This window comes from Thalassophryne amazonica, chromosome 10 (genome assembly GCF_902500255.1).
Source record: "Thalassophryne amazonica chromosome 10, fThaAma1.1, whole genome shotgun sequence".
NCBI lineage: Eukaryota > Metazoa > Chordata > Actinopteri > Batrachoidiformes > Batrachoididae > Thalassophryne > Thalassophryne amazonica.
In genome coordinates, this window is record NC_047112.1 from 90487890 (window position 1) to 90559978 (window position 72089).

At 42.4% G+C, this 72089-nt stretch overlaps 1 protein-coding gene across 1 annotated transcript; it reads right to left on the minus strand.

Annotated features, from left to right (window-relative positions):
- Positions 1 to 6023: 6023 nt before the first annotated feature.
- cracd (capping protein inhibiting regulator of actin dynamics) lies at positions 6024 to 33212 on the minus strand. The gene is given in 18 exon segments (XM_034180491.1): positions 6024 to 6696; positions 6788 to 6946; positions 7053 to 7119; positions 7121 to 7241; positions 10191 to 10333; positions 10336 to 10508; positions 10511 to 10598; positions 10601 to 11005; positions 11008 to 11787; positions 11832 to 12079; positions 12082 to 12173; positions 12223 to 12412; positions 12415 to 12529; positions 19553 to 19765; positions 19858 to 20013; positions 20085 to 20217; positions 22245 to 22413; positions 33065 to 33212. Coding segments are annotated over 18 exon segments (3480 nt in total). The 5' UTR covers positions 33132 to 33212; the 3' UTR covers positions 6024 to 6535.
- Between the last annotated feature and the right edge of the window lie 38877 nt (positions 33213 to 72089).

Below are 72089 nucleotides of genomic sequence, written 5' to 3' on the forward strand. Positions count from 1 at the left end.
TGGAGGCCGACGTCCTGGAGTACATCCAAGCCTGTGCCACCTGTGCCAGGGGCAAGGCTGACCACCAGAACACCCAAGGACTCCTCCAGCCGCTTCTGGTGCCTCATCGCCCCTGGTCACACATCGGCCTGGACTTCGTCACAGGCCTCCCGCCATCCCAGGGCATGATGACCATCCTCACGGTAGTGGACCGATGCTCCAAGGCGGCCCACTTCGTGGCCCTCCCGAAGCTCCCAACGGCCCAGGAGACAGCAGACCTCCTGGTCCACCACATTGTACGTCTGCATGGGATACCAACTGACATTGTCTCGGATCGTGGTCCTCAGTTCTCCTCTCAAGTCTGGAGGAGTTTCTGCAGGGAACTGGGGGCCACTGTGAGCCTCTCGTCCGGGTATCATTCACAGACGAATAGACAGGCAGAGCAGGCGAACCAGGAACTTGAACAGGCCCTCTGCTGCGTGACCTCCACGCACCTGGTGGCCTGGAGTGACCATCTGGCATGGATCAAGTACACTCATAACAGCCAAGTGTCCTCTGCCACCGGTCTCTCCCCATTTGAGGTGTGTTTGGGGTACCAGCCCCCATTGTTCCCAGTGGTGGAAGGAGAGGTCGGTGCCCCCTCAGCCCAGGCCCACCTTCGCAGATGCCGTCAGGGTGTGGCGCACCGCCCGCTCTGCCCTGGTGAAGGCCCGGACGAGGGCCAAGGCCCATGCAGACCGCCGGCGTTCCCCGGCCCCTGCATACCAGCCCGGGCAGGAGGTGTGGCTTTCCACCAAGGACATACCACTCCAGGTCGAGTCACAGAAACTAAAGGACTGCTTCATCGGACCGTTTCCAATCCTCAATGTCCTCAGTCCTGCCGCAGTGAAGCTGAAGCTGCCGGCTTCACTGCGGATCCATCCTGTCTTCCACGTCTCACGTATCAAGCCTCACCACACCTCATCCCTCTGCACCCCCGGACCGGCGCCGCCTCTTGCCTGGATCATCGACGGGGAGCCTGCCTGGACTATTCGCAGGCTCCTGGCCATCCGTCGTAAGGGCCGGGGGTTCCAGTATTTGGTGGACTGGGAGGGGTATGGACCTGAAGAAGACTCCTGGGTGAAGAGGAGCTTCATTCTGGATCCGGCCCTCCTGGCCGACTTCTACAACCGGCACCCTGACGAGCCGGGTTGAGGGGGGGTCCTGTTGTGTGGGCCACTGAAGAGGAGGTACTGCTGGCCCACCACCAGAGGGCGCCCTGCCTGAAGATCAGGCTTCAGGCACGAGGGGGCGCAACCACCTCGTAGGAGCAACCGGGAGTGACAGCTGTCACTCACCATCTACACCAGCTGTCACTCATTCACCACCATCTCCATAAAAGCCGAAGCAGCAACTCCACCTCGCTGCCGAGATATCGTCTTACCTCAGGTAAAACTCTCAGCCATTTTTGGTGCTGAACGCACGTTTTGGTCTCCTGAATATTTCTGCAGGCGTACCTGTTTGACTACTCGCAGCTGGGAGCTGGGTTTGTGGATTGTGGAGGAGTCGACGCTCTTCACTCCTCACACCAAACCTGATAAGTAGTTCATTCAGGCTCTGCACGTATATTGTTCCTATGTCGGAGGTGGAGGTCTTTTTCCCACCCATTAACAGAGAGACTGCTGCTGATTGTTTTATTGGGTGTGTGCACACACACCCACCATTAACTGTTTCTGCCTCCTGCCAGCAGTACCAGATCTGACAGCTGGAGACGGTGGCCACCTGGGGACTCAGGACCTGGCGGCTCCGGTGTGCTTCAGATCCGTTGGCAGTGGAAATCGTGTGGGGCCCGGCTCTTCTCTGGACAGACGTCTTCTATCCTCGAGCCTGCCCACACTACACCTTTGTATATTGACTGAAGTCAAACCTGTGATTGTGGGTATTTCGTTGTGCACATTCACAACATTAAATTGTTATCTTTTTGGCTCATCCATTGTCTGTTCATTTACGCCCCCTGTTGTGGGTCCGTGTCACTACACTTTCCCAGCAGTCTTGAGGCATACCTCTGGGGAAGGTTACAGAAACATTTGAAGGTCTCAATGAGCATAGTGGCCTCCATCATCTGCAAATGGAAGAAGTTCAGATGGTTTAAACTAAATGATTAGTCAGGGAGGTGACCAAAACCTCACTGCAAAAAAAAAAAAAAAGGGGGGGGGGGGGTGTCTAAAAACAAGATAATAAACACTAAATATGAGGGAAATTATCTTGATGCATGGACAGATAATTTAACTTGACAAGATGTCTTGAATTAAAAGTGTTAATCTAGAAATAAGCACAAAAAAATGAATTCCCTCCATTTTGGAATAAGGCTGTATCATGTGGATAAAGTGCAGTACTGTGAATACTTTCCGGATGCAAAGTACTACAGGGAATAATCTTATGTGCATAATGGACATTAGGAGCAGGTGTGTAAACTGATCTTGTTTGTCAGTTTCTTTCATTTCCAAAGCCTCGACTTCATTGCCACTAAGGTCACTTCTGCTTGTATTATTTATTTTGAGGTTAGTGAAATAATTTACAAGCCAGGGGTTCCGACATCAGCATTTATTTACATTATTCATAACATTCTGTACCTTTTTAGATTTTTCTCATGAATATGGAACAAAAAAGTGCAAATAATACCAAAATGTTTTTTTTCTTTGTTTGTTTTACAAGACTGCGTACACTACACTGTTGTGCACGACTAAAGTAAGAATCAAAGTGACAAAACGTCTCAATGGCCTGTGTCTGACCAAAGCTCAGTGAAAGCCTTCGCCGTACATACAGTACATACTTACATACGTACAGAAATGTTAGGGACTCTTATTTTATTTTTTCCTTTTAAATCGACAAGGTGTTTTCCATTACGTAAGGCTAAATACAATCATGTTACGGGACAACATGTACAAGAATTATATTTTATGTTACAGCAGGAGGGTCGTTTCTGTCACCGTAGCAAAGCAAAACCAAAACAAACAAATGTGCGGTTCAGTGTCAATGCCCAATACCACTTGTGGTGGTCAGTGCTGTGTTTAGGTGCACCCACCGTGTGATCATGACAGATTGCAGAAACATTTGCATGGCAAAATGTCCCACAGTTTCTCTCACAGTCGTCACGGGCACAGTGAGAATTGTTATGCTCGGTACAGTTACAAACCGAAGGCTTTTGTGTTATGTGTCGGACGCAGCCCGGAGAACCGACCAGCGTTTGAAGGACCCAGTATAAAATAAGCAGAGCACGGTACAAAGGATAACAGAGTTTAATGAACATAACAGTGCTGTGAAAAATATAAAAGTGCGCGGTCTGACGTGGTGGATTGCGGTGCGCACCCAGCAGCGCTAACGGTCCGGAGCCAGAACTGGTTCGGACCCAAGGACCCCGCCGACACCCCCCAGGTGGCCGCGACAAACCGAGTCTGTGAAAGAAGGAATCATTATGTGAGTCCACACTCAACACACAGAGAGAACGCTCAAAGGTGCACAAACAGCAAACACTTCCTGGCTTAATTGCTAATCAGCTTCCCACCCTGCAGGCATGGAACATCCAGTTCACAAACTCACTGCAGCGGAAGCTGATTTAAACGACCAACATACAGCTCAATATAATAAGGTGTGAGGGACACCACATTTACTGACTGTATAAATGTTAGTCACAAAATCTAACGTACCTCAGGAAGTGTGCTGACGAGCGTGAGACCTCACCCTCTTCTCTTTCACAGACCATGCATCAAACCTGGACGTTCTCTGCATCCACTGATGATGAGATGGCTCCCGAGACGACGATCTCACCCGTCTGGTCACAAGGTCGAGTCTCTGGCAAATACACACTGTGTACTCCAGTCTTAAATGCCACCATGTTCCAATCCATGTAGATGCACCACAGCTGTGAGTCCTGATGAGCCGCAGGTGGTCAGCCTCAGGTGATCAGGGTGAGGTCCTGATAAACTCAGCTACACAGCCCCTCAGTCCCAAATGCAAGCCACCTGGAAGGAAAAACAAAAGACAGAAACAAAAAGGCAGCCAGGCCCCCCAGCCATACAACACTTTTGTACACAACAAGGCTCAGAGAAGATACAGTATTCCAACATGTAAATAAATCCACTGCTTTACATAAATAGTACCAACGAGGGAATGCATGTAACATGTCCGTAAGAATCAACAGGGTCATGGAGTTCGTCTTTTCCACTGTTAGCCCTTAAAACATGATTCAGACACTTTCCTTCCTTTGATTGAACACCGTCATAGAGTTGTACCTCTAATATACAAGTATTTCACCTTTCAATTTTGTTGAACGGATAATTATTAACAACCATGTAGCCGTAGTTGGCTACAAAAACAAAAAGCGTTTGGCTAATGCGATGGCCAGCCGTGGTTGTGATTGGCTGCTGAAGACTCTGACTGTGATGTGTTCAAGGTTGACAGCAAACATATGCATGACATTTGTGTCGTCTTCAGACTTAAACATTTATTTTTTTTACTTTTGTACACAGTAACCTGCATGCTTTCAATAACTGCTTAATTGTGCGATCATATTTGAATACTTGAATATGAAGTGTAATTTAATATATTACCAGCTACTTTCACCTTAGAAGGTCATTGAGGTAGGGGTAGACATTAACGCTGGTCCCCTGGTCCAACAGTCTTTTTTTTTTTTAATAAAGGAGTTAGCTACATGTGACCTTGGACAAGACAATTCATCTGCATTGTCCCAGTCTGCCCAACTGTAAATGGGTACTGGCCTTGGCTGAGGAAGTAAGCTTCAATGGACTGGTGTCTCATCTAGGCGGAGTTGTAGTCTCTCATCCACTTCAGACAATGAAATAAGGGCCGATATAGGACTTATTTCTCTTTACTTTGTCCTTGTTTAAGTCTTATCCAGATCAGGTCACTAAACTTCAAATTTTCCTTACATAAGTTTAAAAATGCAGCCCTAGTCTACATGTCTTGAATGCTCTTTGACAGAATGGGTGCCATGTTGTCAATCTTTGAGTGTGCACCGGTTTAATACATCCTGGTCATCAGGAGGAGACTCACAAAGGGCACTTCCTCAGAAAATCACTTTGTTAACAAGGATAACGAGATAGATATTGGAATGTCAGTACAAATGTGGCTGGTCAGCACTTATCTTACAGGTTTGTGAGCATGCACTGACACTGTGCATCACTGCATCCACCACGCCATGGAACTGCCTTGGGTACTGGATGGACCAAGGATCTTACAAAAATAAAAAAGCACTTCATACAAAGACATCCAGTTGTCACCTTACGTCACCGTTTAGGATCACAGTCACGCACCCGTACAGTCAGACAGACAGCACAGGACCCAAAACACTTGGCTAGTTCTCTCTATGGATACATTGACCTATAAAACTATAACGTGAAGATTTTGATTCCCATCTGTGGCCTTTCTGTATGGAATTTGCATGTTCTCCTCATGTTTGAGTGGGTTTCCCCCAGGTGCTCCGGCTTCCTCCCACATCCAAAGACATGCAGGTTAGGTGATCTGAAAACATTGAAGTGTCCATAAGTGTGGATGTGAATGTGTTTGTCTATATGTGGCCCTGCGGCAGACTGGCATCCTGTCCAGGGTGAACCCCACCTTACATCCTGTGATTGCTGGGATAGGATATGTGTATGAGCACTGTGCAGGTTCTCAGTCATCCAGGTGAAGATCAGAAGCTTCCTGAAGTTCAGTCAAGACAAGTGGACTTCTCGTTTAGCTTCTTGTTTCAAGCGCCAAAATGTTTCCGAGGTAAACAAGACGTCCAACTGCCTTGACTAAACTTCAGGAATATGAAGAGCAGCAAAGATGTTGCTGGACTGATGAATCCATTTTTTTTTTTTTTTTTTACTGCACCCCATAATTCAAACAGGTGCTTCAGTCAGTGTAGTTCAGTGCTTCCTGGCATATTCATGGTAATCAATTCTAAAGGTTTGTAAACCAGATGGCTGTTAGAATCTTCAGCTACATTTACTAATCGTGATCCCTCCCACTCCCCGGCAAAAAATAAAATAAAATAAATAAATAAATAAATAAATAAATAAAGGGTCCTTTGTGAGTCTGTCATCATCAGGCGAAGGCTTTGGGTGTTTTTGTGACTGGAGATGCTAGAGCTTTAGAATTTGTTACACGCGTGCATCGTGCTTGTGTCAGTGCACATCTAAAACTGAGCATTTGTGAATTTGGTACTTTTAACAAAATCTCTGAAAAATCACAAGAGCAAGTTTACTGTGATCTGAACTATGAACAGGTAACATAAGTTACACAAACGCTCATTTGAAAAGTCAAATTGTGCTTATTTTGTGGCTCTGTTCTCTTTGGTTACATGAGGGAAGAATGGGAAGATTTTCCACACACACTTCCAAGAGAGGCCAGGAAATTTTTAAAGTAATGGACGAAATCTTTAATGTCTACCCCTGAGGAGGTCTTGTTTCACAGTCGGAGAGTAAACGGTCAGATTAGGAGTTCGGGAGGATGGGTTGATGCTGTCAGAGTCTGGTGGGCAGTGTAACATCTCAGGTGGCTGCTGCTCAGGCTGTTATTTGATGATCTGAGGACAGTCGCTCCAGGCTTTGGCCTTCCGCTTGGCCAGGGCCAGCCAGGCCGGCTCAGTGGACACCTGCGAAGAGTCACTGGAGGGGAAACGTTTTGACACCTCTTTGACAGCAGGTGGTGATGGCGTAGAGTCAGAAATTTCAACTGAAATGCCAAAGAGGGGACAAAACGTTAAGGCGTTCTAATCCTGCTTTAAGACACGCAATTACCAAATCCTCAACAAAGGGGTTCTTACCAGTAACAGAGCTGGGTAGGGTGCTGGCTTTTTTCAGGTGTTCCCGGCGTTCAAACCGTCCCAGCAGGCTATCGGGTCTTTTTGGCTCCTCTGGTGTCTGAGGTTTCTCCACAGTCGTGCTCCCACTCCCTTTGCTATCTGTGGGCTATTTAACATAACCTGCAAAGGAGATCAGTAACTGATTGATAGGAAGTCGGTTGGTAACCTGTGCATCTGAGATAAGAGTTGAGTAACTGTGCACACAGATCAGTCAGTGCACATACACTTTCTTTCTCTTTTGCTTGTTTTTCAGCCAATTTGGCCTCTCTTTGACTACGGCGCTCCTCTCGGTCTCTGCTGCTGCTCCCTGTAGCCTTTCTGCTTCTGCAGTGCCAGCGTGATCCACAAAGGCCCCGCCTCCTTATCTTGGACCTTGGCACTGTCTAGCGAGTGCCTGCTCTGAAGGGCGGTTTTTCTGGAATGGATGTACATATACATACAAACATCAAAACCACGTTTAACTAACTTTACTGGTTTTCATTTACTGAAGGAAATGGGATTTGCTTTCATGATCAACTAAATAGTCCATAAAGCTGAATGAACCATTTCAGAGTCAGACTCTTCAAGCAGTGAGGGAGTAAAAACCATGTTCACATAACTAGGGTGACCATATTTTGATTACCAAAAACCAGGACACTCGGCCCCGTGTCGCCGACCGAACGGTCCCCCCTAAAAATTGGTCTCCCCTGCCTTCAATGCGCATGCATCATTTTGGAGCGTCAGTAGCAATGCTCTGATTATCGCCTCGTTTCTGCTTAAACTGCACTTCAGTCATCATCTATCTCAGCAACAGACATTTGAAGCTTTTGTACAACAATCATTTCCACATAAATTCAGCATTATTTCATAATTAATGATGGGGGACCAATCAGAGCGCGAGAGCAACGCGTCTGAGTTTGACTCTCTGAGTCTGACTCCCTACACCCAAAGCGATCAAAGGGAATAATGTGATTATTAACCATCAGATCACAAAGTAAAATGTCTTAAATCATTCTAAAGTCAGTTTTAAGCAGAAACAAGGTGATAATGGGGTGAATCACTCCTAACTAGGGATGCGTATTGATAAGATTTTATTGATATCGATGCCATTATTGATTTCGCTTATCAATCCGATTCCTTATCGATTCCCTTATGAACCACCACTGTTGTGAATTTTCTGTGTACTAGAAGTAGGCTTTACAGGTTTTCTATGTCAACAAGATTTTAAATTGGTCACTGTATCCTTGATCTCTGGACATAAATAAAACTAAACAAAATCTGTAGTTTTTGTCAAAAGCATTTCTTTTCAGACATTTTGGCATGAATGTCTCTCCATACCTCTGAGCTGAGCTCAGCTGGCTGCTGCTTGTCAGCGCAGGACGTCTCATTTTGGGAGGAAAACAAAAACGTTTTGATTGATTGCAGTTTGTATTACAAGATTTAGAAAGAGGTGTCATTTGATTTAAATGGCGTTTCGCTTTGAATTTATCAATTCCAACTGGACTCTATCATTCTAACTTGACTCGGCAGAGAGCTGCGCAGCATTTGGAGCTGTGTGAACAGAACGGAGGACAATTCTTGTTTCTTTCTCGCAACAAGACAGGAGTCCCGGTTTGTGACTTTAATCCTCACAAAAGTGACTCATGATTGACATATTCAGGGATGAAAGTGGTGAAAAACAAAAAAAGCTGAAACCAAAAATTACCCCACAACACCACCCACACGAAAATGTTTGGATTCTAGAAGCTCTGAAATGCAAACTGGGACTATTCCAGACAATAAACTGCAGTGAGTGCAGCATCCATTTTAGTGAGAAAAAAAACAACTTTCCTCATTCAAATTCATTCCAGTAGTATTCTGTTCTTACTAGGATGCAGCAGTTTTCTAGCTTGGCAGATAGTTCTGGAGGAAATCACTGAAGAAATTAACACATTAAAAATATGGTTTGACCAAATTGACATTAAACTTAAATAAAACAGGGATGAAGTGGAGGTGTAAGGAGTCACTAGGTGTTCACAGGAAACACTTATTTATTTCTATGTTAGTTTCATCAGGTTCTGTTTGTCTCGTTCTTTAAAATTGTATTGTAGCATTATTAGTTATTATGAGTTATTATTACCGTTGTTGTTGTTATTATTGATAATATATGAATAAAAAAAAAAAAATACAATTTGACTCTTTTACGACAACGAACGCTGAGCCATTAATTATTATACAGAAAACAAATGCACACAAACGTGCTGAGATGCGAACAGCTTAACGCCAACTTTAACATTGAAAACTCCATAGACATGCTAACACGTTAGCATCAGTTCCATTTTTAAGTTATAAAATACATCTATCAACTGTTTCAGAAGACTATAACAGGTTGGTTTAACATAAAAAGGTAAATATTACTCACAGACATAGGCTCTTTGAGGTTTTAGTGGTGAAAAATTAAGATAAGCGAAATAAAACAATGAACCAACGAAGCAGCAGATTGAAGCACTGCTTCGATCTGTGAATCACTGCTTCAATTGGTTCAAGGTTCAAAGCAAAGCTGCACTGCAGAAAAGTTTATTACAGACCCACTGCAGGGTCTGTAATCAATGTAGAGAAATTATCATTTTCCTGACAACACCCCCCAAAACAACCACCACTCTGAAGGACCGATAAGGGAATCGTTAGCAAAAAGGTTACTGATGTCGGTGTATCGAATCATTTCTTAACAATACCCAAAAGGAACTGGTTCCCGATACCCATCCCTACTGCTGACACTCCAAAATGATACATGCACAGTGAAAGCAGGGGGGGACAGAATTTTACAGGGCACCGTTCGGTCTGTGACACCAGCAATGAGACTCAAATGACACTTGACTACCGGCCAATTTAATGGCCCAATGAAAAACAATGAAAACAAGGACATTGTCATCATTTTCTAAAAAAACCCAGGACGGCCAGGAAACGACATGGAAACAGAACATGTCCTGGGAAAACAGGACGTTTGGTCACCCTACATTAACGCAGAAAAAAAAATTGTGCTCCGTGTATAACACTGTTCCACCATTAGCACCTCAGAACTAACTGTGACACTATAATCATTTCAATCCCTACCCTACAGTTATTGGGTACGAGGGGGCGATTGAGAACTTTTGGGTCTGTAAATATACATATCACCATAATGGTATTTTTGACAACATCATATGATAGTCGATTTCCTTCAAACCACATTTGAAGCAAATCTTCCAGCTGTTTTTGAGCTATCTTGTCCATACACACAGACACACCAGTGAAGGGGCAATACCCTGCCATTGATGCTTTGCCAACGTGCAGCGTAATAATGGAAGAGGAGCCTATAATTTTACTGGCACGATGTGAACCAAACAATAGATGATCAAATGGGCACCGACCTCTCTTGATGAGCTCTGCCTTTCTGTCTGCCTTCTCTCTCCAGGGAATGTTGATGGAAGGGAAGAAAGATTTCTTCTCCTTCGGCTCTTCTTCCCCTTGGACCCGGGGTCATGACTGCTTCGATGCAACTGGACCACCGTCAAAGATTCCTCACCACTGTTTGTCTGTTCCTGGGTGAATGAATCCGAACCTTGTGTTCTCTGGATTCTGGCCTCACTGGGAATACCATGCCCCACATTAGGCTGTGGTGAGGGTGGAGTTGTGGTAATTGCTCCAACAGGTTTGGGTGATGTGGGGGGTCTTCGGTAGAGGAGGGTTTGGAAAGCACTTTGTCACCTTCGCTGTGTGCAGACGGAGCCATAGGTTTACCTGTTTTGGCCTGAGGCAGGGCACGAGAAGGGGATGAATGCAAGTACTTGGCAACCACACTATCTTTTGAGGAGACGTGGGACTGGATTTATCAGAAAATACAGAGGAAGCATCAGAGTCTGGTTCGATGGGGGTGAGAGGCGAAGGGACGCCATCAAAGCTGTCACCAGCACTGTATCGCTTCTTCCTTTTCTCTGTGGACTGTTCGCTGTGAAAGCGAAGGGAGTAGTTAGTCCTCCTAAGCTTTATTCCAAAAGGAGAAGGTTTATCCTCACTGTCCTGGCCTCGGTCCTCACTCTCCTCCCTGCTTCCAGCTGCCTCCATCTCACCATGAGTCCTGCTCTTCAACTCAGCACCCTCAGGTTTGGTTTCAGGGCTGGGAACCAGGAAGGAGGGGAGGTCTTTAGCAAACATACATTCCTCAGAGCCTCTTTCTATGATGCGACAGATTTACTCTTCCTATTCTGAGGTTTGCCGACAGATGCTGATGTAGATACAGAGGTAGGAGACGGAAACACTTCCTCTCCTGGTTCCTTATCATCTGGACTAAATACCTCTGAGTTCCTGTTGGAGTCTGTAAATTTCTTCTTTGCAGGGGTGATTGAGAACTTGGCGCTGGCAGACATGGTCTTCCTGAGGTTCGTGTGGGAAAATGGAGCCTGGTCTTCGCTGCTTGGCACAGGCTGGTTTCGGTTCAGATCTGGGTAGTCATCATATTTCCCCTCCTCGACTCCCTTAAATATCTTTGATCTAATACTTGCCCATTCTGCCAAAACAGCTGCACTGGTCTGGTCTGTTGAGAGTGACAACTCTGTCAATGACTTTGTCTTGCAAGAGTTGCGGTCGGGTGAAGTCTTGCTCTTCATTGGTGGTGTTCCCTGGGCCTTTCTATCATCTGCCAAACCAAGAAGAGATTTGCAGGCAGTGTCTTTGATTTGGTCCAAGTTGACCGCAGTCCCACAGAGCTGGGCCCCCGTCACAAGGATTGCTGTATGGGGGACATATGGAGATGTTGGGAGGTTAGGGGAATCTGGACCTTCTGAAGAGGAAGCTTCTCGTTCTTCAGCTACACCTACAGTCTGGTGGCTGGAGGCTGGTGTGACGGGTGTCAGGTTGACCTTCTGGAACAAAATTTGTTTTTCTCCAGAGGAAACTTTAAAAGTGAAGGGCCTCTGTCGCTCTTCCATCTCTTTCCAGCGCAGCTCCTCAGCTTTTCTCTTCCTCTCGTCGAGGTTTGGGCCGCCATCAGAGCGCTTCGAACGATAGCCTCCTCTCCTCTTCCAGCTCCTTTCTGTTTTCTTTCTTCTTCCATTTTCTTCTTTTCCTCCATCTCCTGCAGCCTCCTCTTCTCGGCTTCTTGACATCTCTTCCTTTCTTCTTCTTCTCTCCGCTTCTGCTCTGCAAGTAGATGCTGTTTCTCAGCCTCACATAGCCTCCTTAAGTCTTCCTCTTCTCGTTTCTTTCTTTCTTCCTCTTTTCTCTTCTGTTCTGCAGTTGTCTTTCTCCTTCCCGCTGCAGACGCTCTGCTCTTCTCGCATCCCTCCTCTCCTCTTACTCTCGCCGCACCCACTCTTCCTCTTCTTGCTGTCTCCTTTCTTCTTCTTTTCTTCTCTAATCCTCCTCTCCTCTTCTTGACACCCATCGCTGTTCTTCCTCACAAAGCCTTTTTTTCTTCCTCTTTTCGCATTTGTTCCTCCTTTGTTGCTTTTGACACTTCTCCCTTCTCTAGTTCACGGAGCCTCAGCTCTTCTGCTCTCTTTTTGTTTTCTGCCTCCTCCTGTCTGAGCCTCTGTTCCTCCAGCTCTCTCCTCCTCCTGGTTTCCTGCCATTCCTCCTCGTGCAGTCGTTGTTCTTAACATGTTCTAGGGGCTCCTCAGCAGATGCCCTACGGTGGCCATCAGTCGAGACCCCAGCCACCTCAAGATCCTCTTGAAGCACATCAGGAATAGAAACTTCTTGAAGTTCCTAAAAATATGAAAACATAACGACTTTAATTTGTATGTCTCACAAGAAAATTGGAAAGGATCCCAAAATGAATCAACAATGTGCCAAAATGTGCCAATGACCTTATGTTTCTCTTGTGGCTGTTTGTTACCTCTGCCAAGGAGACTGTTTGCAGATATCTCAAAAACACATGAACACAGTTCAAGGAAATTTGCTGCAGAGGTTGGCCTTGGGTAAGAAGAAGTTCCCAAGGTTTTGATACAGATGCAGTTTCAGAATATTTCATAAACACTAAACTCTCTCCCACTGATTTCCATGTAATTTGTGTTATGGAAAACAGTACCCCACTTGCATGTCAAATCAGCTGAGGACAGATAAACAGAGGACTGTTGGGATTTGGCGAAGGTATCACTCATTATTTGCTCATTTCATAGTATTTTATCTAATCTCCTGGTTTTTATGAATCTTGTGGAAAGAAATGGGTGTGACCTGAAATAATAGAAACTTGAGATAGAATTATATAAAAGATTTTTTGACACCGTGTAAGAGTCTTTTTTTTTAACACCTGTATTTTTGTTATTACCCCAAATGGAGAGTTGAAGTATCTCTGGGTGTTGTTCACGAGTGGGGCTAAGTTGGACAGGTTGGGGCAGTGTCTGGTGTTTTTCAAACACTGTACCGAACTGCAGTGGCAAAGAAAGCGATGATCCAGAATCGACCTCTCAATTTCTATTTGATTTACACGTCTATCCTCACCTATGGTCATGAACTTTGGATAATGACCGAAAGAATAAGGTCATGGATATAAGCAGCAGAAATGATATTCCTCCAACAGGTATCTGGGGTTACAGTCCCAGACAGGGTCTGAAGCTCAACTATGCAGGAGGGACTCTGAGTAGAGCCACTGCTTCTTCACATTGAATGGAGCCAGCTGAGATCATTTGGGCATCAGATAAGGGTGTACTTGGGTGATCCCCAACACTTTGTATTACCGGGGACCGGGGGGATTTTCATCTCCTTATGACTCTTGTTGTGATAGATACCAAATTTTATCACAAAATACCAACTTTTATTCCAATATAAGCAGCAGCTATTTTAAACTGTTTAATTTAGAAAATAAAACTGCAACTTTTTGCCACTTGCAAGTGCTCCAGAATTATTTTTGCAGCTATCAAACTGATAAGCCTGCTTGGTTTACTGAAAGCGATATACATCGGGTAAAATAAGTGTTGAACATGTCAGTATTTTTCTCAGTAAATGTATTTCTAAAGGTGCTATTGACATGAAATTTTCACAAGATGTCAGTAACAACCCAAGTAATTCACACATACAAAGAAATTGAACTATAGATGTTGTAATAATGTGAAATTTACACAGGAAAAAAGTATTGAACACCTGAAGAAAGGGAGCTGCAAGCAGACATGGAAAGCCAAGACACCAACTGAAATCAGTAATTAGAAAGCAATCCCCTTGTCAGTGCAAATTCATATCAGCTGGTTTAGTCCCAACTGATGCTCAATGAAATGGTGTCTCGTTACGAAGTTGTCACACAAGAAACATCTCATGATGGGTAAAAGCAAAGCAATCTTTAAAGAGCTTTGCAACCTTATTGTTGCAAAACATACTGATGGCATTGGTTACAGAAGGATTTCTAAACATCTGAATGATCCAGTGAGCACTGTTGGGGCCATAATCCAGAAGCAGAAAGAACATCATTTTACCATAGGATGAGGAGCACCACGACCAGGTGCTCCTTGCAAGATTTCTGACAGAGGAATGAAAACAATTATCAAAAGAGTTGTCCAAAAGCCAAGGGGCGCTTCAGAAAGACCTGGAATTAGCAGGTATAATTGTTTCAAAGAAAACAATAAGTAATGCACTCAACTGCCATGGCTCGTACACACACTCACAACGCAAGACTCCACTGCTGAAGAAAACATGTTGAAGCTCGTTTGAAGTTTGCTGCACAACATTTAGACAAGCCTGTGAAATACTGGCAGAATATAGTTTGGTTAGATAAGACCAAAACTGCACTGCACATCAGCCCAAAACACCATACCAACAGTGATGTTTAGAGGTGGGAAGATTATGGTGTGGAGCTGTTTTTCAGCATCCGGCACTGGAAAACTTTATATACAGTAACTGAAGGAAGGATGAATGGGAAAATGTACCTAGACATTCTTGATAAAAAAAAATCTACCAGGATGATGAAGAAGAGACGAGGGTGGTCATTTCAGCAAGACAATGATCCGAAACACAATCAGGGAAACTCTCAATTACTTTCACAGAATGAAAATAAAGTTGCTAAAATGGCCCAACCAATCACCTGGCTTGAACTCAATAGAAAATCTATGGAAAGAACTAAAGATCAGAGTTCATAGAAGAGGTCCACAGAACCTTCGTGGTTAGCTTTGTTGTTCAATACCCAACTGGGACACTTGTTGTGAAACCACAAGCATGTAACTATTATACATATGTAAAAATATGTTTGGTTCAGAACCCCCAGAAGCTCGGAAAGACGCAACAAAAAAGAAGCTATACTTCTGAATATGTGCGGTCATGAGATTACCTCAGACACAAATATGGATCAATTACTTAGCCTGTAATAGCAGAGCTACACTGACATCATGTTTTGGGCTCAGTAAAATCAAAGACATTTTTTGTTGATGTGTGGTGCTGCGAACGTAATTTTAATTTTAATTTTTGTTTTGTGCAAATATTTGCTCATTTTGAAATGGATGCCTGCAACACGTTTCAAAAAAGCTGTTTCAGTGGTATGTTTACCACTGTGTTACATCACCTTTCCTTCTAACACTCAATAAGCATTTGGGAACTGAGGACACTAATTGTTGAAGCTTGTAGGTGGAATTATTTCCTATTCTTGCTTGATGTACAACTTCAGTAAAAAAGTTGGGCAACAAAAGACTGGGAAAGTTTATGAATGCTCAAAGAACACCTAATTGAAAACCGGTGAGTGTCATGATTGGGTATAAAAGGAGCATCCCCAAAAGGCTCGGCCATTCACAAGCAAAGATGGGGTGAGGATCACCACTTTGTGAACAACTGCGTGAAAAAACAGTCCAACAGTTTAAAAACAATGTTTCTCAATGTTCAATTGCAAGGAATTTAGGGATTCCATCATCTACAGTCCATAATATAATCAGAAGATTCAGAGAATCTGGAAAACGTTTTACACATAAGCGGCAAAGCCGAAAACCAACATTGAATGCCTGTGCCCTTCGATCCCTCAGGCGGCACTGCATTAAAAACTGACATCATTGTGTAAAGGATCTTACCGCGTGGGCTCAGGAACACTTGAAAAAATAGTCCAACAGTTTAAGAACAATGTTTCTCAACATTCAATTGCAAGGAATTTAGGGATTCCATCATCTACAGTCCATAATAAAAAACTGACATCATTGTGTAAAGGATATTATCGTGTGGGCTCAGGAACACTTTAGAAAACCATTGCCAGTTGACACAGTTTGTCGCTACATCTACAAGTGCAAGTTAAAACTACCATGCAAAGCGAAAGCCATACATCAACAACATCCAGAAACGCCGCTGCCTCCTCTGGGCCCCAGCTCATTTGAAATGGACAGATGCAAAGTAGAAAAGTGTGCTGTGGTCTGATGAGTCCATGTTTCAAATTGTTTTTGGAAATCATGGACATCGTGTCCTCCGGACAAAAGAGGAAAAAGACCATGCAGATTATTACCAGCGCAGTTACCAGCAAGTTCACAAGCCAGCATCTGTGATGGTATGGGGGTGTGTTAGTGCCCATGACATGAGCAACTTACACATCTGTGATGGCACCATCAATGCTGAAAGGTACATCCAGGTTTTGGAGCAACACATGCTGCCATACAAGCAACGTCTTTTTCAGGGACGTCCCTGTTTATTTCAGCAAGACAATACCAAGCCACTTTCTGCACGTGTTACAACAGCTTGGCTTCGTAGTAAAAGAGTACGGGTACTAGACTGGCCTGCCTGCAGTCCAGACCTGTCACCCACTGAAAATGTGTGGCGCATTATTAAGCGTAAAATATGACAACGGAGACCCCGGACTGTTGAACAACTGAAGTCGTACATGAAGCAAGAATGGGAAAGAATTCCACCTACAAAGTTTCAACAATTAGTGTTCTCAGTTCCCAAATGCTTATTGAGTGTTGTTAGAAGGAAAGGTGATGTAACACAGTGGTAAACATACCACTGTCCCAGCTTTTTTAAATGTGTTGCAGGCATCCATTTCAAAATGAGCAAATATTTGCACAGAAACAATAAAGTTTATCAGTTTGAACATTAAATATCTTGTCTTTGTGGTGTATTCAATTGAATATAGGTTGAAGAGGATTTGCAGATCATTGTATTCTGTTTTTATTTACATTTTACACAACGTCCCAACTTCATTGGAATTGGGGTTGTACATAGAATGTGAACATATTACATATAGCAGCAATGGCTTCTTGAAAATTCATTTGAAAAACATGTTTTAAACATTAGTAACGTTGTCTCACTAGTTGCACATGTGACATCAACTCTGATAACTCGGGTTGCTCAATTTCCTCACGAGTTTCTGAGCGACAGAGCTTCGAAGGTATTTTTTCCCAAACTAGAGGACGGAATCTCCAGGCAGTATTATTATTCCAGTAATCTCAGATTCTTTGTGTAGTGTCCAGTTGTAAATGTTGCAAAGTTTGGTCCACCCAAATTCTTAAGACTCATGTGATTACTAAAGCAGAGATCCTTTCTCCACCATATCTGAACGACACAGGTCGCATGGAAATTATTGTATTTTATGGCATATAAAGTCACAGTTTTTTACTAGGTGGAAGGTCCTGCAATTTATACTCTGGTGTGACTTATACAGGTAAACCCCGTTAACTCACGTATGCGTAACTCGCGTTTCGATTTTACTCGTGACTGATTTGTGGACCTCGAAAATTTAGACTATTGTATAATTGATTTAAATTTTTTATTTTCATTTTTCATTTTTTTTTGGTCAACCTCATTAACTTGTGGTTTCAGATAACTCAGAGCGATTTTGTGGACCCCAACTTGCGCAAGATAATGGGGTTCACATGTATATTGAAAAAATATACAAACAAATATAAACAAAATAAACAAATAGTAAAAGAATAAATGCCAGTAATAAAAGTACACTCAAACAATGTACAGAAATCCCAAATTATAGAGTCGACAATACAGAAAAGGTGCGATTTAGACTCCAGAAAATACAGTGAGTCATGTCGTTTGTTTTCACACCAGGTAGAAATGGTACCAGAGTACACATGAGCTGCCCTTGAGACCATCTTTTCTATTGGAAATGGACACAGAATTCACACTGTTGGACTTTGGGGCAAAGTGTACTCAGATCTGGGCCTGGGTCCCTGCTGTGAACGAAGTGAAAGAACTGAGGCCCCATTCAGTCTGGGGTGGGAAATCTGGCTTGAGTGAAATTCAGGGCGAATCCGGTTTCAGCTGGATAGGTTTTTCTCAATATGAACTACACAAATCTGACTTAAGCCTTATTGTATTCTCGAACCGAATTTGAGGGGGATTCCCCGAAGTCTGAATGCTAATGTGGATAGAACCCGGCTAGCGAAGGGATCTTGATTTCAAACTTCCTCACAACACCCCTGCACCTGCACTGTCCTCTCCACTGTAGTAGCACACGCATGTTTATCTGATTTTGCAAGAGTGTGACCATGAAGGAGAGGAAGTGATGTCACATTTGGAATCTCAATGGGACGGCTGTGGTACCAACACGGGACTTTAAAGCAGTTAGCACTACTAGCTGTTAGTGCCATCTATGTTGACCGGCTTATTGACTGTGGCTAGACAAATGAAAGCATCAAAACACACAAAGGTGATGAAGGCAACTGGACATTTACCATTGTCATGTGGAACTTTGAAATATGTAAAGTTATGAAGTCTGAAGCTGCTTATGAAACAGGAAGCTGTGTCGGACAGCATGACAATATCCTCTGCGATTACTGTGTGCCGCTTCAGGAGAAGCAAAATCTGTGTGATGTGGATGGTTTGCGACGTATGTATTCATTATTTGTTGGTTAGTTTGTCTAGTCTGGCCTACACTTACTGAAATGTATTTTGTAACACTGGCAGCACCAGTTAGAGCGCCACTGGAAGAACAGCTGACTGTAAATCTCTACAAAATAACGCAAATAATAATTATGTGCTCCCCCCCACCACCACCACCACACGTGACAATATTCGTACTATTGACGTATCCCAGAATCCCTTGCGCGCCACAGAGTCGCTGCAGTCAAACAACATAGAGAATCCACATGATGACAATTGTAAATGAATATTATACTACAAAAATTTAATTTTTTATGCTTTTCGTCATGTTAATAAGAGACTGCTGCATGATACCCTGAAAACTTGCTAAAACAATTATAACAAATAATCCGTGTCTGCTACGTTTAATCTGCGTGGAATTTAACAAACGCAAACCGAATTTCAGACATATTATATATATTAGTCTGGAACAAAGAGGACAAACAGTGTTGTAAAGAACAATAATCAAGACGTTAAAGAGCAAATTTCACTTTCCTACAGAACGACAAGATCAGGAAGCGAGCGTAGCTCACAGCAGCTTCCATTGAAAATAACGGAGAGACAGCCTGTGATTCTCGCATGTTTACATAAAACAAACGCAATAACAACGTCTAAAAACCCAGAGAATATATTCATGAGAGTTTTAGGCACAATATAAAAATAATTTTATGTTGCGATGTTAATGCTGTTGTCCGTGTGCAGCGGTTAAAGTGCAGCGTCATCAGAGTGTCTCAATGCAGTTCTCAATGTTACTGAGATCTCGCAGCGCGGCGACCTCTCTGAAGTTTTGCGGGATTTGAAATGTCAATAGGGGAAATGCAGTAGGGAGAATTTGTGGGTTTGATACTGCACCTCCTGCTGGTACAGAGTGACATAAAAATAACCGTGTTGACCAGCCTGTACGTTTGTGTTTTTTGTCTGATATTTTAGTCTATCGATGGCTGCACTTTAGGTTTGACCCACCTGTGTAAACCGCCGGTGCTTGCGGGAAATCCTTTGATTTTTAGGTTTGACAGACAGTTTATGCTTGGCAGCCGTGTTGTCTAAGCGAGGAACAAACTGTGGGACAGCATCCAGATTGATGGACTCAATGGTACCGGTGGGAGGAAGAACCCTTTTGGACCTTGGGGACTTGACCGGGGTGCTCTGTGCTGCAGTTTGTTGGGCCGCCTGGAACTGCAGAGATCACGTGAACAGAGAATTCACTGAAACTGACTTGCACCCAATCTCCAACCTGAAACTGTTGATATTCAAACTTAACGGATCACCTTCGGCTCTGCTTTTGACGGCTCTGCTTCGACCTGGGCCAGAACCTTCAAAGGGCTCCGGGGAACCTCTTCGTCATCAGAACTGTCCTCATCTCCTTCACTCCTCCTCAGAGAAGGTGGCTTCTGGCCAAACTTGATACTCTGTGCTATCTGCCTCTGTGTGAGCAATGAGACAAGTGTTAGAAATGAGGCGATTGGCAGCAAAGTGCAGATTTCCCACGACCCACCTGGAGGTTCTTAACTTTGTCTGAGACGTTTTCCTGGGACATGGTTTTATCTAGACTGGGTTGCTGCTCGGGTTCCTCTGGGATAAAGATGCTGTCATGTGAGAGAGCTCGACATCCGATGGGATTCAACTCCCTGCAGGAAAAATGAGAGTCACTTCAGTATGGCAGAGTGTTATTACGGTCGCTCACTCATTCATTAAAAAAAGGAAGCAGTGACACTCAGTAAATAGTCCATGGGCCAAGCAGGTTCTTGGTACCACTGAAGGTGACCAAACAACACTTAGAATCCAGCCTCAGTGTACCATGGCCTACACAAAAATGTATGATAACCATCCCAGGGTGGTAGCTGTAGCCAGGTAGGGGCCAATGAACAATTACACAGACGTTAAAATCTAAAAATGCTCAAATCATGTTGAAAACTATATCACATTATTTGTCTGATCATAACAATTCCAAAAAGGTATAGTTTGAACCATCTATGACAGAATGTTCTGGAGTTATGGGGTTAAAACAGCAAAAATGGTGACAAAGGTGAATTTCAGTTTGTACAGTGGTCAAAAGTTACTTAAATTTCAGTAAAAATTATTTTATTATTAAATTATAAATTATTATTATTATTAAATTATGCAAATTATTGTTTGGGTTAATTGGGTTCTAAAAATGAATAGGTTACACCACCTGTCACTGAATTCAATGGACGTTGACCTTGTTTGACCTTTACTTTGGAGACTAAACATTCAACACAGTCAAAACTATTCCATTTATTAATCCTTTTATTTCAACTAATAATTTGTATAATTTTTTTCTGAAATTGGAGCAACTTTAACTTTTGACCTCTGTACAAACTGAAACCATTTTGTCACCATTTTTGCTGTTTTGACCCCATAACTCCCGAACATTCCGTCATAGATGGTTCAAACTATACCTTTTTGGAATTGTTATGATCAAACAAATAATGTGATATAGTTTTAAACATGATTGGAGCATTTTTACATTTTAACTTCAGTGTAATTCTTCATTGACCCCTACCTGGCTACAGCTGCCACCCTGTGATGGTTATCATACATTTTTGTGTAGGCCATGGTACACTGAGGCTGGATTCTAAGTGTCGTTTGGTCACCTTAAGTGGTACCAATCAGGTCAAAATTGATGACTGGCTCCTGGACTAATATCAAAGGAATGAATGAACCCCCTGCACAAAAGTATTTCAACCACATCAACAGCCTTCAAGGATGTGGTCTTTAAGAGTTAGGCTTTATTTTTGTGAAATACAAAACAAAGTTTGGAAAGTTGAACTGTACTTCCCTTTCTGGATCATGGTTTTTTGCACTTCCAGGAGTAGCAGAATTCCTATAGGGTCTTGCTCAAATTCCAGAATATTTCGATTCACACACACTATGTGGAACACTTTCAACAGAGAACATGCTAATAATAACATACGCGTTAGAACTTTCAGCTTTGTTCAGTGTTATTCAACAAATTAGCTTCCTGTTGAGCCTAAAGTAAAAAAAAAAAACTAAAACAATACAAAAACCTATATTCAAATACTGCTGACCAGTTTAGTATAAACCCAGACATCAAGAAATTTGTTTAGCTAAACCTCAAGGCAACAAGACAGGGCTGACGAGACTAACGCTACTAATGCTTACGAACAAAAGTACAGCACCAGCTACAGCTTTGGGGTATTAAGAGCTGGTGGAATCCGTGGCAACATCGCTCCTGTAATGACCACAATAATTTCAACGCAACAGAAAAGCAACAGAAACATGTTGAGTTCCCATGGGATAAAAAAAGCTTTTAAACCTACCATCCCTGTTTCTCAAGACCAGGCGCCTAAGCGGCTCTGCTCTTCTTTTTTAGATATTTAGATATACTTTATTATACACTAGTAGAGTTCTACCTTAGAACTGGTATGTATAATAGAAGATATACCTTACTGAATTTTCATGGAAATTACCCCTTTAATAATCAATCCAAGCTGTGTTGTGGAATGTGGTTTGTTAAAAATAAATACATAAATAAATAAAAAGTATAGACACTAATTTATTCATGAGCTCAGTTTTTATTTAATTAATAATACCCCCTCCATAATGAAAGGCTTACTGGCAGTGAGACAAATATGCAAAAGTGAAAATGAAAAGGCAAACCACACGTAGGTACCTCAGATTTTGACTGTGCTCCTCATCCTCAGATACGACTCCGTTGCACACTTCCCCAGTAGAAAAGCTGTTTTTTAGCTCCGCTCCATCAAAGCCCCTCTTTGCCTCGTACTTCTTCCTCTTACCAAACAGTCGCTTGAAAGGCTGGAATTTGCCCTGTCGTCTTCTCTCTGCTGGCAAAAAAAGAAGCGACAACCATAGCTATATTAAATTACACCATCGGTCTTTATCTCACCTCCAATAAATTACAGGACTTTGCTGACAGGTGCATTTGTGCGTGAAGATTGATTAAAAATAAATCATGAATAGCAGATGGAATGAAGAGGAAAACCTTGGCTATTTGCTTCATACTTACACACGTTGGGATGAATTGGGGAAAAAAAAGACCTACATAAATAAAAAAAAAAAAACAAATCCCCCAAAGCTGCTTCTCAAATATAGCAAAACAAACAAGATCCCTGAATTACGAGTTAAAATAGGTCATGTTTGGTCCCAACAGACCACAGAATTCCCACAAGACATCTGACTTAAACACAGCACGTGTTAAAGTGTGATGAGCTGCACACATTCAACGTGCAAGATTTCAGCATTCAAACAGATAACAGCCCTCCAAGTGTTTTATCTGATTTATAATCAAAGGGAGAAATATCTTATTGCTACTTAATGTCACATAAAACAGCGAATGACTCTGGCAACAAGTCAGACGGTTTCCATGGCTGCTGCAGAGTTCAAACTCTGAAAAAGAGCCAATACACTTAACAGACAAAGATTAAAAGTCAAAAGTTGGCAACCTGTGTAACAAACGGAAACACTGCTGTTAAAATGCTGAGCAAATCATTAGTGGTTTATGAGCAAGTGTTGATGGATTTTGAAACTAAACTTTAGACTACTTCCTCATCATCTTTCATGACAGGAAGCTGAAACAAGTGGTTTAAAAAACGTAATAAAAGTCCCTTTGGCTGATCCCTTGTTTTCACTCGGAGACGTCACAGCAAATCAGAGGTGGATCTGCATGTTGAATTGGCACAAGTTTTATGCCAGATTCCCTTCCTGACGTGACTCCACATTACCTGGAGAATAGGCAGGGCTGGGGTTTGAACTGGGAACCTTCCACACTGGAAAGAAGTGTGCTAACCACATGGCCACCACTCTTGTGCAAAAGAATGAATTCACCACATTTTGGGAATGATGAGGAAATATGACAGTCATTTTATGGAACATTGCAAGATGTTTTGGGTGACAAAATGTTTGAGGAACATCACAGCAGTCATTACCCAAGGCCATCAAATATGACCATCAGGCATTGCGTCCGTCCGTCCATCTGTCCGTCTGTCTGTGCTCAGCATAAGTCCAGTCCTATTATTGCTAGAGGCTTCAAATTTACAGGGAACATTCTTGGGACACAGACCTTGGACAAGTTCAATGCTGGCTAACCTTGACCTATTTTAAGAGGTTAAAAAGTCACATTCTGTTTCAATCCGTTCAGTTTCAGCATGTAAATCTGCACGAAGGGCAGCTTGTGACATAGGAAAACCCTAGTTGTAAATCAATTGGTCAACCAACAGAAAAATAAAAAATTAAATAAAGAAAAACTAAGCGGCACAAATACATTTGTATTAATGTCATATTCTGAAATAGAAAACTGTATTTTTGTGGTGTTTTTTTTAATTTAACAGCATTGGGGTTTGGACTGTTTGCCCCTGAGATTCACAGTAAGGCATTCATGGGATTAATGGTGTCACTCAATCAGTCAGTGGATCTGCAAAACTCTCTAACTCCATTAATTAGACTGTATATGCAGCTCAAAGCTTGGGTTCTGATAGATATAGATGAGGACCAGTGAACCTACCGGGTCATGTTGACATCTTTTAGCATGCAGAATGAGCCTAACAGTTGCTTGTGAAGTCTTATTGCTAATTGCAGGGTCCTGGTGGTCAATAAGGCCACTGTTGCGTGTTATTCAACCTAATTATAATATCAGTTCAGGTCTGGGAACAAACACTGTTGCCATGTATTGCTGGATCTGCCACACTAGAGAACCACCTTGGGTCTTGGAAGCCATCCGCCCAGGCGATCTATCCACACCCCACCTCTTGAATGCAGTCATCTATCTGCTGCAGTCATCTTAAACATGGGCATCTGCATGGTAGATCACGCACAAAGAAATGCACCACATGGCTAAAATGTAATAGCTGATGGTCCCTCACAATATAAACAATACTCTTCATCTTAGACGCACCAAGTAACCACTCATTGGTACACAAGGATCCTCTAACGAGACCAAGAACCAAAGACATCTTGTGGTTGCCTTAGGTCACTGGTTGGCATTCAAGTCTCACAACTATATATCAAGACATTCAGTACCAGGACCCTCAAGACTTGGACCTTCAATCTCCTACAAAGATATCAGTATCGTCAAACAACTCTGTCCAGCAACCACATGACTCCATCAACTTTTCAGGCATCTCCCAATCTCAAAGATCAAGGACCCAGAGATATGTACGTTACTGCTGAGATAAGTGAACATCTTTACAAGTTCAGCAAACCTCACCACATACAGATACACTTCTGATGGCAGACTCCAGGAAATCATTAAAAGAGTGAATCTAAATCTTGATCCAGGACAATCTCACACCCACAAACTCCGGATTCCTCACTCAGCTCCTCAAGTGCTGCAGACTACCAACTGATTCTGCAAAGATCACAGCATCATCCTCAAAGTCAAGGTCAGTAAAACTTCTTCTCACTGACAAAAATTGCTGGTTTTCCATAAACCTATGGTGTTAAAAAAAATAATTCTACAAATTCTACTTCATGTGTGGTGTTTATTTTTGTCAGTGTCTGCACAGCGTCATCTGTTGTGTTTGTGTGTGTTGATGGAGGTCCAGTGGATGTGGGTGAAGTTTCAAAGCTACACTACACCGCTATGCACACAGGCGTTCTCAGGGCTCGGCCTGTATTCCTTACAGAGCCATAAATAGCAACTGGTGTGGGATTTCACTTCACATGCTGCTAACTGCACCAAAGGCACCATGGGAAATGATACATTGAACTCATTTCTTCACTCAGGTCTCCGACTTTGTTTTTATGTTTGCGTGGGAGAGTCGAAGTGATGTGTTTACATTCATGCCTCCATCACAGCTATATTTATATGACATGTGGGAATGTACAGCCCTAAATCAGAAAAAGTTGGGACGATGTGGAGGAGGATTTTATTAAAAAAAACACAAACAATTTCAGGTGTAGTTTGCTAGAAGGCACATGGGAGAGCAGAGGTGAGATTTGCTCTTTTTCCTCTTTTACAATCCTTCTCTACTCCATCATGAAGCTGTGAATGCGGAAGCAACAGGCAAATGTTGCACCATTCACAGTTTCTCAACTCAAATCCACAGAAACCTAAACTGTACTTGTTTCAGAGCTGTGGGGCTGTCATGGTAGCAAGTCCCTATGCAGTGACATGCAAATGTTCAGGTATCCATCCCCTGACTACTCTCAAGAAAACTGGCTGGAAAAGTGATGATTTAATCCTTATATTTAGAATAAATTGGGACTGGGCCAATTTATTCTGAATATAAGGATTAAATCATCACTTTTCCAGCCAGTTTAATTGAGAGTAGTCAGGGGATGGATACATTAATATTTCCAAGTCCATAAATAAATTGCCCCGGTCCCTCTCTCTGTGAGGCACCGAGCTGGGACCGGGGCAATTTATTTATGGACTTGGAAGTGTTCATGTATCCATCCCCTGACTACTCTCAAGTAACCTGGCTGGAAAAGTGATGATTTAATCCTTATATTCAGAATACATTTGCCCGGTCCCAGCTCGGTGCCTCACAGAGAGAGGGTCATGGGATCGATTCCCACCTGTGGCCTTTTTGTGTGGCGTTTGTATGTTCTCCCCGTGTTTGTGTGGGTTCCCTGTGGGTGCTCCGGCTTCCTCCCACATCCAAAGACATGCAGGTTAGGTGGACTGGAAAATTTAAATTGTCTGTAGGTGTGGGTGCGGGTGCAAATGTGTTTGTTTGTCTATATGTGGCCCTGCGACAGACTGGCATCTTGTCCAGGGTGTACCCTGCCTCACACCCTATGACTGCTAGGATAAGCTCCAGCCCCCCGCGACCCAATCTTGGATAAGTGGTTGAAGATGAGTGTGTGTGAATGTGTGCCCCCATCCCAACTTTCTTCTTTTTTCCTGTTTTTTTTTTTGTTTTTTTTTGGAATGTGTTACAATGCTTACATAAATGCACAAATGGATATCTATGAACAAATTAAATGAAGCTGCACACAAAAAAAAATCAAATATATTGAGTTCATACAGTCCGCAGTGAAATATAAGTCAATGTTAGAATTTTTATTAATATTTTATTATTAGTTATTTGTTTTATTTCATTTGCATTTGGTACCAACTTTTTCTGTTTTGGGATTGTATCTGAAATGCTATTCTATTTGATCAAGTGCAGAGCAGTTCCCAGAAAATGAGAAATCTAATATTTTTGTATCTTTGGAGAGGGAATGTTGAACATTTAACATTCCATTGCTTGGATTTGGGTATTATAACATATGACCACCATATTGCCTTAATTACAGTTGCACAATCAGTGGAACTAATGTCACCAAGCTACATGAAAATTAGTGGTAAACTGGTGCCAACATATAAAGTAAATAATATTTCATTTTCACTTAGTGGAAATAATGGGGCACCAACTTTTTTGATGGTTTATTGGTATAACTAACAGCACAGTAGGCCATCACATCTCACGTACATGATAAAAAAGGACAGTGATAGAAAGGACAGTCGACTCGACCAGGTTGAGTCCACAACAGTGAACAGGCTCTGTTAACGGAGCCTTGATTCTGTCACACAGCTGTCACTCAAAGTGACCATGCCCCTAATTATTCAAAACTTCATGACTTAAACATCTTAAACTCATGAGTTATCACCCCCCACCCCCAACAGAGCTGCCATGATTGAGGACACTAGCAAAACCATTTTAATTTATTTATTTAATGGACCAAGCCATTTTTATTCTGAAGTTGGGGATTTTAACATCGGGGTCTATGGGAATGAATGGCTTTTGGAGAGAGCCTCAAGTGGCCATTTAAGGAACTACAAGACCTGACACTTCTGCACTGGCTTCATTTATTGGGATCAAAAACCCAGCAGTGTGGAGACTTTTTTTTAGGCTATGTAAACAACTGGCCCTTATTATGAACAAGTCTGTGTGTGGCGCTCTTTCCTTTGAATCAAAGAACACACACGCGACCATAATTGCCCTCTTCCCTGAAGGCGGGTTGGGAGTAATCATCACTTCCTCTCATGCTTTGAGCTGTTGGTTGAGGTTGTGTGGTCTAATGACCTCTGTTTAAATCAAAGTAATGACTGATCAATACTCTTTCAGATACATGTGCATTTTGTCTAAGTGCACTCCTCTCACAGAGGGACACTGGCGTTCTGTTTACTTGTCCGGCATCTGTATGTTTGTACGAATCCCATAATGCTCCGCCTTCGGCACAATCACGCAGTCAAGCATGTAACGAGAAAGGACATTTCTTTTTTTTCAGTGGGGCACACGACTCAGTGGTGCTCTGCACAGCAACTACCCGTCCCAATGCCACAGCGAACCGTCATATTAACGGGCTGCAGTGCAGTTTATGTTGACCGTGCTGCTCTGGACTCAGATCCCAGCTGGTTTTTAATTCAGACTCTGATCAGAGAATCTGTCACATCTGTTGGACCCAAATTAACTTGATGGAAACACAAGAATCCACCACGAGTACTGCTATAGAAGGGGTAATGCATGGAATATTGCAGTTCTATGAGACCAATACACATTCATTAGCTGGACAGTATTTTAAGTTTTATTATAAACAGAGAATCAACATGTTGGCCCTTTGCCAGGTGTAGCGTGTATCATTATTTATACCCAACAATGTTACATTGATGTGGCACATTTGACTACTGGTGGGCTGTATTAACGAAAACAGCATTTTCTTTATTACTGACAGTAAGGAGTACATATTTACAGTAGATATTGTGGTATGGATAAGTGGTGGACTAAAGATAAAAGAAGTGAGTTTGTCATCACAAAGTAAATTCCCTGACTGGACAGAAAAAAAAAAAGTGAGGTGCTCTTGTGCCGTAATCTTAGTACACAACTTGAAAAACTAGGAAATTGCATGTATATGTGTCCCTCAAAATTATATACACAATACCCCATATTGACAATGTGAAAAAATTGAGATTTTTACAAATTTATTAAAAATTAAAAAACAAAAAGAAAAAGAAAATGGAGCTCAGGTGCATCCTGTTTCCAATGGACATCCTTGAGATGTTTCTACAGCTTAACTGGAGTCCACCTGTGTGGCGGCTCCACCCATCGGTACATTTGGCTGTGTTATTGAGTTTGTATATTATTTTGGGGGTGTTGGCTGTCATTATTTTCTGTTCTTTTGTGTGGGTGTGTCTCCTCATGTCTGTCTTGTGTCCTCTGTCTGCATGACATGTGTTTGGTTGCGTCTCCCAGTGTCCATCATGTACACCTGTGAGTGTGTGTGTGGGTGTCATGTCGTTTCCTTCCTCCGGTGTGTGGATGCGAGTGATGTTTGACCCCCCACATCCTATTTGTGTGACCTCTGTTCCCTTGGGGTTGTGGATGTGCACTGCACCCCCCCACTGTGTCATGTGCATGTTCCACCCCTTGCATGTGCTTAATTATTCTCTCCAATCCAGTTCCTGGTCCTGCATCTTTGGTTCATATTAATTGCGCAGTCATGTTTCTCACTTCGTTATTAATGTCATCTAGTCATTCTTATTTGTTTCTGCTGCGCTTCACCTGATTTGTTTATGTCTCCTCCCTGACGGTTGTGTTTTAGTTATTTAATTTCCACTCACTTTTGGTTGTCTCTTATTTTGTGATCACCGCTCCTGTCCATTATCAATTGTACACCACTTAATTTCCCATGTGCATTTTTGTTTCCTGCTTCTGTTTGTCATGCACCTGTCTCATTAGTTGTCTCTATATTTAAGCACTCTGGTTTGGTTGCTTGATAGCGGTTCATTGTTTGACATAGTCATTGTCTTGACAGTGATCTTTGTTTCCTCCGTGCCTCGTGAGTATGAATTTTTGTGACTCCTAAGTATTTTCTGTGTCAGTAGACTCTCCTGTTTTGTTTTGTTTTTTGTTTTTTTTGTCAGTCACCTCCTGGTTGTTCATCTTATCTTTTGCCACCAGCATTTTGGGTGGCACCTGTCTACATATAAAGTCCCACAGTTGACAGTGCATGTCAGAGCACAAACCAAGCATGAAGTCAAAGGAATTGTCTGTAGACCTCCAAGACAGGATTGTCTCAAGGCACAAAACCTGGAGAAGGGTACAGAAACATTTCTGCTGCTTTGAAGGTCCCAGTGAGCATAGTGGCATCCATCATTGGTAAATGGAAGAAGTTCGGATCCACCAGCAATCGGGGGAGAATGGCCTTAGTCAGGGAGGTGACCAAGAACCCGATGGTCACTCTGTCAGAGCTCCAGTATTCCTCTGTATAGAGAGGAGAACCTTCCAGAAGCACAGCCATCTCTGCAGCAATCCACCAATCAGGTCTGTATGGTAGAGTGGCCAGACGGAAGCCACTTCTTCGTAAAATGCGCATGGCAGCCCACCTGGAGTTTGCCAAAAGGCACTTGAAGGACTCTCAGACCATGAGAAACAAAATTCTCTGGTTTGATGAGACAAAGATTGAACTCCTTGGTGTGAATACCAGGCATCATGTTTGGAGGAAACCAAGCACCATCCCTACAGTGAAGCATGGTGGTGGCAGCATCATGCTGTGGGGATGTTTTTCAGCAGCAGGAACTGGGAGACTAGTCAGGATTGAGGGAAAGATGAATGCTGCAATGTACAGAGACATCCTGGATGAAAACCTGCTGCAGAGCGCTCTTGACATCAGATTGGGAAGACGGTTCATCTTTCAGCCGTATAATGATCCTAAGCACACAGCCAAGATATCAAAGGAGTGGCTTCAGGACAACTCTGTGAACGTCCTTGAGTGGCCCAGCCTGAGCCCAGACCTGAATCTGATTGAGCATCTCTGGAGAGATCTGAAAATGGCTGTGCACTGACGCTCCCCATCCAACCTGATGGAGCTTGAAAGGTGCTGCAAAGAGGAATGGACAAAACTACCCAAAGATAAGTGCACCAAGCTTGTGACATCATATTCAAGTAGACTTGAGGCTGTAATTGCTGCCAAAGGTGCATCAACAAAGTACTGAGCAAAGGCTGTGAATACTTACACTCAACAAAAATATAAATGCAACACTTTTGGTTTTGCTCCCATTTTGTATGAGATGAACTCAAAGATCTAAAACTTTTTCCACATACACAATATCACCATTTCCCTCAAATATTGTTCACAAACCAGTCTAAATCTGTGATAGTGAGCACTTCTCCTTTTCTGAGATAATCCATCCCACCTCACAGGTGTGCCATATCAAGATGCTGATTAGACACCATGATTAGTGCACAGGTGTGCCTTAGACTGCCCACAATAAAAGGCCACTCTGAAAGGTGCAGTTTTATCACACAGCACAACGCCACAGATATCGCAAGATTTGAGGGAGTGTGCAATTGGCATGCTGACAGCAGGAATGTCAACCAGAGCTGTTGCTCGTGTATTGAATGTTCATTCTCTACCATAAGCCGTCTCCAAAGGCATTTCAGAGAATTTGGCAGTACATCCAACCAGCCTCACAACCGCAGACCACGTGCAACCACACCAGCCTAGGACCTCCACATCCAGCATGTTCACCTCCAAGATCGTCTGAGACCACCCACTCGGACAGCTGCTGAAACAATCGGTTTGCATAACCAAAGAATTTCTGCACAAACTGTCAGAAACCATCTCAGGGAAGCTCATCTGCATGCTCGTCGTCCTCATCGGGGTCTCGACCTGACTCCAGTTCGTCGTCGTAACCGACTTGAGTGGGCAAATGCTCACATTCGCTGGCGTTTGGCACGTTGGAGAGGTGTTCTCTTCACGGATGAATCCCGGTTCACACTGTCCAGGGCAGATGGTAGACAGCGTGTGTGGCGTCGCGTGGGCGAGCGGTTTTCTGATGTCAATGTTGTGGATCGAGTGGCCCATGGTGGCGGTGGGGTTATGGTATGGGCAGGCGTCTGTTATGGACGAAGAACACAGGTGCATTTTATTGATGGCATTTTGAATGCACAGAGATACCGTGACGAGATCCTGAGGCCCATTGTTGTGCCATACATCCAAGAACATCACCTCATGTTGCAGCAGGTTAATGCACGGCCCCATGTTGCAAGGATCTGTACACAATTCTTGGAAGCTGAAAATGTCCCAGTTCTTGCATGGCCGGCATACTCACCGGACACGTCACCCATTGAGCATGTTTGGGATGCTCTGGACCGGCGTATACGACAGCGTGTACCAGTTCCTGCCAATATCCAGCAACTTCGCACAGCCATTGAAGAGGAGTGGACCAACATTCCACAGGCCACAATTGACAACCCGATCAACTCTATGCGAAGGAGATGTGTTGCACTGCATGAGGCAAATGGTGGTCACACCAGATACTGACTGGTATCCCCCCCCCAATAAAACAAAACTGCACCTTTCAGAGTGGCCTTTTATTGTGGGCAGTCTAAGGCACACCTGTGCACTAATCATGGTGTCTAATCAGCATCTTGGTATGGCACACCTGTGAGGTGGGATGGATTATCTTAGCAAAGGAGAAGTGCTCACTATCACAGATTTAGACTGGTTTGTGAACAATATTTGAGGGAAATGGTGATATTGTGTATGTGGAAAAAGTTTTAGATCTTTGAGTTCATCTCATACAAAGTGGGAGCAAAACCAAAAGTGTTGCATTTATATTTTTGTTGAGTGTATGTACATGTGATTTCTTAGTTTTTATTTTTAGTAAATTTGCAAATAATAAAATAAAAAAATCCCCATGTTGTCATTATGGGGTGTTGTGAGTAGAATTTTGAGGGGAAAAATGAATTTACTCCATTTTGGAATAAGGCTGTAACATAAAATGTGAATCATTGTGAATACTTTCCGGATGCACTGTAAATTCGTTTCCATGAAGTGTATTTTTAATTTATGACTTCAAATTGCACAGTTTAGAGGGTGATGGCAACCTGCCTATTGTTTGTTTGTGTTGTGCGATTTGGCAAGAGGTAGAAATCCACATTCTGTATGTAGAAGGTGAAACATAAAAGGATTTACAGTCATTCTACATATTTCTTCCAAGTCTTAAGATAACATAAGATAAACTTTACTGATCTCACAGAGGAGAAATTCACATTACATCAGCTCTTAAGAAAACACACAGGGTGGGTGCAAGTAGACTAACTTACTTATTTAAAAGTTTTCATCTCATGATTTCAAAACTATTGCTCATTTATGCATTTGTGGAGTATATACGCCACTAATCTCTAAAAGTGCTGCAAAGAGGCACGTGTCCTCTGGGAAGCCAAGAGGTGAAAGAGATCAGAAGAAACACAGCACAGTCCGTGTAAAGCTCTCGTATCAAATCAAACCCATCAGCACACCATGCACGTCTTAAAGAGACAGTGAAATTAAAAAAAAGCGCATTACAGTGGCCAACAAAGCTCATTTTATCCTCAATGTTAATACGCCTCGAGCAAGGATGTGTTGCAGGTTTTAAGTACAACCAGCAGGTATCACTGATTAGTAGTCTGCCTCGAGGGCAGAATCTTGGCCAAACAGGAAACTATTTCAAAGCACTGCCTCTTTAAGATGCCCCGAAAAGCACTTTTTTTTTTTCCTATTTACCTGGGCCTTTGGGTTCGGTTACCTCTAAATGCACGTCAAGCTTAGTTTCCCTGCTGTCCATTGCCATGGTCACTGTGCACCTTGGCTGTGGTGGGAGAAAGAGGAAGCGAACATAAAGATGCTGTCAGATTTACATGTGCAAAGAAGTGAGGAAAAAATCATCTTTTAGTGGGAAACAACACTAAAGTAGCCATGAGTGAGAGAAAACATGACAGATCAGGGATAACAAACATTTGATTTATTGGATTTGACATCATCGTTAGAAAGTTTAACTCTCAAAGAACGGCTTTTTGTGATATGCTTGTCTGAGAATGTGACAAGGCCTCAATGATAAGCCCTCTGAGGCTTCGTGGTGCAGAAACATTTATTAAAAATAAAGTGTGTGGGATGCACACAGGACTGAAATAACTGATATAAATAAATAAAGATACCCACGTCTTCAAATTAAATTAAGCCAGTTACAGTTTTTAAGCAACAAAAAAAGTGGGAGTTTTTCTCTCCATCTCACAGCAGCAGAATGAAGAGACTTCCTGTCAATGTGCATTTGATTACAGCACCAACGTGTGCTGCCAATGTGCTGAGAATAATCACATGTCTTGTTGTAAAACCACACATCAAAAAGCGCCAGGAACCTACAGACGGCTTCCTGAGCTCCACGTCATCCAGTGCTTGGCACCTGCGGGAAATACGGCTGAGCCAGCGGTTTTCAGATGATCTGCAGAAAGGCTCTCACACTGAGCACGCAGAGCAGGATGACAGAGTCTGAGAAAAGTCTCCACTCTGAAGGTTCCTTGCCCTATGTGAGTCCAACTTCATGTAATTATGATGTACACAAGGAAATCACAAAGTACCTTGACTTTTCACCTTGCTTTTGATATTTGACCTTTGAGACTGACGGCTGATGGTGACCTTGACCTCACTGATAAATATTTGTCCCGTGTGTTGTCACTGGAGCCTTTGGTGGAGTTGGGGAATCACTTTGTTGGATGGACCACATCTACTGGTCTATGAAAGTTTCAGCTGTTGTGAAGTGTCTGAACGGGATTCCTTGGATCTCACTTGGGTACACCAATGAGTGTTGGTGTTGAAAGAATTAATGATTTTGAATGTGTGGGTAGAATAGTTTAAAAAAGGTTAGAGAGGGCATAGTAACAATTTGTTTATTGCAACCAAACAATTAAAATTTAAAGATTTTGTTGACTCAAGAACTGCTCTTATTATGTAGAAAGCTAAGTGCGTTTTTTTTTTTTTTTTACCAGATGAAGTCCAAAACTTATTCAGGCTTGTTACACAGGCCACTTACCATAGAAGAAAATATAACTTTCGGGTTAAGGTCTCACAAACTACGATGAAACTACGAGTTAAGCTTTGGAATGCACTGACTGGAGAAATTAAATGTTATACAAATGTTTACAAGTTCAAAAAAATGTATAAGGATAAAATTATGAGAGAATACAGTAAATTAGAAGAAACGTGAATGCAACTGCTTAAATGTAAGACAGTTATGTCACCGTTAATGATCTTTAGTGACAGATGTAGAGACGGTGTTGGGCTTGGAATTGTGGAAGTTTATGGATTTTTTTAATGAATTTATGATATAAGGAACAATGTTTACAAGATTTATCTTCTTTTGTTCCTTGTTCATGGACATTTTTGTTCATTAATGAATAAAGTAAAGTAAAATGCTGACAAACATAACCCTCCTGAAACAGGAAGTTGTTTTTACTGTTTATTATTATTATTAGTAGAAGTATTAGTATTATTACTGCTCTAAATGAACAAAATGTTTTTGCAAACAGTTAATATAATAAAATCTGTCTCAATATTGTAAAAAAACCTCATGGTTAAACCATATCTGAATGGGGGTGCACGTGCATTAAGATGTAAGCAGTCTATACTGGAACTCGAAAAGTCACTTGGGGAAAGATGGAGATGCATCTGGGTTGGGGTGAGCTATGGGAATTCTCCTGCCCCAGTACTGATCTGGCAATAATACAATCACTGACTTAATAACAGTCCATTTCAGTGGGACTCTAATCTGCACCCATCCAGTCATTGTTTGGCGGTAACATTAGTGTCACTCCATGTTCTGCCAGTCTTGCATTGTTACTTTTATTTTGTCATGTTTGAAGGGCTTAGGCAGATGGTCACCCCCACTGAGTCTGGTCTGCTTGAGGATTCTTCCTACAATCTAAAACCATGAAGGTTGTTTTTCATCACCACCATTGCTAATGTGCTTGCTCATGGAGTGGGTAAGGTTTAAACTTTGCATGTTTGTAGCACCAGGAGATGAATTAAGTTATGATTTAGTGCTCATAAATCCAGGGTGAACACAAAAACACCCCTTGGTTTCAAATATGTATAATATCTAAGTCACATGATAAAAAACGCTTTTCAACCCACCATCTGTGGTTCTCAAGACCAGGCACCTAAGTGGCTCCACTCTACTCTTCTTCTTCTTCTTTTTTTTTTTCTTTTTTTTAAGATATTTAGATATACCTTAGTATACACTAGTCGAGTTCTATGTTCAAATTGTAATGTATTTTAGAAGACATACCTTACTGAATTTTCATGAATAATTTTACAATTTTGGTGTCAATTGCAGAAACTCATCAAGTTTTTACTCTTTTGCAGATTCTTCTTCTTCAAAATTGTAAAATTCATGTGACTTTGATATTATAAATATTTGAAACTAAGGTGTTTTTGTCTTCACCCTGTAAATAATTTTATATGAATTATGTAAAGAAAACAATTTAACGTGACCTTTGCCCTTAACCAATGCCAGACAAGGTAGTGTCATTACCTGGATGCATGTAGGAAAAAAAGTCAAAGTCAAACATCCACAAAAATGTGTAATGATATAAAGTTTGCAAAGATTAAGGGGCATTTATCATCTTTTTGATTTGCTTGACACTATAGATGCAGTTTGCAGAGTAAGTGCATGTATGAGGTGCACTTGTACCTTCTTATATTTGCAAAAATCTTTCAACACATCCACTTTACAACACTCAAATCTTCAAATCATTCCATCTTGATCCATCATTATTGGTTATTTTGGGTACCCATGTCCACAAATTCAGACCAACAAACACTGTGCACCAATAGAATACCAAATTCTGTTATTCTTATGTTTTTACTACACACGTACAGTATCAGAGTGGCCAAGTCAATTACAAGAGCTCAACCCCACTGAGCAGCATTTCGACTGCTGAAGAAGAAACTGAAGGGACAACCCCTGTGAAACAAAAAACACTGAAAGAGGCTGCTGGGAAACTTATATACGAGGTCTGTCCGTAAAGTATAGGTCCTTTTTATTTTTTTCAAAAACTATATGGATTTCATTCATATGTTTTTACGTCAGACATGCTTGAACCCTCGTGCGCATGCGTGAGTTTTTCCACGCCTGTCGGTGACGTCATTCGCCTGTGAGCACTCCTTGTGGGAGGAGTCGTCCAGCCCCTCGTCGGAATTCCTTTGTCTGAGAAGTTGCTGAGAGACTGGCGCTTTGTTTGATCAAAATTTTTTCTAAACCTGTGAGACACATCGAAGTGGACACGGTTCGAAAAATTAAGCTGGTCTTCAGTGAAAATTTTAACAGCTGATGAGAGATTTTGAGGTGATTCTGTCGCTTTAAGGACTTTTCACGGTGCGAGACGTCGCGCAGCGCTCCCAGGCGGCGTCATCAGCCTGTTTCAAGCTTAAAACCTCCACATTTCAGGCTCTGTTGATCCAGGATGTCGTGAGAGAACAGAGAAGTTTCAGAAGAAGTCGGTTTCAGCATTTTATCCGGATATTCCACTGTTAAAGGAGATTTTTTTAATGAAAGACGTGCGGGCGGATTGCAGCGTCGGCTCGCAGCCGCCGTGACGCTCCGTCACAGGAAAAACACCTCTGTTGGAAGCCTTGAGGACAAGTTGGAACATCTCCAGCTGATAAACAATTTCTCATATACTCACTCCACTGAAAGCCATCAAAAGCCAACTGGATTTTAACAAATGGTTATCAACACGGAGGTGTTTTTCCTGTGCCGCCGCACCGCGTCGGCTGCGTCCCGACGCGCGGACCCGTCCGCACGTCTTTCATTAAAAAAATCTCCTTTAACAGTGGAATATCCGGATAAAATGCTGAAACCGACTTCTTCTGAAACTTCTCTGTTCTCTCACGACGTCCTGGATCAACAGAGCCTGAAATGTGGAGGTTTTAAGCTTGAAACAGGCTGATGACGCTGCCTGAGAGCGCTGCACGACGTCTCGCACCGTGAAAAGTCCTTAAAGCGACAGAATCACCTCAAAATCTCTCATCAGCTGTTAAAATTTTCACTGAAAACCAGCTTAATTTTTCGAACCATGTCCACTTCGATGTGTCTCACAGGTTTAGAAAAAATTTTGATCAAACAACGCGCCAGTCTCTCAGCAACTTCTCAGACAAAGGAATTCCGACGAGGGGCTGGACGACTCCTCCCACAAGGAGTGCTCACAGGCGAATGACGTCACCGACAGGCATGGAAAAACTCACGCATGCGCACGAGGGTGCAAGCATGTCTGACGTAAAAACATATGAATGAAATCCATATAGTTTTTGAAAAAAATAAAAAGGACCTATACTTTACGGACAGCCCTCGTATATATATATAAAACAAATTCTGGAAATTACAATGTATGATTTTTTAATAATTTATTTGTATGTTACTGCTGCAAATAAGTATTTGAACACCTGTAAAAATCAATGTTAATATTTTGTACAGTAGCCTTTGTTTGCAATTACAGAGGTCAACCCACACACTGCAGCAGGGATTTTGGTCCACTCCTCCATACAGATCTTCTCCAAATCTTTCAGGTTTGGAGTTTCAGCTCCCTCCAAAGATTTTCTATTGAGTTCAGGTCTGAAGACTGGCCAGGCCACTCCAGGACCTTGAAATGCTTCTTACGGAGCCCCCCCTTAGTTGCCCTGGCTGTGTGTTTGGGGTCATTGTCATGCTGGAAGACCCAGCCATGACCCATCTTCAATGCTCTTTCTTCAATACGGTGCAGTCGTCCTGTCCCCTTTGCAGAAGAGCACTCCAGAGTATGATGTTTCCACCCCCATGCTTCATGGTTGGGATGGTTTTCTTGGGGTTGTTCTTATCCTCTAAACATGGTAAGTGGAGTTGATTCCAAAAAGCTCTATTCTGGTCTCATCTGACCACGTGACCTTCTCCCAAGCCTCCTGTGGATCATCCAGATGGTCACTGGTGAACCTCAAAAGGGCCTGGACATGTGCTGGCTTGAGCAGGGGGACCTTGCTGCCCTGCAGGATTTTAAACCATGACAGCATCATGTGTTACTAATGTAATCTTTGTGACTGTGGTCCCAGCTCTCTTCAGGTCATTGACCAGGTCCTCCTGTGTAGTTCTGAGCTTTCTCAGAATCATCCTTACCCCACAAAGTGAGATCTTGCATGGAATCCCAGACCAAGGGAGATTGACAGTCATCTTGTGTTTCTTCCACTTTCTAATAAATAATCATAACAGTTGTTGTCTTCTACCAAGCTGCTTGCCTGTTGTCCTGTAGTCCATCCCAGCCTTGTGCAGGTCTACAGTTTTGTCCCTGGTGTCCTTAGACAGCTCCTTGGTCTTGGCTATGGTGGACAGGTTGGAGTGTGATTGATTGAGTGTGTGAACAGGTGTCTTTTATACAGGTAACAAGTTCAAACAGGTGCAATTAATACAGGTAAAGAGTGCAGAATAAGAGGGCTTCTTAAAGAAAAATTAACAGGTCTGTGTGAGCCAGAATTCTTGCTGGTTGGTAGGGGGTCAAATACTTATTTGCAGCAGTAACATACAAATAAATCATTAAAAAAAATCATATACGAGGTCTGTCCAAAAAGTATCAGACCTTTTATTTTTTTCAAAAACCATATGGATTTGAATCATGTGTGCTTGCATGAGCCAACCTTGAACCTTCATGCGCATGCGTGATTTTTTTCACGCCTGTCGGTTGCATCATTCGCCTGTGAGCAGGCTTTGTGTGAGCACTGGTCCACCCCCCTCGTTGGATTTTCATTGCGAGGTGGAACCATTTGGAGCTTTGTTGCATCACATTTTCAGGAAACTGTGAGAGACAGCCAGGTGGAAACCATTCGGAAGATTCAGACGGCTTTCAGTGACGATAGTATGGGCATCACACAGATTAAGGAGTGTTACACCGGTTTAAAGATGGCGCACAATGGCGGAGGGTGCGCCGCGCTCCGAGCGGCCATCGACAGGCTGAAACGACCAGATCATTTCCAAAATGAACGCTGTGTTGATCCAGGACGTCATCTGACTACCAGAGAAATTGCAAAAGAGGTGGACATCAGCACTTTTTCGGCACATTCCACTGTTATAGGAGATTTTGTAATGAAAGACGTGCAGAAGTTGGAAGTCTCACAGGACATTTTGTGACATGTCCAGCTCTTACACAATTCCTCGGATACTCACTCGACTGAAAAGCCACCGAAAGCCGTCTGAATCTTCTGAATGGTTTCCACCTGGCTGTCTCTCACAGTTTCTGGAAAAATTTGATTCAGCGCTTCTCCAGTTGTTCAGACATTTTCCTCGCAATGAAAATCCAACGAGGGGGGAGGACCAGTGCTCACACAAAGCCTACGCACAGGCGAATGACGCAACCGACAGGCATGAAAAAACTCACGCATGCGCACGAAGGTTCAAGGTTGGCTCATGCAAGCACACGTGATTCAAATCCATAAGGTTTTTGAAAAAAATAAAAAGGTCTGATACTTTTTGGACAGACCTCGTATTGTGATTAGTGCACAGGTGTGCCTTAGACTGCCCACAATAAAAGGCCACTCTGAAAGCTGCAGTTTTATCACACAGCACAATGCCACAGATGTCGCAAGATTTGAGGGAGCGTGCAATTGGCATGCTGACAGCAGGAATGTCAACCAGAGCTGTTGCTCGTGTATTGAATGTTCATTTCTCTACCATAAGCCATCTCCAAAGGCGTTTCAGAGAATTTGGCAGTACATCCAACCAGCCTCACAACCGCAGACCACGTGTAACCACACCAGCCCAGGACCTCCACATCCAGCATGTTCACCTCCAAGATCGTCTGAGACCAGCCACTCGGACAGCTGCTGAAACAATCGGTTTGCATAACCAAAGAATTCTGCACAAACTGTCAGAAACCGTCTCAGGGAAGCTCATCTGCATGCTCGTGGTCCTCATCGGGGTCTCGACCTGACTCCAGTTCGTCGTCGTAACCGACTTGAGTGGGCAAATGCTCACATTCGCTGGTGTTTGGCACGTTGGAAAGGTGTTCTCTTCACGGATGATGCGAAGGAGATGTGTTGCACTGCATGAGGCATATGGTGGTCACACCAGATACTGACTGGTATCCCTCCCCAATAAAACAAAACTGCACCTTTCAGAGTGGCCTTTTATTGTGGGCAGTCTAAGGCACACCTGTGCACTAATCATGGTGTCTAATCAGCATCTTGGTATGGCACACCTGTGAGGTGGGATGGATTATCTCAGCAAAGGAGAAGTGCTCACTATCACAGATTTCGACTGGTTTATGAACAATATTTGAGGGAAATGGTGATATTGTGTATGTGGAAAAAGTTTTAGATCTTTGAGTTCATCACATACAAAATGGGAGCAAAACCAAAAGTGTTGCGTTTATATTTTTGTTGAGTATATATATAGGGTGTCTCAAAAATATATACCCAAAAGTACTCTGAAATATGAATACCAGGAAATGGTTTTACTGGGAAATAATGGTGTTTTTCTCATTTCAGGAACCCTAAAGTTTGATCTGCAAGGCATTAAAGTCCAAGAAAAATGCCACAGTTGACCCTAATTCAGAGAACAAAAATCATTGAGTTCTGCGCAGCGTATCCTAAGGGCTAACTTGCATCTCTTTCCATACAGAATTCAGTCTCAGAGTGAACTAACTCCCCAGCAAATGGCAAGGAGACTTGAATTTACTAGGTGGTTTTCCGGAAAACTGGAGACGGATGATTTGTTTCTTCAAAAACTTCAGACGAGGAGGTTACATTGATTATGTGGTGTAAAAGATAAAGGGTTAAAACATCAAAAAAAGAAAGACTGAAAAACTGTGTATTGGGGAATAAAATGACATGTTTCAGCCACATGGTCATGCAGAAAATGTCTGATAATACTGGTTGGTTTTTCTGTGCTGTCAAAATACTTTTGGCTATATTTTTTTTTAGATACTATATATATATATATATATATATATATATATATATATATATATATATATATACACACGAGGTCTGTTAGAAAGTATCGGACCTTTTTATTTTTTTTCAAAAACCATATGGATTTGAATCACGTGTGATTGCATCAGCCAAGCTTGAACCTTCGTGCGCATGCATGAGTTTTTTCACGCCTGTCGGTTGCGTCATTCGCCTGTGAGCAGGCTTTGTGTGAGCAGTGGTCCACCCCTCTCATCGGATTTTTATGGCGAATAAATGTCTGAACGATTTGGAGCTTTGCTGCATCAATTGTTTCCAGAAACTGTGAGAGACCTCCAGGTGGACACCATTCTGAAAATTCAAATGGCTTTGAGGGACGATTTTATGGGGATTACACAGATTAAGGAGGGCTCCAGCCGGTTTAAAGACCGCCCACAGCTGCGAAGAGCGCCCGCGCTCCGAGCACCGATCGACAGGCTGAATCAACCAGATCATTTCCAACGTGAAGGCTTTGTTTATCCGAGACGTCGTCTGACTTACACAAAAATGGCAGGAGACGTGGACATCAGCACTTTTTCGGCACATTCCACTGTTACAGGAGTTTTTTTCATGGAAGGAGAAGCGGAGGGATGCGCCATGGAGCCGTTCATGGCGCGGGACAAAACCACCTCCATGTTGGTCTCACAGGACGACTTTGAGATGGCTTTTCAGTCATGTGACTATCCGAGAAATTGTGGATGAGCCTGGAAATGCCAGAACATGTCCTGTGAGGCTTCATCACGGCGTTGCCTTGCGCTATGCGGCACCGCCGCGACGCGCGGAGTTCCTCCGCACGTTTGTCTCAATGTGCCAAAAAGTGCTGATGTCCACGTCTTCCGCAATTCCTGTGCTATTCAGACGATGTCCCGGAAAAAACACAGCGTCCAGTTTGGAAATGAATGGTCTTTAAACCGGCTGGAGCCCTCCTTAATCTGTGTAATCGTCATAAAATCGTCCCTGAAAGCCATCTGAATTTTTCGAATGGTGTCCACCTGGAGGTCTCTCACAGTTTCTGGAAAAAATTGATGCAGCAAAGCTCCAAATCGTTCAGACATTTATTCGCCATAAAAATCCGATGAGAGGGGTGGACCACTGCTCACACAAAGCCTGCTCACAGGCGAATGACGCAACCGACAGGCGTGAAAAAACTCATGCATGTGCACGAAGGATCAAGCTTGGCTGATGCAATCACACGTGATTCAAATCCATATAGTTTTTGAAAAAAAAAAAAGGTCGGATACTTTTCTAACAGACCTTGTGTGTATATATATATATATATATATATATACATTTATATATATTTGTCTAATAGATTACAATTTGTTCATGTAAATGGGGAATCTTCTTCACAGACTAAAGTTAATTATGGAGTTCCACAAGGTTCTGTGCTAGGACCAATTTTATTCACTTTATACACGCTTCCCTTAGGCAGTATTATTAGACGGTATTGCTTAAATTTTCATTGTTACGCAGATGATACCCAGCTTTATCTATCCATGAAGCCAGAGGACACACACCAATTAGCTAAACTGCAGGATTGTCTTACAGACATAAAGACATGGATGACCTCTAATTTCCTGCTTTTAAACTCAGATAAAACTGAAGTTATTGTACTTGGCCCCACAAATCTTAGAAACATGGTGTCTAACCAGATCCTTACTCTGGATGGCATTACCCTGACCTCTAGTAATACTGTGAGAAATCTTGGAGTCATTTTTGATCAGGATATGTCATTCAAAGCGCATATTAAACAAATATGTAGGACTGCTTTTTTGCATTTACGCAATATCTCTAAAATCAGAAAGGTCTTGTCTCAGAGTGATGCTGAAAAACTAATTCATGCATTTATTTCCTCTAGGCTGGACTATTGTAATTCATTATTATCAGGTTGTCCTAAAAGTTCCCTAAAAAGCCTTCAGTTAATTCAAAATGCTGCAGCTAGAGTACTGACGGGGACTAGAATGAGAGAGCATATCTCACCCATATTGTCCTCTCTTCATTGGCTTCCTGCTAATTCTAGAATAGAATTTAAAATTCTTCTTCTTACTTATAAGGTTTTGAATAATCAGGTCCCATCTTATCTTAGGGACCTCGTAGTACCCTATCACCCCAATAGAGCGCTTCGCTCTCAGACTGCAGGCTTACTTGTAGTTCCTAGGGTTTGTAAGAGTAGAATGGGAGGCAGAGCCTTCAGCTTTCAGGCTCCTCTCCTGTGGAACCAGCTCCCAATTCAGATCAGGGAGACAGACACCCTCTCTACTTTTAAGATTAGGCTTAAAACTTTCCTTTTTGCTAAAGCTTATAGTTAGGGCTGGATCAGGTGACCCTGAACCATCCCTTAGTTATGCTGCTATAGACGTAGACTGCTGGGGGGTTCCCATGATGCACTGTTTCTTTCTCTTTTTGCTCTGTATGCACCACTCTGCATTTAATCATTAGTGATCGATCTCTGCTCCCCTCCACAGCATGTCTTTTTCCTGGTTCTCTCCCTCAGCCGCAACCAGTCCCAGCAGAAGACTGCCCCTCCCTGAGCCTGGTTCTGCTGGAGGTTTCTTCCTGTTAAAAGGGAGTTTTTCCTTCCCACTGTAGCCAAGTGCTTGCTCACAGGGGGTCGTTTTGACCGTTGGGGTTTTACATAATTATTGTATGGCCTTGCCTTACAATATAAAGCGCCTTGGGGAAACTGTTTGTTGTGATTTGGCGCTATATAAAAAAATTGATTGATATATATATATATATATATATATATATATATATATATATATATATATATATATATATATATATATATATATATATATATATATATATAGGCATGCCCATAACTGGTACTCATGGTGCTTGTGCATGCTAAAAATACATGATGTGCAGAAAACACAAAGGAGCATCATGAGTACGTTATGTGCACCCCTGTATATATATATACATACATACATACATACATACATACATGCATACATACATATGTGCACTTATCGAACCAAATATGACATATGACTTGCAAAACTTGGGTCATCTGTTGCAAAGGTGATGTGTTTTATGTAAAAAAATAAATAAATAAATAAAAAAGTAAATTTGTGTGTTCTGTGTAAAAATAAATACACATTAGACAATTGGAAGTGTCTTCTTAAATTCATCTTTTTGTTTTTATCTCAAAACCAGATGTCTTCAATGCTTCACAAAATCAAATGAATTAGCTGTATCGTTATATTTGGAGGGGAGTGTGTGTGTGTTACTTGGGGGGTAGACTGTTTAAGCAGCACTAAAGATGGGCTGACAGGAGCACGAGAAACAGCCATGTGCTCCACAGAAGCAGAACAATGCAGCTGCGCTGTATTACGGCGGCGGCGTTGCAGCCCTTTTGAGTGACCCAGCAGCGTGACATCATCAACACACCTCTGCATCAGCGCACGTGAGACGACTACAAGAGTCCAAAGGCATGGCTCGGTGTTGCAGCGGCTAAGTGTCATAACCTCTACAGCACAAGCAGGTTGCAAAGACGAATGCGGCAGAGCTTTGAAAATGTTTACCTATTTCAGCTGCACAGCTCGAGACGGCTGCACACCACTGCAGTAAAACCTTCGGGAACATCGATCTGCCTCTTTTTTCTCTTTTTTTGTTTGCACAAAGCTCGTTTTACCCTGGTGAATGACATTGCTGCCTCTGCTGCAGTTTTGAGAGAGACATGGTGAAATAAATACAGAACAGAGACAAAACAGCTGGTTTGAGTTTGTTAGTATCAAGAACACTCATGATGAGGGTGAGGAATGTGGAGAAAAAGGAGCGTGACATGGAGCGGTGGACAAGGAGTTGCTTCAGCAGACAGACGATGAGCTGACAAAGGCTTAACAACCAGCATGATCACATACCACCTAATAGTCCAGCACACTTATACAAAAGATAATAACAAAAACACACCTCTGTGTCAAAAAGTGTGAGCCACCTCTGGTGACACTGACAGCAGTTAGGGCCGACATAGGATCAGTGCACACGGAGTGTTATTGGGGGAGTTGATTGAGAGTGTTGCCCCCCCCCCCCCCCGTTGACCAAAGATGTGATAAAATATGGTAAAGGTCGTGCATAAACAAAGGCTGATTAATGAATGCTGCTGAATAAAGAATTAGTTGCAGCAGTGCACGGCTCAGCTCATGTCATGCCAGTCACCCTCTGCACACCGTCATCAGCCACCAGAGGAGCATCTTCAGCCACAAACTGCTCCTTCCCAAATGCAGGACAAACAGACTGAAAGACTCCTTTGTTCCTTTAGATACTGATTCTTTTGAATTATATAAGGAGACTAAAGTTGGGATTCTGCTTTTTTAAAGACATTCATTTGTGCTGATGCTACAGTCTCATTAACTACAATCAACATCATTATCAATTAGAGCAGGTGTTTTACAGCGGCAACCATATACTGTATGGTAGTAAGAGACAACAGCTAGGTGGGGCTAAAACTGACTTCAAGTCCATTTCATGCAAATAGTACATGACACAATGCTGATTGCCGATCCGAGTGAATAGGCAGTGTAACGTCAGCTGGTTGTTTGCACAAAATAATCCAAGATGGTGAAATATGCTCCTAAACAGCTGTGTTCCTGTATAAATCCAGTATGTATCTCATATATTTTGTAAAGGTTAAAGAGGAAAAAAAAACGTCTAAATCTAAAAACACTGTTTTTGTAACCAGGGCCCGATTTCATAAAGCAGTCTAATCTTGTTTACTTCGTTGACTAATTTTTTTATGTTATTTGTTGCACAAAGTGCTTCGTCAACTAAAGTTTCATGTTACCAACTAAAGTTTTTAGCCTGGTGCAGAGGAGGCTAATCTTATTTTAGTCAGCAAAACTTCAGTGTCTTACCTCAAAAATGATACTATCGATGTGAAATAGTGATTAGACGGATAATGTTGGGACTAGCCGTAGTAAAGTTTAGTAAACTGAAAGATTAGACTGCTTTATGAAACTGGTGTCGCAGACTGAACGGTCCCCCTAAAAATCGGTCTCCCCAGTGACGCAGTTCACAGATTAACACCTCATTTCTGCTTCAAACTGCACTCCAGTCATCATCTATCTCAGCGACAGATATCTGAAGCTTTTGTACAACAATCATTTCCACATAAATTCAGCATTATTTCATCATAAAAGACGGAGGAAGTGCTCAGAGCACCACGGCTAAACGAACTTCTAGCTGATGCGCTCACTGCGTGTTGGACATTTTAAAGCGCCACGGATTTTCGCCTCGTTTCTGCTTAAAACAACCTTGTTTCTGCTTAAAACTGACTTTAGAATGATTTAAGAGGTTTTACCCTTATCATCTGATGGTTAATAATCAAATTAATCCATTTGATTGCTTTGGGTGAAGAGACTGTCTCAGACGCACTGCTGTGGACCAAAATGACGCATGCGCAGATGCAAAAGGCGGACTGATTTTTAGGGGTGGACCATTCGGTCAATGACACCAGGCCCAGACAACACCTTTGAAGTGATTTACAAGACATTATACGAAGGTGTAGCGGGCACACCATGGGAACGATCCATCTAAATGTCTACATTGTTAACTAAGGGAAAAAAAACCCTGAGCTATGTCTGAGGGGTTGGATGTGGAGAGCTGGGACTGCTCATTATGCAGAGGCCGTGTGTGAATGGTTGAATGATTTAATTAGGGTCACAATGGCTCTTCATGTTGATGATGCTGTACTCTCGGCTATAAACCAGAGGCTGGAGATGAAACACCAAATCTGTCCCCCTGCCTTCATACGGCTGTCGAGATTTCATTATCTGAAGGGAAAGAATTTTGTATGGTGTTAGGGGGGAATCAGATAGTAGATGTAAGATAAATGTAAGAATCGTTTTTCATTTCACAGCTCATCGAAGACTGCTGTACTTCTGTGTTTCGCGCTGTTGCTTTGGTGTTGGGAGTTTTTATGGTAATCAGAATCTGACAACAGTGTTTATTTACACTCCCTCAAAATGCTTCTGCATATGTGCCACAACTATCTCAAATCTCCACAAACATTTTTAAATGAAACAAGTCAAGTAAAACACAAAATAAATAGTTTTCAATGAGAACATCTTTCCCCACATATGGCGCATATCATTATTAGCATATCATTATTAGCTCTGCTGAGGAGACTATGTCTCGGGACAAGAGTGGGTTTTAATCAAACGGAAAGCTTAGATGGCCTCAGATGAAGCTCTACCAGAAGAAGAAAAAGTTATAGTTCCTTGACTGGCCGCTTGGCACTGTACTAGGGGAGCTACGACCACCACCTTTGCACCCACCCCCCCCCAGGACTAAATCAAACCAAATTTTTTAGGTTACTTAGATGCTCCCAAAACACAATCAGGATGTTCCCAAAAATCAAAACTGGCCCCAAGCCAGTTATCCAAGATGGCGTCCAAGATGGCTGCCGAAATAGGGTTTTTCCACTAAAACACTTTTAAACAACAGATAAACAACTTAAATATCACAGAGATTCAATGATAAGGGTCCATTGGTGGCCATTTTGGATGCCATTTTGAATCTTAAACCCATGAATGAATTTAGGCACAAATAAGTTTGCTGTGACCTGCAATGGTCTTCCCATTGAATGATTATACATTTATTTGCCACTCAGTATAAGCTAACTTGGTCAAGAATCATTCAGTGAATGAACATGAAAGTGAAGCACGACAGGGTGCACAACTCATGGGTTTAGGTCATCCCAAACCCTTTATGTGACGAGGCAGCAATTTGTACAGATAGGTGAATCTAAATCATGATGTATAAATATCACCTGTGGTGTACCTCAGGGATCAGTTTTGGGTCCAAAAGTGTTCTTTCTGTACATAAATGACATATGTCAAGTGACAAAACTTTAAAATGTATTGTTTGCTGATGACACAAACAGTTTTTCTCTGGGGAAAATTTACCAGTTTCTTTTTTTTTTTTTAAATTCTTATCAGTATACATTTTTGATAAATTTTCTTGATTGATAAAGAACATGACAGCCATCCATGATTTAATGAACGCAACCGTATGTGATTTACACCGCAGGTTACAAAGAGACAGACATATATTGATCGCAAAATATAAGAATTTGACTTAAAGCCATATTACATTTGTACACAAAAAGCAGTCTGAATTCACTGTGTGTACTGGTGTAAGTTATGAAGGGGACTGTAACTTGACATAGGTGGAGTGACTTTCAAGCAGCTAATAGTCGGTGCCTGATGTTGCATCATGATAATGGATCAATTTAGCTGTCAATGTTTTTCACATGCTCTGGCTTCTTTTACTTTTATCAGCTTTATCCCACACACGTTAAAGAGTTGGAAGTAATGATTTATAATCTGGTATATAATTTTTTTTTTTAAAGATAGTGTTTTCTGGAGTGAGATTTGCCCTTTAAGAACATATGCAGATGAGCAGGTTCACAATGAGAGATGGGTTATGTAAAGATAAAAATCTTTTTGACTGTTTACATAATTGATTTATTTAATTATGTATTTTTGTTTATTACTTATTTTTGGCAGTGGATGGTATTGGGCTGTAACTATCTTGGATTTAGGTGGTGATGTAATTGAGTTTTTCATTTACTTCAGTTCCATTTATTTTCATTTATATAGCACCAAATCACAACAAAGCTTCCTCAAGGCGCTTCACACAAGTAAGGTCGAACCTTACCAACCCCTAGAGCAAGCACACAGGCAACAGTGGCAAGGAAAAACTCCGTCTGATGATTTGAGGAAGAAAGCTCAAGCAGAACAGACTCAGAGGGGTGACCCTCTGCCTGGGGCATGCCAGCGACACACTTGACAATACAAATATCATTCATTCATTCAACAAAGCACTGATCAAACTGTTGCAGATCTGGATCGTCCCTTAGTCCTCCAAGCTTTGATATTTGATCCTAAATCTTTTGAGCTTGTATGTGTTGTGTAACCTGACTCCTTTGATCCTGACCAAGGGACAGAAGCTGCCTTTGATCCCTGATTGTCATTCCTTTGCTTGTAATCCTGCCTGTCTTTCAGGTAGCTATACACAAGTGACGAACAATATTCTCTTTGAGCCACTGCAGTCTGCTTTTAGAACATATCATTCCACAGAGACGGCTCTCACTAAAGTGGTGAATGATCTTCTGCTTACAGTGGATTCGGACACCACTACGGTTCTGTTGCTGTTAGATCTCAGTGCTGCATTTGATACCGTGGATCAAATGATAGGCTGGAAAATCATTTTGGGATTACTGGGATTGCATGGCTGACGTCATACTTGACCAGTCGTTCTCACTGTGTTCTGTACAGCAACACTACCTCTAACCTTAGTGACATGAAATTTGGGGTTCCACAGGGGGGCCATCTTAGGTCCCCTGCTTTTCTCCCTTTATATAGCACCCCTTCAGCACATATTGTGGTGCTTTGGGATTACCTTTTCCTGCTATGCTGATGATACTCAGTTATACATGCTGATAAATGCTGGTCATCTCATCCACATAAAATCCTTAGAAGATTGCCTTGCATCAGTGATAAGCTGGATGTCTAGAAACGTCTTACTTTTAAACTCTGATAAGATAGAAATGATGGTCCTTGGTCCAGTGAGACATCAGCATCAATTTGACCAGTTAGCACTTAGCCTAGGCTCGTGTGTCATACATCACACGGACAAAGTGAGGAACCTTGGGATAATTTTTGATCCTACATTGTCCTTTGGCCTCCACATTAGAAATATTACGAGGACTGCTTTCTTCCACTTGTGAAATATAGCGAAGATTCGTCCCATCCTGTCTATGGCTGATGCTGAGACCCTGAACCATGCGTTTATCTCTTCTAGATTGGACTACTGCAATGTTCTATTTTCTGGTTTACCGCATTCTACCATCTCCAATTGGTTGAAAATGCTGCTGCCAGACTTTTCACACGAAACTGAAAGTTTGACCACATTACACCCATTTTGGCATCCCTTCACTGGCTTCCTGTCCCAGTGAGATCAGAGTTTAAGGTTCTGCTACTAGTCTATAAAATTGTTCACAGTTACACCTCCCTACTTAGCTGACCTAATTAAACATTATGTGCCGGCCCGGGCTTTGAGTTCTCAGGGTGCAGGACTACTTTGCATCCCTAGGGTGAATAAGAAGTCTGTGGGTTACAGAGATTTCTGTTATTGTGCCCCTGTTCTGCGGAATGATCTCCCTGCATCAATAAAACAATCAGATTCTGTGGAGACTTTCAAGTCCAGACTTAAGACACACTTATTTTCCCTTTCGTATTGCTAGCATACTGGCATAGTATAGTTATACACTTTTCACTCTTTTAATTAATTTTATTAGTAAACGGAGCCAAGGGCGCAATTTAGAACTAGAAATTGGGGGGGACAAATTGCAGGGCCCGCAGGGCCGAGGCCCATAGGCCGGGGGTCTGGGCGTCGCTTTAGGCCCCCAGAAGCCAACAGTTTCTAGATAAGCTCAGATGCACTCTGAGCATCCAGAACAGTAATTTTAATGTTTTGAGAAGACCATAAAGTGGACACCATTTGACTTATGCAATTTGAAACTGTGAATATAAGTACTTTATTCTGAGAATAGCCAGTATTGATTTTATTAACATCCTGGTGTAAATAAGGTATCACCACATGTGTAGAACTCAAAAAAAATGATAGGTTGAGTTTTCATTTAAAAAAAACAACTGCAATGTGGTAAAATGTATTCATAAATATGAAAGAACAGGCTCTTAATAATTATTAACTATCGCATACTGTATTTGTTTTTCTCAAGATTTGTTTTTGCATAAGTTTGAAAAACCAACAGATCATAAGTTTAGGATAAATTACTTATCATGAATTTAATTTTCGAAGTGGCACTAATGACAACACATACTGAACATAATTTTGCTTGCATAGACTGATTTTGGAGATCAAGTAATAATTGCAGATGGGCTTTCTGAGGTCCCAGATAGCTTTTCTGATTTCCTTTTCTAACTTTCAGAATTTAGTAAATTAGCATATGGTCCATTGATACTTATGTGCAGACTCTAGTCCCTAGAGGCAACTATTTTTGGTTTCAAATCTGGGCAAATGCAGTCCCAGAAAATTCTGAATGTGACAAACAAGAAACAGGTGTTATAAACAAGTCAATGCTGCTAAAAATACAAACTTGCAGAAACAAAGATACTATCCTGACATGGTTTTGTACATAAGACTGACATGGTTTGCACATAAGACTGGCATAGCATGTTTCAAGTACACACATATATGTCAGAAGGTGGGGGGGACATACCATATTCTGTCCCCCCTGGTTGAAAAGGTGGGGGGGTGACATGTCCCCCCATCCCCCACCAAATTGCGCCCATGAACAGAGCGTGCCGCAGCCTCAACTTTACCCAAATTCTGGGTCTTTTAGTGAAGCGTGAGGCTTGTGGCCGGCGATCACCTTAGTATTTCCTGTTTTTCTTGTTGTTTAATGCTAACAAATTATACTGTGTTTCTTGTCTTTCTGATGCCTGATTCAGTTTTTTTTCTCTCTGTTTAAGGCGCAGCTCCATCCAGAGATGGGTGTGGTATTTGTCCTGGAGACCCTCCTGTCCTGTGCACCAACAGCTTTTCCTGTATATTTGTTTTGTGAATTGTTCTGTAATTTGTGTCTGTATCATAGCCCAAGCAGAGGGTCACCCCTTTGAGTCTGGTCTGCTTGAGGTTTCTTCCTCAGAGGGAGTTTTTCCTTACCACTGTTGCTCTGGGGTTTAGTAAGGTTAGACCTTACTCGTGTGAAGTGCCTTGAGGCAACTCTGTTGCGATTTGGTGGCGTATAAATGAAAATAAATTGAAATTTAATTGAACTGAAGAACAGCAACTGCAAAACTTGAGAGTACCTTTAACTGACACAGACTAACTTATGGGCTTAAACAGAATTTGAGCAATTGTAAACACTTAAACTTAGAGTAACCGACTTCACCAACAGCAGTTGGACAGTGACAGTCCTTCAAACATTCAAGAGGTCACGCACTTCTTGGTGGAGTCAAGAGGGACGTTAAAACAAGAAATCAGATCAAATCTAGGCTCCAGTCACCCATGTTCCTTCTAGCAAACTGTAGCTGAAATTTCAGATCTTGTTTCAAGAAAACCCTTTTCTGTGCCACCCCACTACGAGACAACTCTTTAAGAGAATATTGTCTTTTCCTTCATCGCCGTAATCATTGATTTCTATTTAATCCACTAGATGGTGGATGCAGCCTGTGAGTTGTTGCCAGCAGCCTCCATCTTGCTTAGCGTTATTCCGCGTCGTCAGACAATAGATTAAATAGAAATCTATGATTCGCTGACTTAAACTTGGGTTTAAAGTAATCTGAAAATGCTGTTTTGTGCAGCTTTCGGGTGCAGAGACAAGCTCACAAAAGGATTGTCAGCTGGTTAAATAAAGCTTAAATAAATAATAATAAATTTTAGCGTGAGCTTTCATAAGTGTATATATATACGAGGTCTATCAGAAAAGTATCCTACCTTTTTATTTTTTAAAAAACTATATGGATTTGAATGACGTGCGATTACACCAATCATGCTTGAACCCTCGTGCGCATGCGTGAGTTTTTTCACGCGTCTGTGACGTCATTTCCTTGTGGGCATGCCTTGAGTGAGATGTGGTCCCACCCTCTCGGCTGAATTCCTTTGTTTCACACACTGCTCGAGACGGCGTGCGTTGCTTTATCAAAATTTTTTCTGGACCTGTGAGGAATATCCGAGTGGACACTATTCGAGAAATTAAGCTGGTTTTCAGAGAAAAGTTTAACAGCTGATGAGAGATTATGGGGTGTTTCTGTCGCTGTAAGGACTTCCCACGGAGCGGGACGTCGCGCAGCGCTTCCAGGTGCCGTCGTCGGCCTGTTTCGATCTGAAAACATCCTAATTAAAGGCTTAATTCACCCAGGACGTCGTGAGAGAACAGAGAAGATTCAGAAGAGGCCGGCATGAGGACTTTATGCGGACATTCCACTGTTTAAGGACATTTTGTAAGGGTTCAAGCATGTCTGATGTAATCACACGTGATTCAAATCCATATGGTTTTTGAAAAAAATAAGGTCAGATACTTTTCTAATAGACCTCGTATATATATATATATATATATATATATATATATATATATATATATATATATACACATATATATATATTAATGGTGTGGGGAAATGACTAAAATTTCTGAACAAAGGTTAGAAAATTATTTATTTATTTTTTGTGTCTACTTGTATTCTGTAAAGTAGTGACTTCAGTTTTGCTGCCTGAATGCTTTGTCATGATAAATATCTCACCATTCATTTACTGATCCAAATAGAAGTCTCACTTTCATAAGTCTCAATTTATCCCTTTTTTAATTAGCCTCTGGTTTTTTCTTCACATCAGGTTTTCTATCCTGAGATGTTCTGTAAGAGAAAATCCATAGAAAGGAAATGAGTTTTTTCTCTCAAGTTGGTGGGTCACAGTCGCTTTGACATTATACATTCTACTAATATAAGAATATACATGAATGAGATCAATTTCTCTATAATATACTCCATATTCCAGTGTAGTGTTTTCAGATTTCTTTCAACTTGATCCAGAAATGAATGAATAATCTTACTTTCACCCTGGCTGCTCTGGCTGTTTCATTTGATTTATTTTATTTGATATTTTCACAGAGAAATGCTGCATAAAAGCAGGTACATTAATATTTTCCCTTTGAAAAAATGACAGAGTTGCCGTTAATGTCGATAAACTGTAATTAGTTTTGTTTATAAGTGAAACCTTGCTTTTGATGTCTCCTGCCATGCATCAGTGTTGTGTGAAAAGTAACACTTCCTTGCAGCAGAGTGCAGGGTGCATAAAGACAAAAGCTCTGGCTCGTTGTCCTTTTTGGGTTTGTGTGAAGCACGTTTCAATCAAGACATTAAATGTAGTTTTCACACAAGCCATTTTTATTGTTGCAATATTGAATGAAAGTCATGAAAAAATATTGTGTGCAGTGTGTGTACAGGATTTCAGCTGCTGGTGCCAATGTTCTCTACTAAATATGGTCTTATTGTTCCAATTGTCACATCTGGGGCACGTTGAAGGGACTTTGTTGAACTTTCTTTGGGCAAGTTACACACATCTGCCGCAGTGTTATCCACAGATTCAGCTATGTCCATGTAGTTACATGCATGTTAGCATTAACACGCCTTGCTCAGCACAGTGTTCCACAAGAGCGACGTGTGGAGGACTCAGTGCGCATGCCCCAAACAATGGATCAACAGTCTGTTGGTGACTCTAAATTCACAGTAGAAGTAAGTGTGAGTTTGTCTATGTGTTAGCCCCGGGACTGTCCAGGATGCACCTGCCTCTTACCCACAGAGATAGGCAGGGGCGCCACCAGGGACTTTGGGCCCCATGAAAATAAATCTTACTGGGCCACCCCATATTATTTTGTCACTATTATAATTGTATTGAAGCTTCTCTGGGCCCCTGCCAATCATGGGCCCCTACAATCCTTCTCCTTAGTCTCCTCTTTTCAGCACCCCTGGGGATAGGCTCCAGCTACCTCCTCCCCAAACCGTAATTGGATTAAATGGTTATAAAAAATTAGCAAACATCATTGTCCACATACTTGGATGTAATGTAATGCAGTTACTCACCACTGTGGAAGTTAAAAAGTATATGCAATGAATGATTAAAAGTAACTCTCCAAGGAATTGTGACCCAGGGACTTCACATAACTAAGGAAACTTAATCTCTTAAACCCTAGAGTCCCCAAATTTGGGGACTTGCCCTGTTTTGGAACATTTGAACACTCATAACTAACCAATGCTGACACCATCATACACTTATTATACATCAAAATGTCAAGCAAAGTCTCCTCTACAAAAGTATCCACTTCAATCACATATCAACTAACCACAGCTGAAACACCAAGCAAATAAAGGCATAAATCAGAATTCATTTTTTGGGAAAAAAAAAAAACCTCATTTACTCCTACCAAGTATTATTTACTTAAAATTTTTGGCATCCACAACATCCCCTAGGACCTGTCTTTTAGCTGATCCAAACCTTTGCATCTTTGACCTTGTACAAGCTGAGAAATATATCAGAATGTATGGGTATGTGATTTTGGTGAAATAGGCTGTAGGGCTTAAGGGGTTTTAAGTAACAGCAACCAAACAACAGTAACTAGTTAGTGGCTCAACAAATAACTTGGAGAATAAATGGCAATACTATAACTAGGCGACTATAACTAAGTAACTTTAAAGATGACTCTGAAGTGAATCAAGTGGCTGACTCTGCCTTTGATTCATGATCTTTTTATCTATGAGAAATAATCAGATTCTTTTGAGAGGATCAAAACAAGACAGAAAGACAAACAAATGGTGTTGAAAACGTGAAAGACCAAAGATCAATAATCGGGCTCAAACATGAGTGATCAGGATCAAAAGGTCACCAATCAAGATCAAAAGTCAACAAACCAGGTCAAAGATGAGTGATCAATAACAAAGATCAAGATTACAGTTCATCAATCAACATCAATAATTGGGATTAAAGGTCAGTCATCAAAACCAAGAATGTTAAAAGAAAAAGGGATACATGTTTCTCAAAGTTAATAAAAATGTAAACACTGGGTTGTAGGTCTTGGCTGAGTGCCATTCTACTTCATACCGGACACAGTCACGTCAACATGGCATATCTGACTATTGATGGGGCACATGCTAACCACAGTTAGCATTAGCATAGGCAGTCAGACTAACCTTCACCGAAACCAACATTAGCATCATCAATGATTAGCTTCATCTGTGATTGTCACATCAACCACACGACAGAACTGATTTGATCCCGACTTGAGGCAGACCAGAGATGAGTCCTAATCAGTCCATCATTACATTTCCCCAGATTCTGTGGTCCTCTGTCATAAGGCACCTGTGTGCTGGATCATGCTGTGGAAAATGTGCCACGTGGTTGTCGTGACTCAGTGAGACAATTTCATGATTCGTCTAATCAGCCTAATCAGCGCCAGGCTTTATGTTAAACTGCACTCTGGACACCAGGTGGTCCTCTAGCTTGTAAAAAGCTCTACCAAAAAAAGTCTCCCACAAAGCAAAACCAAAAAAGATCTGTTTCTGTTTTCTGTTGGAACAACAATGCTGTGGAGGAGGAAAACCCTCTGGATCCCCAGACCCGAAAGAGATGAAATGATCAGAGCGCAACAAGGGCTTGGTAAGTCTGGTGAGTAGTGTGGTTCATGAGGATAAGGGTATGTACAAATTCCTTTAAGACAGATTAATTCCTCTTCACCAAAAAGCAGACTTGTTCTTCCTTAGAAATCATAAATCCTACAATCCTCTTCACAGCTACTGGACTTACGTGGTGAAGCAGTGGGCTCTCGTTCATCATACAGGCTGTGGCAGTCAAACGAACTTCGGTCATAACCAGGGAATCCAAATACGTTGGTGGCAAACTCCTTTAGGGCTCAGGCAAGAAATCTCAGTCAGGATAACAGAGCAAAGCTCAAGTGTAGGCGGCAGACAGGAAAAGAATCAACAGGCTGAGATCAAAACCAGGAAAACAGACAAGGAACACTGAAGAGAAGACCACAACAGTAGTCTTACAGTGGAGAGTGCCTGAAAAACACTGACCACTGATCTGTAGTGGCTGCAGCTGTGTGGAGAATCAGATGCACTCAGTTTGAGACTCTGAGGCAGGTGGAGAGGCTGCACCATAACACAGTGGTGGATCATCCTAGGAGTAGTTAACCTATGTAAGTTCCATCTTTTAATAAAACCTTTATCTATTCAAGATAGTTGCACTAAGAACAATGCTCTTTTTAGGTATGTAAGAGTTTCACAGTTAGCCCTAGAAGCTGCCCAGTGGAACTACTGAATATTCTGTTGGCCCCCAAGCAGGTCCACTGGAGTAGTTAGGAAGCCAACCTTCTTCTCAGGGGCAATTTAATAGTGGCAGTAAGATTGAGTGCAACTCCATCATCTTCCCACCCAAATTTATGCATTCAGTCCTGAGAATTCTGTTCATTTAAAAAAAAAACCTTCTCAAAACATGAGGCCACCAATTTCCATTACACTGATGGCTCATCACAGAGGTCAGAGTTTGTGATTCATCCATTAGAAAGAGATGGGACAAGAGGGAGTAACATGAAAACTAATGACATAAGGGACCAAGAGGAACATGGAGACAGCTCAACAACAAAACACCCACACACTGATGAGCACCAAGACTTTTGGGATCATTTTCGGGAGACAATTTTGTCAAATATGGCTACATCTGGTGCAAAGCTGACAATAAGAACATCGTGTTTGCCGTTTCAGGGTACCACACTATAACTAACAGAACTATTAACCAGAAAGTCTGAACTTTGTAATCTGAAGATAAGAAGCAGCAAAACAATAAACTATGAATTAATTTATTTTTCTATACCCAGTAATCCAGTTAAGGGCCACACAGCGTATCCCAGAGGTCACTGAGCAAGACGCACATACTCGACAGGCCGCCAGTCTGTCACAGGGCCAACACACATAGACAAACAAACGCATTCAGACTCTCACCCACAACTACAGTCAACTTGGAGTCACCAATTCTTTTGACGTGGGAGGAAGCCGGAGCACCTGAAGAGAAACAACCCAAAACACGGGGAGGACGTACAAACTCCACACAGAAAGGCCCCAGGTGGGAAGCAATCCCAGGACCTTCTCACTGTGAGGCAACAATGCTAACCACTATACCACTGTGCTGCCCAACTGCTGACCATTGGCTGTAGATAGTATTTTAAATATGGCCGCCACGGCAGCCATGTTTAACACTGGATTGGAATGCCTCAAACAAACTGGTGTCCTTATAGGATGGAACATTTATGCCAACTTTCAGCTTTACTGGCTCAGCATTTTCAGAGAAGAACATGTTGACACATGTTACTGCTGACACTAATGCCAACAGACAGGCGACCCATCAGTGCTAACCACTACGCCACTGTGCTGCCCATAATCTAGCCGGCCATTCCCAAATTTAAGATCCATGGGGCCCACTTTGAAATCTGAAAATTGTTTGTGGTGTACCCAAACCAATTTGATGCATTTCTTTCTGTCTATCTATAAAATGTTAAATGAGGTTAGATAAATGAAGAACACAAATTAAATCCCATGGTTTAGTATTGTAATTACTATTGACAACAACATTTTAAGGGCATATTAAAGTTTATGACAAAAATTAAAAACTAAGGCTTATTAAAATTATTTTTAATGACCTTTTATGGCCCACCTGCAGTACTGCCACAGAACACCTGGTGGTCTGCAACCCACCTACAGTACCTTTGCACCCCCTGGTCCAGAACACAAGAGCAAGTCCACCTCTGAGTGGCTTCTTAGAAACTAGGGGCATTTTTAAAGCTGAAAGTTCAAACAAAGGTTGGTTCAGTTTTATACTGCAATTACAGGAGCTCAACAAAGATGTTTCCACAGATACACACACATTCTGCTTTCAGTCGTTCTCTATACAGCCTGAATAAACAGAAAAAAAGAGTGCAGGTTCATTTCATTGACATTTCAATAGCATCATAGCATTCGTACCAGCAGCAACACCGACGACAGAGAGTCACCCCTTTGAGTCTGGGCTGCTCTGAGGGTTGGTAAAGGTTAGAACGTACTTGTGTGAAGCGCCTTGAGGCAACTTGTTGTGATTGGCGCTATATAAATGAAAATAAATTGAAATTGAAATGAGAGATGTGTTCCAATCAGCATTTTCTATTTACTCACTAGATGGAGGACCGGGCCGATCTGCTCATTCGTTGGCTGTTGCCAGAGCGCCACCATCTTGGTTAGTGTTTAATAACCAGACATGAATAAAAATCAATGTGGACATTATCAATGTTTTTAAGAGAGTTTCACCATGAATCTGCTTTTTCTGTGCTGTGACTGTGCTGTTACATTTATTCAAACTCAGTCCCACATTTGTACAGCCAATATTTGTCAAAATAAACGCAGAAGAGGATCACGCTGTTTATATAATAGACTTGAATGAATTTGTACATCCCAGTCCAGATAGAAAATAATACCATCAGTTTGTAAAACACATATCTGCCACGACATGAGATTCTGATCCTTAATTAATTTCATTATGAAATCAAAGATGGGAAATAATCAGGGGTAAAAGTAAGAGCTTCACATGCTTCCATCATATTAAAGCTATTTTAAATATTAAAGACTGCTCTTAAGACACCTGTGGTGCCGCTTTTATGCAGCGCTTCTCCGTGAAAATATCACATAATATAATAATAAATGAAACAGCCATGTCAGCCAGGGCGAAAGTGAGATTATTCAAATAACTTCTGGACTAAACTGAAAGAAATCTGAAAACACTAGACTAGAATATTCATTATATCACAGAGAAATTAATCTCATTAGTGTATATTCTCATATTAGTAGAATATATAATGTCAAAGCGACTGTCATGTGACCTACCAAATTGAGAGAAAAAACATTTCCATTCTATGAATTTGCTCTTACAGAATATCTCAGGATGGAAAACCTGATGTGAAGAAAACACCTGATGCTAATTAAAAAGGGATAAATTGAGACTTATGAAAGTGAGACTGTTATGTGCAGACGCAGGTTGAGGGAGCGGAACCAACGTCTGACCGAACCCAGCGCTAAATAACCAGAAAGCGGTTCCACAAACAAAACGATTTTATTTCCCCCTCTAGTGCAATAATTAGTGTACAACATAAATATGTGGTTTGTCTGGTGGAGTGAAGGACGGCGCGCTCTCCAGCGCCCAAAAGGATCGAAGCCTCGGCGCTTCTGGACTCAGATTCACCGTCAAACACCCCCCAGGTGGACACGACAAACTGACTCTGTGAAGGATGGAAAAGGTGAGGTAAGTCAACAGAGCTACAGCAAATATCCCTCAGAGGCACACACTATCAGCAACACATTCAGGTCTGAATTTAAGCTTTATGTAAATGAGCAGCTTCTCACAACAGGTGGAGGATCATCAGTCCGTACGCCACGGCAGTGAGAAGCAAACTGCACAATTCTCATCAATGTTCAAATACACTGCATAACAAAATACCAAATTACTATTAACGATCATTCAGACAATAATCAGCTCTGATGTGTGCTGACAGCATGTGTCCCTCACCCGTCCTCCTTCACAGGCATGATGTGTCAAACCCTGGCGCGGTCCTCAGCGTCTCACAAACGAACGTCACAAGGTCGAGTTCCCGGCAATTCTGCTTGAACCACTCATGGCTTAAATGCAGAACGCCATCTCATTATCTGCTTCAGCTGAAAGTCTTTAAGATTACACGTGAGCATCATCCACAGGTGCAGCTAATAATGCTGATGAGGGTGAAGGACTCTTCTGCCAGCACCGTCTCCACAGACAAAAACCAGTTTGCATACCACCTGGAGAGCAAAGAAAAGAAAACAACACAAAAACATCCAGCCAAACCCCCCAACACACAACAGAGACTTCTAATTGAATTACTAAATGAATGGTGACATATTTATCATGACAAAGCATTCGGACAGTAAAACTGAAGTCACTACTTACAGAATACAGATAGACACAAAAAATAAAATAATTTTCTAACCTTTTTTCAGCAATTTCAGTCATTTCCCCCTCATTTATATTATATATAATGCACCCCCCATGAAAGCTTACGTCACAATTTATTATTATTTATTTATTTTATTTTATTTAACCCTCTGGGGTCCGAGGGCATTTATTGGACAGTTCACTCGCCTGGCATAAATGTTTTATTATTGCTATTAACAGCTCTCCCTGCATCCCACAATCAAGTTTTATGTCTCTTTTTTTCAGGACAAACCTGTGCTTTCAGAATATATATGCTTTTGTTGTGTTTTATAAGTGTAATAAAGGTTTACAATCAGAAATAAGGAAGGAAAAAGTAAAGCGGCAAATAATTTTCCACACACATTTATTCAAAACACACAGCAAACTATAATAAACAACTGTTTGACACTTCATAAAGGTAATTTGAGGTCTTGTGTGAAAGAGTGTACAACAAAAGGTTCAAACAATAAACACAAATGCACATTTTGAACAATATATACAAAATGCTCTATGCATTTTTTTGTCTACATGGTAAATTACATGCAAACTAGTGGAGCAATCCTGATAGTTACACACTCTTTGTTTGAGCATGTGAGATTGTCATCAGAGACTCTCCGTCTGCTCCGTCTGCTTTCAGTGATCACTGTGCGTAATGGCGCAGGGTGCATTTGGAGCCCAATAGTATGTACTCATTGGAGCACCCAGGGGGCTATTCAAATGGGCCAACTCGTAACATATCACTCCTGAAAACGATCTTTGGCTTTTCACGTGAGGTGAATCTGCCCTATGATTGGATTTTGGAAAACCATGTGACTGTGAACCAATTCTGATTGGACACTCACATTGCACACGTCATCACACAGCTTCTATGAGGAGTACAAAGATGGCCGATGGCTGGCTCGAAAGTCTGCGGAGTTAACTTTCAGCAAAAAAAAAAAAAAGTAAGTTTCTATCTCATATCATTAAAAAGTTATTTATAATTTAGTAAAGCTTGGTCTTAGCCGTCGTATACGACGGCGTCTGCCCCAGAGGGTTAACCAGCTGATAATCCTATGTCTGCTTGTCGCTGCACTCGAATGCTGCACAAAACAGTATTTTCAGATCACTTTAACCCAAGTTTAAATCAGCAAATAATCTATTTCAATTTCATCTGATGCCTGATGACATATAATAGCGCTAGATGGCAGCTGCTGGCAACAGCTCACAGGCTGCATCCGCCATCTAGTAGATTAAATAAAAATCGATGGCTCAATTCAACAAATGAACAACCATGTGCACAAATTGTGTCTCCACCAACAGGAAACAAGAGTGCAAGTTATCCAGAGCCACAGCAACTCGATTTTGGAAGACCTCGATAATGTGCGCAACGACAACCGGTGTCACCGACCTAATGGTCCTCCCTAAAAATCAGTCTGCCCTGCCTTCACTGGGCATGCAGCATTTCTGAGCGTCAGTAGCGATTCACCAGTTATCACCTTGTTTCTGCTTAAAACTGACTTTAGAATGATTTAAGAGGTTTTACTTTCTCATCTGATAGTTAATTATCACATTATTCCCTTTGATCGCTTTGGATGTAGAGAGTCAGACTCAGAGGAGCTGCTGCTGCGTTCACTGCGCCTCCATCATTTCAGAGCATCAGTAGCGATTCACCGGTTATCACCTCGTTTCTGCTTAAAACTGACTTTAGTGTTGTGTGGGCCGCCAGAAGAGGAGGTACTGCTGGCCCACCACCAGAGGGCACCCTGCCTGAAGTGCGGGCTTCAGGCACGAGAGGGCGCTGCCGCCACAGACACAGCCGGGGGTGACAGCTGTCACTCATTATCTCTTGACAGCTGTCACCCATCTACACTTCATCATCTCACTCCATAAAGACCCGGACGTCATCTCCACCCTCGTTGCCGAGATATCATCTACCTAAGGAGGTAAATTCTCAGCCGTTGTGATTGTCCGTTAGACAATATTTTTGCTTGTGCTACTTTTGCAGTTGGGTTTCTGTGACTACTTGTAGCTGAGGCTGAGTTGGGACTGACGCCTTCTCACCCCAACGTTTGATAAGTACACTTACAACTGCACGTGCCAGCTTTCTGAATGAGAGGTGGAGGTGGAATATCCACCATAAGTGTTAGTGGGTGTTCATACACCCACATCTGATTGTTTCTGCTCCTCGCCAGCAGTACCAGATCCGACACGCGGAGACGGTGGCCACCTGGGGACTCGGAACTTGGCGGCTCCAATATTTTCCAGGTTCGGTGGCGGAGGAAATCGTGTGGTTCCGGTTCTTCTCAGGACAGACGTCTTCTATCCTCGAGCCTGCCCACACGACACCTTTGTTGATTGATTTTTGTACATATTCTGTAATCTGCTGTGTTGAGTTGTGCTATTCACAACAGTAAAGTGTTCATATTTGACTTCCTCCATTGTCTGTTCATTTACGCCCCCTGTTGTGGGTCCGTGTCACCACACTTTCACAACAGGATATCTTGGCCAGCGTCATGGATCCTGAGGGGTGTCACCCGGCTGTTGAACAGCCAATGGAAGAGCAGGGTGCACAGGCATCTGCAGGAGGCGTGATTGGTGAGTTGCAGCAAATCCTCACCGCCTTTACTGCTCGGTTGGATCAGATGACTGAGCAAAACGTCATCCTTAACCGCAGGATGGAGGCTCTCACCGCACAGGTGGAAGCGCGCGCTCAGGGCGCTGCTGCAGCTTCTCCTCCTGCCGACCCTGTGCAGGATATCGACGTTCCACTGGTCGTTCAACGACCCCTCCCACCATCCCCTGAAGCATACATAAGCCCCCCCGGACTTTCTTATGCAGTGTTCGCTCGTCTTTGCACAACGTCCCATGATGTACGCGTCTGATGCTAGTAAAGTAGCTTATGTGATTAACCTGCTTCGAGGAGAGGCACGCGCTTGGGCTACGGCGCTTTGGGAGCAAAATTCACAGCTCCTTCTCACGTACGCTGGGTTTGATCACCCTAATAAGAGGAGAGACCGCTTCGACAGTGCTGCTGTCAATGAGACAGGGGCGTCAGAGCACAGCCGCTTATGCAGTCGACTTCCGCATCGCGGCTGCGAGATCCGGCTGGAATAACGCTGCGCTCCGTGCCGCCTTCATAAACGGACTGTCGTCGGTCCTGAAGGAGCACCTGGTGGCTAAGGATGAACCGCAAGATTTAGATGGGCTATCGATCTCGTATACAGCTAGACAATCGGTTGAGGAACGCTGTCGGGAACGGGACGAGAGGGCGTGGCCGGGCACGCGCTGTCCCTCTCCCTTCCAGTTTCTGAAAGGGTTCCGCCCTCCCCACGCTCCACGGCCTCTACACTCCCAGTGGCTACAGCTCCCCCTGCTGACGAAGCTATGGACACGAGCAGTGGCCACATTAGACCACCTAATAGACAAAGGAGGCTGGCCCGCGTGGCGTGCTTTGTCTAGCGGCTCAATTGAGCATCAATTGAGAGACTGCCCCGAGCGGTTAAACACCAACGCCCGCCCCCTAGAAACTGGGCTTAGGGTGGGCCAAGACATTCTCGTGGGACACACACATATTTCCACACGACTCCCAGTTGCAATCCTTAGCGGGGATTTAACCCTTCAGGCCCCAGCACTGGTGGACACGGGGTCAGAAGGGAATCTGCTAGACAGCAGATGGGCCAGGGAGGTAGGGCTCCCTCTGGTGGCGCTCCCTTCGCCATTGCAGGTGCGGGCACTAGATGGCACCCTTCTCCCTTTGATCACACACAAGACACCACCAGTAACTCTGGTGGTGTCTGGCAATCATCGGGAGGAGATTGAGTTTTTTGTGACTCCTTCTAACCTCCCGCGTGATTTTGGGGTTCCCGTGGATGTTAAAACACAATCCCCGGATTGATTGGCCATCCAGGGTAGTGGTGCAGTGGAGCGAGACCTGCCATCGGGTGTGTTTAGGATCCTCAGTTCCTCCCGGTTCACAGGCTAAGGAGGAGGTCAAAATCCCTCCCAATCTGTCAACGGTGCCGGTTGAGTACCACGATCTTGGTGACGTTTTCAGCAAGGATCTGGCACTCACCCTTCCCCCGCACCGTCCATGACGATTGCGCCATTGATTTGATTCCAGGCGTGGAGTTCCCGTCCAGCAGGCAACCTCTCACGACCTGAGCGCGAATCAATGGAGACCTACATCCGGGACTTGTTAGCTGCCGGGCTGATCCAGAACTCCACCTCCCCGATGGGAGCAGGTTTCTTTTTTGTGGGCAAGAAAGATGGCGGACTTCGTCCATGCATTGATTACAGGGGCTGAACGAGATCACGGTTCGCAACCGATACCCGTTGCCCTTATTAGATTCGGTGTTCACCCCCCTGCATGGAGCCAAGATCTTTACCAAATTGGACCTTAGAAATGCATACCACCTGGTTCGGATCCGGAAGGGAAACGAGTGGAAGACGGCATTTAACAGACGGCACAACATTTAGAATGATTTAAGAGGTTTTATTTTCTCATCTGATGGTTAATAACCACATTATACCTTTTGATCACTTTGGGTGTAGAGAATCAGACTCAGAGAGTCAGACACAGTTGTGCTGGTGTGGTCTGAAATGACGCATGCGCAGAGAAGGCAGGACAGACAAAATTTTAAGGGGGGGGGGGGGCCTTCGGTCAGCGACACCGGATTTGCTGGCAACTTCCTGTAACTGAATCAAAAGCCTTGATATTTACGTAAATGATTTTTAACATTAAATGAAAGGCATCGGCATACTGTTTACCCTGTATGCACGCATAACTGTTTTAATGAACTACAGTGACATCATCATGGCATCACACACATGACAAACAGTGTCAAATCAGTGACAAACATGACAACAAATGAGTGATACATGCTTTGGATTGCCTCTAAAGCCTTATTGGTTGTGCTGTATTCTGGAACATTGTGTTCTTTACTGACGATTATAATGACATTTCATCTTTCTGATCTTGTCACAAAGTCAGTCGTACTATTTGAGTCTAATGATTTACTGACTGATACAAATGTCACATTGTCTCTCTCACCCTACTGGTTGTGGGGTATCCTTAAAAAAAAAGTTTGTTTTGCACTATATTTCTAATGACCTTCACTTTGTAGTATCTGCTCCAAAGGTTGATCATCTGATGCTACAGTCATCCAAGGAATATTTTTTCAATCATCCAGTCATTTTTTCAGTCATACAGTCATCCAAGGAATGTTATTTCATACATAGACACATATGAGAGATTATAATACCCTACACCATCGCTGGCACACAGTGTAGCAAAGTGAACCATAGCTCAATTTCATCCTGTCGAGACAACCTACATCAGACCAACTGTGGTCGAGCGCAGCTTTCACACCTCTAAGATGAAATCAAAAAGTCCAAAGCTCTAAATAAGCCCAAATAGATGTAAAAGCACTGAATAGTTTTTTGGAGCAGCCTAGTCAAAGGTCCTGATTTGACAAGATGTTAGATAAGCAGCTCATGCACAAAAACCTTGGCTCAGTTTCTAATAAGATTAATAAAAGGAATAGTTTTGACCGTGTTGAATGTTTACTGTCCAAAATAAAGGTCAAATAATATCGATATGCATTGGATTCTATGACGTGACATATGTTACCTCATAACATAACCGATCATGACATGGTGCAAATGGTTCCTTTTTAAAACCCTATTAACTCAACCAATAATTTGCATCATCTTTTATCAAAATTGGAGCAATTTTAACCCTCTGGGGTCCAGGCTATAATTAGCTGTTTTGACCATTTTGGTTTTACCTTAAAAAAAAAACTGTTTACTTTGCCTTGCTTGGTAGTCATTTTTCAGCACAACCTCCCCTGTGTGACTTTACAGATTTGCTTTCATTATGACATACTGTATTAACACAATGAACCAAAATTTACACAAAAACATAAATCCGAATAGAAAAGTTTGTTTTTTTAAACAGTGAAAACCACAAACTTGTTTAACAAACCATTTTATAACGTAGAATGCCATATAAATTGTAAATTTAAAAAATGTACAAATGTAGCAAACAACAAAGTTATATACAACTATTTACATTAAACTGCAGGTAATGCTTCAAGCATTTTTTTTTTTTTGTCCAACCATTTACAAACAACATGCCAAACAAATTATTTGTGCCACTCAGAAAAACAATTTCTGTCCAACATAAGACTTCTGTTGGGCAGGAAGTCAGTTTTAAACTCTACAACATCTACAAGCCTAGGTTTTTAATATTTGAGTTGGTTCACCATGTTGTATTATTCTTCGTCCACCTTAAAGGTTGCATGTGGTGAATCAATGGATTACGTGGCACATGGAACATGCATCACATGACCATGTTTATTATTTCTACACTAGCTAATAACGCTCAAGTTACGCAACATAATTATAGCTAACAGAGTCAGACTTGTTTCCCGAACAGTACCATAATGTGACGAAAGAGAATAAGCAACATTGTAGTGCAGTGTGCGGTCAATTGTGTGTCACGCACAGACAGAAACACAAAAAAAGAGCTTCATATTCCACACTTCTTTCGTAAAATTGCGTATAAAACGTCTTCTTACCGTCCAACAGTGAGATGTGTGTGTGAACGACTGAATGTGCGGCCGTTCCACCTGCCTGCTGTCATTGTGGATCTAGGGCATTACCTGGAGTCGGGTGTCAGATGCACCAAGGAGTTCACTGTGTGTGTGTGTGGTGTGTGTGTGTGTGTGGTGTGTGTGTGTGTGTGTGTGTGTGGTGTGTGTGTGTGTGTGTGTGTGTGTGTGTGGTGTGTGTGCAAGTACAGAAGAGTGACAGAGGAAAACATTCCTCGACATTCTCGCATTGATAAAAGAGAATTTGATTGTCCTGCTCGGGCTTATTTGATCACAAAGAGGGTAGCTGGTGTATGTTGTCCTTTCTTGTGGGTTCCCCAGTGTGGCCGTGCGAGTGGAGACGCCCTGTCAGCGGGGATCAGGGCGTCGTGAGGGATGGGCATTCTCCTGTGTCTGTTGGTGCTGCTGTGCTGAGGAGGCACAAAGTGACACTTTGTTTTGCAGCCAGATCGCAGTGCAGGAGAACAGAGTGGCATTCATCATTTGTACTGGCCCATCAACACAAAGCTTTTCTTTATGAGCGAACAGTCGACGTGTTGATTAGAACAGTCTGCAATGTGGCGCACCACAACTTCTAAATCGTATTATGGTCACAAATGTCAGCTGTAGTCTCTAATGTGGAGCTCGGAGTCTTCAAAGCTGAACAGCTGCTACACTAAAGCCTATTCTGCTAATTCAGAGCCCTGGATGACAGGTCCAAATCACCTACTGTCAAAAACTACTTAGGCCCTATACAGGCCCCGAGGCCCTTTCCAGTTCTTATCCCTGGATTCCACAGTGTAAAGTGGATCAGAATCTGCAGCTCCTTCTGGATGTGATGCCAGTCTGAAACAGCTTTCTTTCCTACCTACTGACAGCTGGGTGGACTGAGACAATCATCCTCCGTTAACCTTGGAATTGTGTTATTCACCACAGTGATAAAGCCAAAAATCTCAGGATGACTTTTGATGCCACACTGTCTTTGACCTACGCATAAGTGAAGTAACTAAGAACGCTTTCTGTAACATCACAAGGATTCAACTTGTTCTGTCTATGGCTGATACAAAGACATTGCTACATGCCTTTCTCTCTTCTAGTTTGGATTACTGCGACGTCGTATTTTGGGTTTACCGCAGTCCAGTATTAGAGGTCTCCAGATGGCTCAAAATGCTACCGCTAGTGTTGTGACTAGGAGAAGAAAGTTTGATTATATTACAGTAATTTTGGGCTCGCTGCCCATGCAAGGTCGGATTTTAACTAACATATAAAATCCTTTGTTACAGATTTTATATATATATATTTTTATCACTGTTAAACATTTGTACCTTTGTCTTCTTTCTTATGAAAACGTTATTGTGCTGTTTTGCACCAGTCTTAAGATAACCCTGAGAATGCACATATTATTCAACTTCGTTTTAGCATGCTGGGGTCAGTCTGAACTGGGAGTAAAGAACTGGAGGTTATTTTGACCGTTGTGAATTTATGGCCTTGTGATATGTGATGCTTAGTATAAAGAACAGGACACTCCAGGCAGATGCAGAACAGATGATAAGTGCAACAGACGAACGGGATGTGCTGACCTCCATTGATAAGATTAAAGAAACTGTTTTTCCACGCAGATGCACTTATTGACGTATGTGTTTATGTTACGGGAAGAAACTTGTCTTGCGTTGTTCCCCCCACCCTTAGGACAAGTTTTATGATGTGGTTAGGGCTTCTCCAATAAAAAGAGCAGGAGCGCAGGCCAGACTTTAGTGTAGCTTTGGTGTACAGCCTGACTGCACTCCTCGCGAGATAAATTTGACTTTCTGTCTCACTGGTGGTTCTTGACTCTGTTTGTCTTGTTAAAGGTTTTAAGAATGTTTGGAGGCGAAAATACCCAACATTGACTGGGGGCTACGTCCGGGATCTCAACAATACCGGAGGTGTCCGGCGGGGGTCGCCAAGTCCAGACGTAAATCCTTGGCCAAGGTCCGATCGATTGATCGTGTCTGCAATTGTCGACCGCCGGTGGCATCGTCTGGTTGACGAGATTTTCCCGAAGAAGACAGACAGGAAGTCGAGTCAGTGAGTAGAATTTCTTTGTAACAGTACTGAGTGAGTGGTGATCAGATCACATAAACAGTTAAATTCCGCAAGCGATGATACAGAATCGTCTGTTAATGAAACACAGTTAAACTCTGTAAGGAGGTCGGACTCCTCTACGATGGCGAGGAATGCACATAGTTAAATTCCGAAGGAGGGTGCGGACTCCTCTGTTTATATACGCGTACCGGTAGGGAATAAAAGTGTGATCACATAAACAGTTAAACTCCGTAAACGATGGCGTGGAATCGTCTGTTAATGTAAAGCAGTTAAACTCCGCGAGGAGGGCGGACTCCTCTACGGTTGCGAGGGACGCACGTAGTTAAATTCCGGAAGGAGGGTACGGACTCCTCTGTTTTAAATACGAAGTAATACCGGTTTTTGAGAATAAAAGTGTGAGAGTGTAATACTTTGGACAACGTTAGTGACAACCGTGTGTGGAAGCAGAGGCAAGTGATTCCGCTTCCTACGGGGAGGTGAAAGGAATCAACCACATGACGGCAAATTAATTGTCACGTCCAAAGAAAGGGAAAACTTCAGATTTAGAACACCCTAGGTGTGCCCCCGTCTGAAGTCCAAATTATAACAAGGGATAATAAAAATGGGGGGTAAGACGTCTAAAAATAAGGAAAATTTATCAACTGACGACTGGAAATTTATGGAAGCAAAAAATCCAAAAGCAACAAAGAAATTGGAGACCTGGATAAATAAACATGACTTTGACGGACGACTGAACCTGACTAGTATCCAGAAGTTGAAGGAAAGGTTAGAAGAGGAACATAAAGGTGATAAGAAAAAGAAGCAGAAAATAGGGGCAGATTTAGTGGTGTTTTGGGAGGAGGAAGCAGAGAACAGACAGAAGGGAGCAGAGAAGCGACGATCAGAGAAAGCAAGGAAAAAGAAAGGCATAGGTAAGGCAGAAGAAGATGTGATAATTCAGCACAGAGAACCAGAACAACCTCAACAACCACCATCGGCTGGATCGTCGGTAACAACACAGTTATATCCTCCTCTACCAAAGGATGATGACGTACCGCCACCACAGTATGATTTGGCAGTAAAACCTAAGGTAAAAAGTGAAAAACAAGAAAAGCCACAAACACGCAGTCAAACAAAAGTGCCTACAGCTCCTCCCATGGAGGAACACAGTGACCAGGACGGTGCCTATCCTATGATAGAAGTACCAAATCCTCGTGCAGGCACAGCAGGACATCGACCAACCATGCTCGTATATCGAACATGGAATGCTGATGATATCAAAGCAGCAGTTGACATGATACCATCACCTCATGTTGACATTGAGGGATTCATGCAAGACATAGAAAACATTAGAAAGTCGTATCACCTAGATGGAACTGAGGTCCAACAGGTATGGATGAAAGCATGTGGCCCTAAATGGAGTCAGGTACGCGGAGATTGGAATCCTGTAGACCGGGATGGCGTACCGGTGCAACATGATGATCCAGTCTTGAAAACACGAGTGGAAGCCATGATTACACGAGCAAAAGATGTGTTAGGACCAAAAATAAATTATACTGAAATTACCAGGACAGCTCAGAAAGAAGGAGAGCCATGGACAGAGTTTAGATGCAGATTTGAGAGTGTATTTAAGGTCCACAGTGGCATAATGCCAGGAACACCAGTGTATGAACAACAATTGAAAAACGCTCTGATCCAGCAATCCAACAAGGATATAAAAGCTTGGATACAGAAACACTGAATTGGACTGCCTACAGGCACATTGGAAACACACACCCACTGTTGTCATGCAGAAGAAGTCTTAAAGCAGAAAAACAGGTAACAGCGACAAAGGAGTGTATGTAGCACAAGGAGATGATGAAATATTACCAACAGGGTAACTTAAGACAGCAGAAGAAGTGGAAACGCCCCCAAAATCCATGGCAGAACAGACAAGGTGGACAGCCACAACGTCAAGGACCATGGCAACCACAACAGCAGCGCAGACAGGGAGGGCCACCACGTGGTCCCCTGATTTGTTGGAACTGTGGAAGAGAGGGACACATGTCTAGAAATTGTTCGAATCCACCTGCTGATGGCACAGCAGGAAGAATTCCACAACGGAATAATCCTCCACAACCACAGTATCCACAATGACTAGATTCCATAATCCATGGCACCACTTCAGACAGCGAATCTGAGTGCGATATGGATTTATGTGCCTTACTGGGAAATCCAGTACCAAAACCGGAAGTGACTTTGTTAGTAAACGGACAACCGGTGATATTTCTTTGTGACACAGGAGCATGTAGAACCACATGTAATACAACATACCTGTCCATAAACTAAGCAACGAAACCTTCAGGGTTCGCTCTGCAAATGGACAAACATCAGACGTCCCTATTACTAAACCTATAACCTTGGAAGATCCATTTGGAATGACGTGTACAATGCCATTGCTGAACATGCCACAATGTCCAGTTAACCTCTTAGGACGAGACGGATTGACTGCATTGGGCTTGTCCATAATTGTGGAACAAGGGAAATTAGTTGTTAAGCGCACAGGTGGTGTTAACATGGTGAGAGAAGAAAGCGATGACCCCACATTCCACTATTACTAT